Consider the following 60,948-nt stretch of genomic DNA (forward strand, 5'->3'; position numbering starts at 1 on the left):
ATTTCTGACATGTAATTCTGTGTATAAAAGAAAATAATGTATGAGTAACAAAATAGGTGTAGAAAACAGAAATGTAAAACAAAGTTACTTTTGTCCTCCAAAGAGGGGGGATGGGGAAAATAATTTTTTCGAACATATATTTTATGGAAAAGAGATGCTGAATGTTTCTGAACTATGCATCATTCTGCCTTGTTGACAACACGACCGAGCGGCACAGAAACCATTGGTTGATGCATGCAACGTCTGAGCAGGGAATGTGACCATAATCTCTGTCATTCCTGTTGTGGCCAGACCATAGAGATAGTTAGAGGACTCAACTTGGATATAACCTGTTTTTATATGGACATTGCCATTGAGGGCCTCCACCATTTGAAAGTAGCCAACTGGGTGGAGATTCCTATAGATTGGGAGTGATCAGCCAATGATCAGAGCATTGTCTTCTTATTTCTCAAATTGGGTGCTATGGTTTGTATGCTTTAAGCTATATCACCGCCTTCTACTGGCCAAAATAATTGAATGACACAGATGATTTGGTTTAGGACTCCAGCACTGCAGGTGATAGTAAATCACCAATATTACGTTTTTACAACAAAAAAAGAAGAAGAAAATGGACGACTATCAAGTTTGATCATTCTCTGTCCTTTGATGCCCATGTCAAAATATCTGCAAAACATCATTTTTCCATCCAAGAAACTTTGCTTGGCTCAAACCATCGCTCTCCCATCCAGATGCAGAGAAACTCTTCCATGCCTTCATCTTCTCCCGGATCGACTACGGCAACGCTCTGTTCGGGGTCCTTCCAGCCAAACCACTTCAGAGGCTACAATTTCTCCAGAATAGTGCTGCCAGAGGCCTCCAGTGATGATCTATGGCAAGAGGCCTCCAGTGATGATCCATGGCACGAAGCCTCCAGTGAGGAGTCATGGCACGAAGCCTCCAACGAAGGCCTCCAGTCCGGAGCCTCCAGCGACGGTCCCCAGTCCGGGGCCCGTGGCGAGGGTCCCCAGTCCGGGTTCGGCGACGAGGGTCCCCGCACCAGAGGTGCCACCAAAGTGGGGTGAGCCAGTAGTGGAGCGGGGTACGCGTCCCGCACCTGAGCCGCCACTGCGGATAGATGCCCACCCAGACCCTCCCCTATAGGTTCAGGTTTTGCGGCCATAGTCCACACCTCCTGGGGGGGGTGATGCTATCATGGCCTGACTTTAGAGAGCCTTTTTATGTCTCTATTTGGTTTGGTCAGGGTGGGATTTGGGGTGGGCATTCTATGTTTTGTTTTCTATGATTTTGTGTTTCTATGTTTTGGCCGGGTATGGTTCTCAATCAGAGACAGCTGTCTATCGTTGTCTCTGATTGGGAACCATACTTAGGTAGCCCTTTTTCCCTCCTTTCGTGGTGGGTAGTTAACTTTGTTTGTGGTACATAGCCCGGTAAGCTTCACGGTTGTTGCTTTCGTTTGTTGTTTTGTTGGCGACATTAAAATAAAAGGAAAATGTACGCTCACCATGCTGCACTTTGGTCTACTTCCAACGACACCTGTGACACATCAATCCATGCTTTGGTTTTGTTTACATGGTCATTGTCTCCAAAATGCTAACTTTTGAGCATTTATGGCACAATTCCAATGCAAGTCAATATCCCGTATATTAGCATTTTTCATGCTACATGTCCAAGTCATCTTAAAATATCTTAATTGAGCTACACAATGAATTTAACACTTTAGGATTGGTTTAGTGAGACACTTCGCAGGGCCTAGGTGTGCACTGAGAGACAAGTGAACTAGAACTGGACCATTATATCAAAATTTGATATTTAATATATAAACCAGTCACAATGGCATGCAGCAAGACATAAATAGTCAATTGGGAACTAGACAGTCAGACAGAGAGGAGGACAATCCTCAACAGTCACCATAGAAATAGAATTCATAGAAAGGGCCTCCCCATTCAAGTCCATGGATTCTATTGCTGTGGGCCTCATTTAGGCCTTGAGTAGCCAAAGATACCACAACAAGGTTATGTTTGGCCAGCCTCCAATGGGATTAAACTGAGCCTGTGACGGTTCTATTACAATAATAACAAAAACTGCACAATAAATCTGTTTTCATTTATTTACATAGGTGATCCACAAGGAACAGCTGTTAATTTTAGCTGTCTTTCTGTCAGAGCACTTTGTGCTTAGGTGAAAACCTCTCTTTTCACGCACTCTGTCTCCCTCCTTTCCTCCCCTCCCTCCCTCCCTCGCTCTCTCTCTCTCTCCTTCTTTCTCTGCAGCTCTTTTTTTAAACCTCTTTCTTTAGGGTCATGTTTCAATTTAATCCCATCCACATGTGTGTGTGTGTGTGTGCAGTGTGTGCATGTTTAATTGTACTCTACATTGGTTTATGTGTATACTGTAGATTGATTACACTGTATACCTTTCTATGCCTGTTTGTGTATCTATTATGGCACGGTAATATTCTGTGTGTATGCAATTAGCATAAAGTGACTATATGTATTCATATATGAGGGGTTTGTGTTTTGTACATGGATATTACAGCCCGGTTGCTGTATTACTTGTTATTACAGTATGTCTATGTGCACTGAAGTGATGATCAGTGTTTTTGCATGTTTGTGAGTCCATGCATGAATGTGTTGTTTGTGTATTTATATGTGTGTGTGTGTGTTTATGCATGTGTGTGTTGGCAGAGGGAGGGAGCTGCTTGAAGGAGAGCAGTAGTGATGGAGCCTGAAAGCCCTGCAGCGCAGCTGTTCTCCCAGTGCATCGTCAACTACACCACTGAACCTGCAACACTCCGCTCTCCTCTGCCAGCTCTTACCCCCACTCCTCTCCTCGCTCTCTCGCTGTTCATCTTTCTATCTTTCTCTCTTCATTGTTATCTCACTCGTTCTCCTCTCTGCTCGCCCTCTCTTGCAATGGCTATCAGGTTTGGGATCAATTCTATTTCAATTCGTCAATTCAGAAAGTAAACCAAATTCCAATTCCCAATACACATTTTACTCAGCATTGAAGAGAATTGGAATTGGAGTTTCAGTGTGCCTCCTGAATTGACTAGAATTGAAATGGAATTGACCGTAACCCTGATGGCTATGTCGTCTTTTTTCTAGATGCTAGTGTGGGTCTATCTTTTCTCGCTCTACAAAATAGTTTAATTGTCCCCCTCTTTCTTGTTTGTTATATTGTATCATTACCATTCCCTGCTTCTCTTGTAGTGCTTATTTTTCTCTATTTTCTCCCTTCATCTAACCCCTTGCTATTTTCTCCTCTCTTCTCTGACTCTGATAGAGTTAACCTGTCATCATTAAGGGGGTTTACTGGTTTATTCAGATCCCCATTAGCTTTTGCCAAAGCAGCAGCTATTCTTCCTGGGTTGGGGGATGATGTGAGAACAAGAGAGGGGGGCGAAGAGGAGGGACATTGCGATGGAAAAAGAGAAGTCTCGAAATCCCAGCAAAAATCATATTTTCATCTGACTTTTGTTTATCTACATCCAGCCCTTATATTTAGCTTCACAATTAAGCGTTTTACAAAAAAAATTCAGGACAACCAGGGCTACAAGTAGAACTCCAAACAATTTGACATAAACAGCTTCACTCATGAGATTTATTGACAAATGTCAATGAAAAAATGTCAGTCAAAGCAAAAACCTGTTATATTCTGTGAGTACAGAAATGGTTTGCTTACTGGGAAATCTAACCGGTCAGTGCCAACTGTTGATTCTGCGATCTAAACTTTGTGAGCTTATTACAGTACTATAGACACTATGTCCTGGGATTTCCTATGATCTTCTATGTAGAACACCCCCTTTATCTTCCAACAACTCTTGTGTAGAAGGTAAGGGCAAAGCTTGTGCATGTTCGGGAGATTTGCAGCTTTTCATAGATAGCTTTTAGTAGTATGTCGCTCAAACCATTCGGACTCTACAAATGTTTTTGTATAAAAGACCCGGACCCGGGCTCTTCGGGAACAGCCCTTGTCTCACAAACACCACTCTAGCTCAGCCCCCATTCAATCAAATCCAATCCAATCAAACTTTATTTTCCACATGCGCCGAATACATCAAGTGTAGACTTTACCGTGAAATGCTTACTTACAAACCCTTAACCAACAGTGCAGTTCAAGAAGAACAATATATTTACCAAGTAGGCAAAAATAAAAATTCATAATAAAAAGTAACACAATAAAAACAATGAGGCTAAATACAGGGGGGCACCGGTACTGAGTCAGTGTGCAGGGGTACAGGCTAGTTGAGGTAATCTGTACATGTAGGTGGGGGCGAAGTGACTATGCATAGGTAACTAACAAACAAACAGCGAGTAGCAGCAGTATACAAGAGGGGGGGTCAATGTAAATTGTCCGGTGGCGATTTTTACGAATTGTTCAGCAGTCTAATGGCTTGGGGGTAGAAGCTGTTGAGGAGACAATTGGTCCTAGACTTGGCTGCTTGCCGTGCGGTAGCAGAGAAAACAGTCTATAACTTGGGTGACTGGAGTCTCTGACAATTTTATGGGCTTTCCTCTGACACTGCCTATTATATAGGTCCTGGATGGCAGGAAGCTTGGCCACAGTGATGTACTGGGCTGTTCGCACTACCCTCTGTAGCGCCTTATGGTCAGATGCCGAGCAGTTACCATACCAGGCGGTGATGCAACTGGTCAGGATGCTCTCGATGGTGCAGCTGTAGAACCTTTTGAGGATCTGGGGGCGCATGCCAAATCTTTTCAGTCTCCTGAGGGCGAAAAGTTTTTGTCATGCCCTCTTCACGACCACCTTGGTATGTTTGGACCACGATAGTTTGTTGGTGTTGTGGACATCAAGGAACTTCTTGACCCGTTCCTCTACATCCCCGTCGATGTTAATGGGGGCCTGTTTTGGCCCTCCTTTAATCTGTAGTCCACGATCAGCTCCTTTGTCTTGCTCACATTAAGGGAGAGGTTGTTGTCCTGGCACCACACTGCCTTTTCTCTGACCATTAAGCACACTGACTAATGGTTGGTACCTACGGATGCAGAAAAAAATATACAAATCCAATAGTACAACCATTAAAGGAGTTTGTAGCTCAAACACAAGGTTTAAAAGGGGTTAGAAGTCCAAAACGCGCCAAAATTACAGTTGGACTCATTGGGTTAATAGAGTTGTGAGTGTCTGTCTGTCTGTCTGTCTGTCTGTCTGTCTGTCTGTCTGTCTGTCTGTCTGTCTGTCTGTCTGTCTGTCTGATTACTTAATCAGCATTCGACACACACACACACACACACACACACACACATACACACACACACACACACACAGAAACACACACACAGAAACACACACACACAGACACACACACACGTGCACACATGTTGTGATATAGAGAAGTATACGAGTATTGGCCGTCAGAAACAGGCCAGGTGTACTTCTACAGTTTGTCCATAAGGAAAAGGTATAACCCACCACATAAATCACCTGTCACCATTTCAATCTCACCTCTTTGTCTGTGCTAAATTCACACTTGTGTTGGCAGCTGCCCTTACCAACAACAAAACTGCAATATTACTGCACGTACGGGAAACTGGGATTAAAAACTCAAACAATAGCTTCATGTAATTGTAATCAAATTCTCATATGCAACTAGAGATTTTAAATGACATAAAATGTAGAAACAGTGGAGATGTTACACTGAGAAAAGCAGTAGTCTGGATAACTTTTTGTTAGATTTGTTTTTCTTCTTGTCCATTTACAGTAAACTAAATTGCACACCAGTTGTATATACTTGTTTTAAATACGTTTGGAAAGCTATTGACACACAGTGTTTGAAAGGGGTTCGAAGTCCAAAAATGCTCCAGCGTCATGGTGGGACTCATTGGGCTAATAGAGTTGTGAGCCCTGTGAGTGAGTGACTGCCTGTCTGCCAGACTGAGTGACTGCTCTGTTGATTACTCAATCAACAATCCTCTGGTCTTGTCATATTCTGTCAGGGGGCGGGGCTATTGAATGACGGACAGCCATCGGAGAGGCGTTGTAAGTAATGTGTCGCTGTGGTGACCGCACAACGATTTAGGGAAATGGAGTGATAACATCAGAGTGGAAGAGGCTTAGGCCTGGAGGAGGAGCTGGCATTAAAGCAATGTGTCTAAGAGAAGGTTCGTGAATATGTCTGTGTATATAGGAATAAGAGAATACACATACAGATGTAGGATCTTAATTTGATCCAGTTTGTAACAGCAGGAAAATATTCCTGCAGCAACAGGAAATTTGAATTATTATGTGTATTATAATGAATGGACATTTTGTAGGGGTCTGAAATCTCAAAGTTGAAATTACAAACTTTAGAAGCCTTTTACAAACTAAAATACACAAAAAATTAGCATCTCAGCAATAAAAGAGTTAAGATCAAATTAGGATCCTACATCCTACGCCCCCACCTAGGTTAACTAATGTATCTGAGAAAGTGTGTTTCTGTGTGTGTTTTTGTGTTGTCCACATAGTATGTGTTTTCCACATAGTGTGTGTGTGTGTGCCTGCATGTGAATATTATTCATACTTCTTTCGTGCTGATCTACAGCCCATTAATCAGAAGGGCCCAGCCGTGCACTTGTTCAGTGCAATTCTTTCTCCACTGTGTTATATTACGGTATTGCTTTCAAAGTGGTTCTCCAGCTCCTTTTTTTCTGTCAGAGTGAGTAAAAATAGAAACATTCATGCTCTCTCAATGTACATTCCCACCAGAATGTGTGCATCTGTGGGCGTCTTTGAATGGCTGCTCAATATCATTTGGTTCCCACATTCTCAGGCTCCCTTTGGCTGGCACCTGTGGGTCTCTTTGAAGGAAAGTGTTTCTGACGGGACTCAGGAGCCAAGAGGAGTTGCTATGGAATTGGGAGACAGTGTCAGTGTATGTGAGGTAGCCTAGTGGTGAAGAGCGTTGGGCCAGTAACCGAAAGGTTGCTGGTTCCTAATCCCTGAGCTGACTAGGTGAAAAATCTGTCGATGTGCCCTTGAGCAAGGCACTTAACCCTAATTGCTCCTTTAAGTCGCCCTGGATAAGAGCGTCTGCTAAATGTAGTTTTTGGAAGGACGGATCTGATGTCATTTCCGATCACAACTTGTAGACTTGTTTACATGCTACTGCAGGCGGGTTTGTTGTTAACCTTACTTTGCTACCTGCCAACTTTACGGTTTTTACTTTTTAATTATATTTCATATATATATGTTAATTTTTTCCTTCGCTCAACTTTTTTCATTATACATTATACAGAAGAACGATTACCTTATGGCGAGGATAGCTGTGCTGCAAGCCCAGGTACAGACGCAATCGTTAGGCAAGGGTAATTTAAGTGTAGGAAAGGATGAAACAGCGTCTGTGCCACCAGTAAGTACAGATAGTAGTATAAATCCCCTCGCACAGTGCCCGCAGCCGGACAATTTTCTCATGGCATCTGGAGGAAATGCTGTAAGAATGCTCAACCGGTGTCGCTCATTCAGCCGACAAAAACTTTCAACCGGTTCTCTCCATTAAGCAAAGGGTCAGAGTCAGAGGCCAAGCCTTCTCTGGTCTCTCCTCCTCCCATTATGGGGTCTGAGACGCCAAAGCCTCCACCATTAGCTCTGACAAATTGAAAACCCTAGTCATTGGTGACTCCATTACATGCAGTATTAGACTTTTAAAAAATCATCCAGCGATCATACACTGTTTACCAGAGAGCAGGGCTAAGGCTAGAACTGGCGAGTGTAGAGAGTATAGTGATATTGTTATCCATGTCAGTACCAACGATGTTAGGATGAAACAGTCAGAGGTCACCAAGCGCAACATAGCTTCAGTGTGTAAATCAGCTAGAAAGATGTGTCGGCATCGAGTAATTGTCTCTGTCCCTCTCCCAGTTAGAGGGAAGTGATGAGCTCTACAGCAGAGTCTCACAACTCAATCGCTGGTTGAAAACTGTTTTCTGCCCCTCCTAAAAAATGTGTAGATAATTGGCCCTCTTTCTGGGACTCACCCACAAACAGTACCAAGCCTAGCCTGCTGAGGAGAGACAGACTCCATCCTAGCTGGAGGGTGCTCTCATCTTATCTACAAACATAGACAGGGCTCTAACTCGAACATGGCGGTGTTTGCCTTAGCAATCTCACTGGAATAAAGACCTCCTCCATCCCTGTCATTATTGAATGAGATCGTGATATCTCACATCTCAAAATAGGACTAGTTAATGTTTAGATCCCTCACTTCCAAGCAGTTATAGTCAAAGAACTAATCACTGATCATAATCTTGATGTGATTGGCCTGACTGAAACATGGCTTAAGCATGATGAATTTACCGTGTTAATTAAATGAGGCCTCACCTCCTGGTTACACTAGTGACTATATCCCCCGAGCATCACGCGAAGGCGGAGGTGTTGATAACATTCACGACAGCATATTTAAATGTATTTTAATAAAACGACTGCGTTTTCGTCTTTTGAGCTTCTAGTCATGAAATCTATGCAACCTACTGATGGGGTCAAATTGTGGACATGATAGGGGCTGCACCAAATGTTTGATGTATTATAATAATTGATTATGCTTATGTTGTATTAATAGAAGGGGCGGGGCTATGGGACCCCTCCTCCTTTACATTTATAGGGTCCTAGACTACAGATTAACAATATATATTCATTATAAGGTTTTAAAATTGTTCCACAGTCTTATCTAAGTCTCTGCCTCTTATAAAGAAATGGTCTGAGAAATGTGTGAATTATTGAATGGGGTCTGTGAGAAAGCACTTCAAAGATAAACATAGAGCCCTGCAGGGGAGTAGAAGAGATAAGAGGATAGTCAGGCATACCTCTATAAATCAACTTGGGGGAGTGGACATTTACTGCTGAGGCCTTAGAAAATACTGGAATTATTGTATCTCTTGCAAGTTTGTATAGCTGTGTATGCATGGGCTTGGTCTGAGGAGTAGCAGGTAATGACATATGCAGTGACATCACAGGGGATTGATGACAAGCATGATAAAAGCTACTTGGACTTTTCCTATTTTGCAGAACTTATGAGAGACATCAGTTGTATATGTGATGTTTGATCTTTGACTTCTGTCTACAGCTGTATTTTGATAAAAATTGTTATGATTTATAAGTGCACATTTTGTGTGTTACTTATTCGTTAAGTAAATAAAACAGAGCACAGAAAAACGGAACCACCACTACGCCATCACTTTTTATAGCTACTGTTTACAGGCCTCCTGGGCCATATACAGCGTTCCTCACTGAGTTCCCTGAATTCCTAGCGGCCTTGTAGTCATTGCAGATAATATTCCAATTTTCGGTGACTTTAATATTCACGTGGAAAAGTCCACAGACCCACTCCAAAAGGCTTTCGGAGCCATTATCGACTCAGTGGGTTTTGTCCAACATGTTTCTGGACCTACTCACTGCCACAGTCATACTCTGGACCTAGTTTTGTCCTGTGGAATAAATGTTGTGGATCTTAATAGCTTTCCTCATAATCCTGGACTATCGGACCATCTTTTTATTACGTTTGCAATCGCAACAATTCATCTGCTCAGACCCCAACCAAGAATCATCAAAAGCCTACCGAAAGAGCTGCTTCCTGTGCTTGGCCCTCCTATGTTGAACATAATAAACGTCTCTCTATCCACCGGATGTACCAAACTCACTAAAGGTGGCAGTAATAAAGCCTCTCTTGAAAAAGCCAAACCTTGACCCAGAAAATATTAAAAACTATCGGCCTATATCGAATCTCCCAGTCCTCTTTAAAAAAAATGAAAGAAATGTTGCGCAGAATGTCACTGCATTCCTGAGGACAGACAATGTATACGAAATGCTTCAGTCTGGTTTTTAGACCCCATCATAGCACTGAGACTGCACTTGTGAGGTTGGTAAATTACCTTTTAATGGCGTCAGACCAAGGCTCTGCATCTGTCCTCGTGCTCTTAGACCTTAGTGCTGCTTTTGATAACATCGATCTCCACATTCTTTTGGAGAGATTGGAAACCCAAATTGGTCTACACAGACATGTTCTGTCCTGGTTTAGATCTTATCTGTCGGAAAGATATCAGTTTGTCTCTGAAGATGTTTTGTCCTCTGACAAATCAACTGTAAATATTGGTGTTCCTCATGGCTCCGTTTTAGGACCAATATTGTTTTCACTATATATTTTATCTCTTGGTGATATCATTCGGAAACATAATGCTAACTTTCACTGCTATGCGGACGACACACAGCTGTACATTTCGATGAAACATGGTGAAGCCCCAAAATTGCCCTCCCTGGAAGCCTGTGTTTCAGACATAAGGAAGTGGATGGCTGCAAATGTTCTACTTTTAAACAGAGTGTCACGCCCTGGTCTTAGTATTTTGTGTTTTCTATATTTATTTGGTCAGGCCAGGGTGTGACATGGGTTTATTTTGTGTTGTGTTTATGTATGGTTTTTTTTCGTAGGTTTTGGGATTGTGGCTTAGTGGGGTGTTCTAGCAAAGTCTATGGTTGCTTGAGGCGGTTCTCAATCAGAGGCAGGTGATTCTCGTTGTCTCTGATTGGGAACCATATTTAGGCAGCCATATTCTTTGAGTGTTTCGTGGGTGATTGTTCCTGTCTCAGTGTTTTGTATTTCACCAGATAGGCTGTATAGGTTTTCACGGTCCGTTTGTTGTTTTGTATTGATCGTGTTTTGTCTACATTAAACATGTATCGAATTAACCACGCTGCATTTTGGTCCGACTCTCTTTCAATGGAAAACCGTAACACAGGGGTGCTAGTTCTAGGTACCAAGAAACAAAGAGATTTTCTGTTGAATCTGACAATTAATCTTGATGGTGGTACAGTCGTCTTAAATAAAACTGTGAAGGACCTCAGCATTACTCTGGACCCTGATCTCTCTTTTGACGAACACAGCTTTACTGTTTCAAGGACAGCTTTTTTCCATCTACGTAACATTTCAAAAATCTGAATCTTTCTGTCCAAAAATGATGCATAAAAATATATCCATGCTTTTGTCACTTCTAGGTTAGACTACTGCAATGCTCTATTTTTCGGCTACCCGGATCAAGCACTAACTAAACGTTAGTTAGTGCTAAACACAGCTGCTAGAATCTTGACTAGAAACCCAAAATTTGATCATATTACTCCAGTGCTAGTCTCTCTACATTGGCTTCCTGTTAAGGCTAGGGCTGATTTCAAGGTTTTCCTGCTAATCTATAAAGCATTACATGAGCTTGCTCCTACCTATCTTTACGATTTGGTCCTGCTGTACATACCTACACGTACGCTACGGTCACAAGACGCAGGCCTCCTTACTGTCACTAGAAATTCTAAGCAAACAGCTGGAGGCGGGGCTTTCTCCTATAGAGCTCCATTTTAATGGAATGGTCTGCCTACCCATGTGAGAGACGCAGACTAGGCCTCGACCTTTATGTCTTTATTGAAGATTCATCTCTTCAGTAGGTCCTATGATTGAGTGTGGTCTGGCCCAGGAGTGTGAAGATGAATGGAAAGGCACTGGAGCAACGAACCGCCCTTGCTGTCTCTGCCTGGCCCGTTCACCTCTCTCCACTGGGATTCTCTGCCTCAAACCCTATTACAGGGGCTGAGTCACTGGCTTACTGGTGCTCTTCCATACCATCCCTAAGAGGGGTGCACCACTTGAGTGGGTTGAGTCACTGACGTGATCTTCCTGTCCAGGTTGGCGCCCCCCCCATTGGGTTCGTGCCATGGGGGAGATCTTCGTGGGCTGAACTCGGCCTTGTCTCAGGATAGTAATTGGTGGTTGAAGATATCCCTCTAGTGGTGTGGGGGCTGTGCTTTGGCAAAGGGGTTATATCCTGCCTGTTTTGCTCTGTCCGGGGGTATCGTCGGACGGGGCTACAGTGTCTCCCGACCCCTTCTGTCTCAGCCTCCAGTATTTATGCTGCAATAGTTTGTGTCGGGGGGCTAGGGTCAGTCTGTTATATCTGGAGTATTTCTCCTGTCTTATCCGGTGTCCTGTGTGAATTTAAGTATGCTCTCTCTAATTCTCTCTTTTTTCTCTCTGTCCTCTCTCTCTTTTTCTCTCTTGGAGGACCTGAGCCCTAGAACCATGCCTCAGGACTACCTGGCCTGATGACTCCTTGCTGTCCCCAGTCCACCTGGTCATGCTGCTGCTACAGTTTCAACTGTTCTGCCTGCGGCTATGGAACCCTGACCTGTTCACCGGACGTGCTACTTGTCCCAGACCTGCTGTTTTCAACTCTCTAGAGACAGCAGGAGCGGTAGAGATACTCTGAATGATCAGCTATGAAAAGCCAACTGACATTTTCTCCTGAGGTGCTGACCTGTTGCACCCTATACAACCACTGCGATTATTATTATTTGATCCTGCCGGTCATCTATGAACATTTGAACATCTTGGTCATCTTCTGTTATAATCTCCAGCACAGCCAGAAGCGGACTGGCCACCCCTCATAGTCTAGTTCCTCTCTAGGTTTCTTCCTAGGTTCTGGTCTTTCTAGGGAGTTTTTCCTAGCCACCGTGCTTCTACACCTGCATTGCTTGCTGTTTGGGGTTTTAGGCTGGGTTTCTGTACAGCACTTTGTGACATCAGCTGATGTAAGAAGGGTGTTATAAATACATTTGATTGATAGAGGTGGAGGTAGGGGGGCTGGAGCAGGGTGATGTGATGGTATGTGTGTGTGTTCATGTGAGTGGAGGGAGAGAGCATCACTGTGGCTTTGAGGGGGCAGAGGTGCAGGGTGATGACGTCGCTGCCGTGTGCAGTAGATGCGATGAAGGGTGATGACACTGAACAGAGAGAGACAGGCTCCAGCAACCCTACTGACAATAGAGGAAGCACAGGTACATGACAGGAGCACAGCCGCTATATCCTGCTCACGACTCACTCTCAGTCCATTTACTTTCCCGATAGAAGATTAGCCTTAAGTCTTGTGCTGACGCAAAACAATTGTATTCAGTGCTCAAATTACACACTGACTCGTGGGTTGTGTATGGGGGTTGGAAGTGCCCAGCACCTCCCAGAAACCTTTGTGATGCGACCCTTGTGAAATGTAAACTCAGCATATTGACACAGAGTACATCAACCTATTACTATCTATGGGCAACCACGCACCAACTTTCATGTGGAGTTAGTTTTCACAGCAAAGCACATGTTTTGTTTTATGCATACAATATTACACTACACATTTGAGCTATCTTTTAGTCCATGGTAGGTTCATATTCAGGGGTTGGTTCCCCAGGAAGATTAAGCCTAGTCCTGGGCTAAAAGGCAAAATCAAAGGAAATTCTCATTGAGAATCCGTGTCCGAGAAACTGCCCCTAGTTGTTGCTGTATCACAGAATCAGTCCTGGTCATCTCTACTCTGGAATGGAGTGTGTTGCAATGTAGAGGAACATTTTATGGGGAGACGGTGACCTCTAGTGTGTCACATTACATACTGCTGCACACAGGCAAGGCACTGAGGCAACTAACATGTTGTTACAGTTTTTTTCTGAACGCTTATACGCTAACAGTGATTCTTGAAGCAATATCTCCGAAACCATGAACACTTGTAGCCAATGCATTTATCAAGTGTGCCAAACTGAATGCACATTTTCTGCTTTACACTCAGCTTGTAGTTTTATAACACACTTCTTGCAAAACTGTAAACACAACTCACTGCTTTACACTCAGTTTGCAATTTAATAACACACTTCTAGCAAAACTGTAAACATTGGTGTCTACATTGCTACACTATTTCGCCAATTGCCTTTCCACATTGACACATGTGAAAACACTTTTAGATAATGAGTTCACTTACAAATCAGCGCTTGAGCAATATAAATAGGCTACAGGTAAACATTTGGTTTGGACAACAATGGAGGCCAATATTGGAGGACGAGGAGGTGAAAAAGTAAAAGAGGAAGAAGGAGGAGGAGGAGAAGGAGAGGAAGGGGAAGAAGAAGAGGAGTCAGGATCACAATAACTGATTAAATCAGACCGACTGTGGTTTACCATGTTGTCAACCATGGGATGAGCATGAGGGAGGCTGGGCAACGGGTTCAACCAAATCTGAGCCGCTATACTGTTGCAGGTATCATCCAGATATTTCGAAATGAGAACCGGTAAGTAACTGTAAGTGCTGTAGTCTTACTGGTACAGTAATATGTACTGTACTTTCATAATGAGAAGGATCTATCACTAAAACCATGTTTATAGAACTGCAAGAAAACCAGTATCTGGTGGAAGAGGTCGACTATTCACCCCAGAGCAGGAGACCCACATTGTAAATATGGTCATTGCAAATAACTGCATCAGACTCAGAGAACTGCAGGACCAGATAATGGCAGATAACACCATATTCCAAAACGTCAACAGAGTGAGTCTCTCTGCACTGTCTCGTCTACTGAAACACAATAGAGGTAGGATGAGGCAGCTGTACAGAGTCCCTTTCGAAAGAATCTCAGACCGTGTAAAACAACTGAGATATGAATATGTGCAGGTAAGCTATACTACCCTATCATTGGTACTGGATCTGGAAGTGTATGGTGCTACATCATATTGACTGACCCCTGTCTTTTCATACTGTGCTACATTGTTTTGTCTTCTCTTTCAGAGAGTCATGGAGCTAGATGCAGATGCAGTGCATCATGAGCTAATATATGTGGACGAGGCAGGTTTCAACCTTGCAAAAACAAGGGGCCGCGGCAGAAATATCATCAGACACTGCCATCATCAACGTCCCGGGTCAAAGTGTTGGCAACAGAACAATGTGTGCGGCTATTAGTCAAAACGGCGTCCTTCACCATCATACAATCCTAGGCCCATGCAACACTGCACATATTTTCACATTTCTGAACACCCTCCACAACAGACTAATCCCTCATGACCAGGGGCCAGAGCAGCCCAGGTACGTTATCATCTGGGAAAATGTTTGTTTCCACCTGGCTGTTGTGGTCCGCAATTGGTTCACAGGTCACCCACTTTTTTTATCGCACTCAATCTTCGCCCCATGCTCTCCGTTCTTGAATCCTATTGAATAATCATTCTCTGCTTGGCGTTGGAAGGTGTATGATCACCAGGCCGCCAACGCATACCCCCTCTACAGGTAAAGGAGGAGGCTTGTGGAGACATGGATCAGGGGTGATGCCAGGCCTAGATACGGCCTTCCAGGCCATACTTTCCACGCTGCCTAACTCAAGACAACATCGCATGTGATGTGGATAAAGTCTTACTCTTCTACTGCACTTTTGTTGTTTGAGGAGTGTTAGAACATTTTGAGAGAGGGAAAAAAAATCACTTTTCCCCTAATTTGTATTGATAGTGTGTTATGTTCGGAATACACATCCATACTTTACACATTTGGATACCTTTGTGTATGTGTGTTCAATACATGTATGACAACTTTACTGCAAACTGCTGTGCCCTGCACACAGAAAAAGCAAAAGCCACAAGTGTTTTTTAATTTATACTATCAGTGTGTAGTTGGTGCTTCGTGTGCTTATTCAAATGATGGTTTGTTTGTGCTGTACTGACGCAAAAACACATTTTTTAAAAAGAGTTTGAAGAGTTTTGCAAGAATTGGTTTGCTTTTGCAAGAGATGCATAATGTTTTGCTAGTTCGGTGTAAGGTGTTGTGGGTAGAGTTTAGCAAAACGTAGCCTGAAGTTTCAAAGATGGTGCCTAAGCAATCAGAAAAAAACGTTATTACTAAATGCTGTGTGTGTGTTTATTTATGTAAACGGGCTGTTTATACATTTATACAATTATGCTTGTGTGTAAACTGATGCTTTATGTTATCTCTGGATTGATATAATATTCTCTGAAAGAAAAATATATCCTACATTTTTTTATACCCCTCTTCCCTCTAGCTTCCTCAAGCTCAGTGGTCTATTCTGGGCTGTAGCATGAAGCTGTGACGTCTGCTTCCAACTCACACTCTCAAACATGTAGATCCCCTGAATGCAGCTCACTCTCCAGATCCCAATTACCTGAATTCTGATCACATGTTCACCCCCCTGTATGTCATTTACACACGCTATTCTGTTAAGGTCTTTGCACCCCATCATTGTGAGGTATTGTTTGTTTTTATACATATTTTTATATTGATCTTTGTTTTTCCCGTATTAGTCCTCCCGTGTATCGTAGTTTTGGCTATCTTCACTTACGACGCCTTTTTGCCTATTCCCTGCCTTTACTTTTGCCTATCGAATATCCTGTCATCAACCTCTTGCCTGATCTCCCGGACGACGTTATTAGCCTTTTCCCTGCCTGTACTGTTGCCTTTTTGGACCCCCTGTGTATGACTTTCTGCCTGCCCCTGGACCCAGCTACCTGCCTCCTCCTGTGGTCCTTCACAAATAAACACCTGCTGCGCTTGAAACCAGCTCTCTGTCTCCCATCGTATTCATTACAGAATACCTCACCAAAAAAACAACAGATGGATTCAGCGGAGCTGCAGCTACGTCTAATCCGACAGGAGGAACGAATTGATGAACTCTGTGACCTCCTTCTTCACTGATATCCGGTGCCACAGCCTCCTCTCGTTCATCTCCCTCCATATCCGTGCCTAATAAATATGACGGGTCCCCAGGGAAATGTCAAGGATTTCACATGCAATGTAACCTGTACATAGACCATCAACCCAACTGACTTCACCTCTGACAAAGACAGGGTGGACTTCATCATCTCTCTACTCACAGGCAAGGCTATGGATTGGGTCACAGCCCTGTGGGCCGTTCAAAGTTCTGATCTGTCCTCTGAATCCCGTTTCCACTCCATCTTCAAGGAGGTGTTCAGGTCGTCACACCGGGGACCTTTTATGTTACAGAGCCGTCGCTCCACCACTGAGTATGCTCTTGAGTTCCGCACCATGGCTGCCAGCAGAGGATGGAGTAAACCAGCGCTCCTTACAGTCTACCGGAGGGGAATACATCTGGAGTTACAGACCAAACTGTCCAGCAGAGATTTAACTGACCTAAACCAATACATCCGGATGTCCATATCCATTGGCAACCTACTGGTGGACCGCAGACCTATACAGTCGCCCATGGCCTGCGAGTCTTCCACGCCCTTCTCTCGTCCACCACAGTCTAATAGCCACGAACCAATGTAACTCGGCTGTGCCCCTCTCACGCCTGCTGAGAGACATCAGAGGTTACGTGAAAACCTGTGTCTCTATTGTAGAGAGAGTAACCACCTACTCAATAGCTGTCCGATTCGCCCCACACGAAGGGATGACCACAACCCCTCCACTTCCGCCCGGGTAGGCATCGCTACGTTTTTGAATATTAACAAAAAGCAGTTTTGTGTCCCGGCTTTCTGCTAATGGGATCACTCAGTTTGTGGAGGGACTAGTGGACTTGGGTGCCACAGGTCATTTTATTGACGGACAATTGGCACAACAGATAAGACTCAAACTAATCTCTGTTAATCCTCCCTTTAGGATTAATAGACGGACATCCTCTCGGAACTGGTCTTGTGACTCAAATGAACAACAGTATCACCCTTCAGATTGGCCTCCTTCACTCTGAGGTCATTATAGTTAATGGTGTTGTCTTTGCCTAAAGAAACCCTCATCCTTGTTCACCCCTGGCTAAGCCTTCATGACCCTGCCATCTCCTGGCGACAAGGGGAACTGCGGTGATGGTCTCCCACCTGTTTTGAGAACTGCTTCAATCCACCCTGTTGAGCCACCTCTATAGAAGAATCGGAGTCTGCCACTTACTATACTATGTTGGCAATGACAGAGGTCAAACGTTTTCTGTAAGTCTTCACAAGGTTTTCACACACTATTGCTGGTATTTTGGCCAATTCCTCCATGCAGATCTCCTCTAGAGCAGTGATGTTTTGGGGCTGTTGCTGGGCAACACAGACTTTCAACTCCCTCCAAAGATTTTCTATGGGGTTGAGATCTGGAGACTGGCTAGGCCACTCCAGGACCTTGAAATGCTTCTTACGAAGCCACTCCTTCGTTGCCCGGGCGGTGTGTTTGGGATCATTGTCATGCTGAAAGACCCAGCCACGTTTCATCTTCAATGCCCTTGCTGATGGAAGGAGTTTTTTTTATCTCAAAATCTCACGATACATGGCCCCATTCATTCTTTCCTTTACACGGATCAATCGTCCTGGTCCCTTTGCAGAAAAACAGCCCCAAAGCATGTTTCCACCCCCATGCTTCACAGTAGGTATGGTGTTCTTTGGATGCAACTCAGCATTCTTTGTCCTCCAAACACAATGAGTTGAGTTTTTACCAAAAAGTTATATTTTGGTTTCATCTGACCATATGGCATTCTCCCAATCTTCTTCTGGATCATCCAAATGCTCTCTAGCAAACTTCAGACGGGCCTGGACATGTACTGGCTTAAGCAGGGTGACACGTCTGGCACTGCAGGATTTGAGTCCCTGGCGGCGTAGTGTGTTACTGATGGTAGGCTTTGTTACTTTAGTCCCAGCTCTCTGCAGGTCATTCACTATGTCCCCCCGTGTAGTTCTGGGATTTTTGCTCACCGTTCTTGTGATAATTTTGACCCCACGGGGTGAGATCTTGCGTGGAGCCCCAGATTGAGGGAGATTATCAGTGGTCTTGTATGTCTTCCATTTCCTAATAATTGCTCCCACAGTTGATTTCTTCAAACCAAGCTGCTTACCTATTGCAGATTCTGTCCTCCCAGCCTGGTGCAGGTCTACAATTTTGTTTCTGGTGTCCTTCGACAGCTCTTTGGACTTGGTGTCACGCCCTGGTCGAAGTATATTGTGTTTGTCTTTATTTATTTGGTCATGCCGGGGTGTGACATGGGTTTATTGTGGTGTGTTTTGTCTTGGGGTTTTGTTAGGTATTGGGTGTGTGGCTTAGTGGGGGTATCTAGCATAGTCTATGGCTGTCTGGAGTGGCACTTGCAGGGCGACCGGGACCATTCAACCGGGTAAGGTTGGGCAGGCTCGGTGCTCAAGAGCTCCAGTGCGCCTGCACGGTCCGGTCTATCCAGTACCACCTCCACACCCCAGCCCTCCGGTAGCAGCTCCCCGCACCAGGCTTCCTGTGCGTGTTCTCGGCCCAGTACCACCAGTGCCAGCACCACGCATCAGCCAGCCAGGATCTGCCGGATCCAACTATCTGCCTGAGCTTCCTCTCAGTGCTGGGCTTCCTCTCAGTGCTGGGCTTCCCCTCAGTCCCGGGCTTCCCCTCAGTCCCGAGCTTCCCCTCAGTCCCGAGCTGCCCCTCAGTCCCGAGCTGCCCCTCAGTCCCGAGCTGCCCCTCAGTCCCGAGCTGCCCCTCAGTCCAGTGGGGTTCTGGGTGAGGACTACTAGGTCATGGTCGGCGGCGAGTGTGGACTATCCAAGGACGCGAGGAGGAAGGACTAAGACATTGATAGAGTGGGGTCCACGTCCTGCAAAGGAGCCGCCACCATGGACAGACGCCCACCCGGACCCTCCCCTATGGTTTTTGGTGTGCGTCCGGGAGTCCGCACCTTAGGGTGGGGGGGGGGTTCTGTCACGCCCTGGTCGACGTATATTGTGTTTGTCTTTATTTATTTGGTCAGGCCGGGGTGTGACATGGGTTTATTGTGGTGTGTTTTGTCTTGGGGTTTTGTTAGGTATTGGGTGTGTGGCTTAGTGGGGGTATCTAGCATAGTCTATGGCTGCCTGGAGTGGTTCTCAATCAGAGGCAGGTGTTTATCGTTGTCTCTGATTGGGAACCATATTTAGTTAGCCTGGGTTTCACCTTGTGTTTGTGGGTGATTGTCCTTGTTCTGTCGCTGTGTTACTTTGCACCAGTATTTTGTGTTTTGGTTTTCATGTTACGTTTATTTGTTTTTGTATTTGATCGTGTTTACTTTGTCTCATTAAACATGGATCGCAATAGCCACGCCGCATTTTGGTCTGACTCTCTTTCACCTAAGGAAAACCGTAACACTTGGCCATAGTGGAGTTTGGAGTGTGACTGTTTGAGGTTGTGGACAGGTGTCTTTAATACTGATAACAAGTTCAAACAGGTGCCATTAATACAGGTAACGAGTGGAGGACAGAGGAGCCTCTTAAAGAAGAAGTTACAGGTCTGTGAGAGCCAGAAATTTTGCTTGATTGTAGGTGACCAAATACTTATTTTCCACCATAATTTGCAAATAAATTCATCAAAAATACTACAATGTGATTTTCTGAATTTTCTTTTCTCATTTTGTCTGTCATAGTTGAAGTGTACCTATGATGAAAATTACAGGCCTCTCTCATCTTTTTGTGGGAGAACTTGCACAATTGGTGGCTGACTAAATACTTTTTGCCCCACTGTACATTGACGATATCTTGATCTACTCTCATTCCATTGCAGAGCACGTGCAACATGTGCAGCAGCTCCTCCAACAGCTACAGGACCACCATCTTTATGACAAAGTTGAGAAGAGTGCCTTTCACGTTATTATGGTAACTTTCATAGGTTTCGTGTTGACACAAGGAGGGGTCAACATGGACAAAGGCAAAGTCATGGCCATGTTTAACTCGCCCAAAACTACCACCTTAAAGGAACTACAGCGTTTCCTAGGACTTTCCAACTACTACTGCCGGTTCATACGAAACTTCAGCAGCACAAACTCTCCTCTCTCAGCTTTCACCAGTCAAAAAAACAGTCCCATCCAATGGACCGACACAGCCCTTACTGCTTTTGAGACCTTGAAACAACTCTTTACCTCTGCACCCATCCTTAGGCAGCCAGATCCTACCCTTCCTTTTGTTCTGGAGGTTGATGCATCCGAGGTCGGCGTAGGACTGGTTCTCTCTCAGCGTTTAGGGACACCTCCCAAATTACACCCATGTGGCTTCTTTTTCAAGAAACTGTCACCCGCTGAGGGGAACTATGATGTCAGGAACCGAGAGCGCCTCGCCATTAAGCTGGCTATTGAAGAGTGGTGCCACCGGTTAGAGGGAGAACATCACCCATTCCTTGTCCTTACCGACCACCGCAATTTGGAGTACATAAGAAGTGCTAAGAGGCTAAATCCCAGATAGGCTCGCTGGGCACACTTCTTCACACGCTTCGACTTCACCGTCACCTATCTGCCTGGCAAGGAACAGGTGATGGCTGATTCCTTATCCCATCTATTTAACTCCCCTTCATCTAACCCAGCTCTCGAGCCCATCCTGCCTCCGTCTTGTGTCGTGGGACCCGTACAGTTGGAAATCCAATTAGCCGTCCAAGAGGCCCTACGCATGACCCTGCACCTCCGACACCCCTGCAGGCAAGACCTACGTTCCGGCGTCTATCAGACCCCAACTAATGCAGTGGTGCCATACCTCATTGAGTTCTGGCCATCCAGGGATCGCCCGGACCACAGAGCTACTGACGTGCAAGTTCTAGTTGTCATCCCTAACAGCAGACGTACGAGATTACGTTATTTCCTGTCCCGTCTGTGCATGGGCTAAGAGACCTCGCAAACTACTTACAGGTGAACTCAAGCCTTTACCTACACCACACAGACCATGTTCCCACATCGCCATGGATTTCCTCACTGATCTGCCAGACTCTTCGGGCTTCACTACTATTTTAGATGTAGTGTGCCGGTTCTCCAAGATGTGCCGACTCATCCCCCTTCCGCATTTACCTAATGCCTTCCGCATTTACCTAATGCCGTAGAAATGGCTGAGTGCATGTTCCAACAGGTGTTCCGTCTGTATGGATCCCGGGAAGACATCTCCAGGTTGTGGTGAGCCTTCTGCGACTGACGGGGGGTCTCCATCAGCCTACCCTCCGGATACCATCCCAAAACCAACAGGCTCAGGAAATAGGGATGTACCTTTGCCAACACTGTACCCACCAACCACACGAGTGGAGTTGCTATCTAGCCTGGGCTGAATACGCACAGAACTCCCTGGTGCATTCCTCACTCCATCTCATTCCCTTTCAGTGTGTCCTCGGATACCAACCCCCCGTGTTTCCATGGGAGACAGAGCCTGGAACTGTGCATGCCGTCTGAGTGGTTTCGACATAGTGAGCAGGTTTGGGAGACTGCGCATCGGCACCTCCATCAAGCTTCCCTCTCCCAGAAACGGTTTGCTGACTGGCGTCGCCGACCTACTCCACTCTTCCACCCAGGGCAACGTGTGTGGCTCTCTACCCGGGACATCCGGCTTCATGACCCCTGCAAAACGTTCAGTCCCCGGTTCATTGGTCCCTTCAAAATAACACACCGCATCAATCCTGTCACCTACCGTCCCAGTTGCCCCTCCATTACCAGATCTCCTCATCCTTCCATGTGTCCCTTTTCAAGCCTGAGGTATAGCCCTTTCCATCCTTCAGTGGCGCACCTCAGCGCACCTCAGCGCACCACCCCCGTTTGACATCGGCGGTGCACTGGCTCATGCCGTCCAATCCCTCCTTGACTCCAAGTGCCTGGGTCCAAGTGCCTGGATCGCATCCACTACCTGGTTTGGGAGGGGTAATGACCTGAAGAACGGTCCTGGGTCCCCGCCCAGGACATCCTTGACCCAGCCATGATCCTGTCTTTCCACCTTAACCTTCCAGACCGCCCAGCTCCACGTCCCCGTGGTAGGACACCTGCTCAGCTTCCTAGGCCGTCAAGAGCCGCCCGTGGAGGGGGGGGGGGGGACTGTAGCTTCTGCTTCCAACCCACACTCTCAAACACGTAGATCCCCTGAAAGCAGCTCACTTTGCAGCCCACTTTCCAGCTCACACTCTAAAAAAACACAGATCCCCTGAACGCAGCTCACTCTCCAGATCCCAATCACCTAAATTCTGATCACCTGTTCACACACCTGTATGTCATTTACACACACTATTTAGTTAAGTTCTTTGCACACCATCATTGTGAGGTATTGTTTGTTATGATACATATTTCTATTCAGAGCTCTGTTATTTCCCGTATTAGTCCTCCCGTGTATCGTAGTTTTGGCTATCTTCACTAACGCCTTTTTGCCTATTCCCTGCCTGTACCTTTGCCTATCGGATTTCCTGTCATTAACCTCTTGCCTCATCTCCCGGACTATGTTATTAGCCTTTCCCTGCCTGTACTGTTGCCTTTTTGGAGCCCCTGCGTATGGCCTTCTGCCTGCCCCTGGACCCAGCTGCCTGCCTCCTCCTGTGGTCCTTTACAAATTTTTTATTTTAATTTTTTTATTTTACCTTTATTTAACCAGGTAGGCAAGTTGAGAACAAGTTCTCATTTACAATTGCGACCTGGCCAAGATAAAGCAAAGCAGTTCGACAGATAAAACGACACAGAGTTACACATGGAGTAAAAACAAACATACAGTCAATAATGCAGTATAAACAAGTCTATATACAATGTGAGCAAATGAGGTGAGAAGGGAGGTAAAGGCAAAAAAGGCCATGATGGCAAAGTAAGTACAATATAGCAAGTAAAATACTGGAATGGTAGTTTTGCAATGGAAGAATGTGCAAAGTAGAAATAAAAAATAATGGGGTGCAAAGCAGCAAAATAAATAAATAAATAAAAATTAAATACAGTTGGGAAAGAGGTAGTTGTTTGGGCTAAATTATAGGTGGGCTATGTACAGGTGCAGTAATCTGTGAGCTGCTCTGACAGTTGGTGCTTAAAGCTAGTGAGGGAGATAAGTGTTTCCAGTTTCAGAGATTTTTGTAGTTCGTTCCAGTCATTGGCAGCAGAGAACTGGAAGGAGAGGCGGCCAAAGAAAGAATTGGTTTTGGGGGTGACTAGAGAGATATACCTGCTGGAGCGTGTGCTACAGGTGGGAGATGCTATGGTGACCAGCGAGCTGAGATAAGGGGGGACTTTACCTAGCAGGGTCTTGTAGATGACATGGAGCCAGTGGGTTTGGCGACGAGTATGAAGCGAGGGCCAGCCAACGAGAGCGTACAGGTCGCAATGGTGGGTAGTATATGGGGCTTTGGTGATAAAACGGATTGCACTGTGATAGACTGCATCCAATTTGTTGAGTAGGGTATTGGAGGCTATTTTGTAAATGACATCGCCAAAGTCGAGGATTGGTAGGATGGTCAGTTTTACAAGGGTATGTTTGGCAGCATGAGTGAAGGATGCTTTGTTGCGAAATAGGAAGCCAATTCTAGATTTAACTTTGGATTGGAGATGTTTGATATGGGTCTGGAAGGAGAGTTTACAGTCTAACCAGACACCTAAGTATTTGTAGTTGTCCACGTATTCTAAGTCAGAGCCGTCCAGAGTAGTGATGTTGGACAGGCGGGTAGGTGCAGGTAGCGATCGGTTGAAGAGCATGCATTTAGTTTTACTTGTATTTAAGAGCAATTGGAGGCCACGGAAGGAGAGTTGTATGGCATTGAAGCTTGCCTGGAGGGTTGTTAACACAGTGTCCAAAGAAGGGCCGGAAGTATACAGAATGGTGTCGTCTGCGTAGAGGTGGATCAGGGACTCACCAGCAGCAAGAGCGACCTCATTGATGTATACAGAGAAGAGAGTCGGTCCAAGAATTGAACCCTGTGGCACCCCCATAGAGACTGCCAGAGGTCCGGACAGCAGACCCTCCGATTTGACACACTGAACTCTATCAGAGAAGTAGTTGGTGAACCAGGCGAGGCAATCATTTGAGAAACCAAGGCTGTCGAGTCGAAATAAACACCTGCTGCACCCTGCGCCTAAATAAGCTCAGTTCAATTTACAATTAACAAGTCACAATCATTTGCATGGACTAGTGTTTATCATTTTTGAATGACTACCTCATCTTTGTATTCCACCCCTGCCACACATTATCTGTAAGTTCCCTCAATCGAGGAGTGAATTTCAAACACATATTCAACGACAAAGACCAGGGAGGTTTTCCAATGCTTCAATAAGAAGGGCCCCTATTCGTAGATGGGTAGACATTTTTAAAAAGCAGACATTGAATATTCCTGTGAGGATGGTTATTAATTACATGTTGTATTGTGTATCAATACACCCAGTCACTAAAAAGATACAGGCATCTTTCCTATCTCAGTTGCCAAAGAGGTTGGAAAGCGCTCCGGGATTTCACCATGAAGCCAATGGTGACTTTAAAACAGTTTAATAGCTGTGATATGAGAGAACTGAGGCTTGATCAACAACATTTTAGTTACTCCACAATACTAATCTAAATGACAGAGTGAAAAGAAGAAGCCTGTACAGACAATATGCATCCTGTTTGCAATAAGGCTCTAAAGTAAAACTGCAAAAAATGTGGCAAATAAATGTACTTAATGTCCTGAATACAAAGCGTTATGGGGAAAATCCAACACAACACGTAACTAAGTACCGCTCTTCATATTTTCAAGCATGGTAGCTGCATCAAGTTATGGGTATGCTTTTCATTGCCAGGATTGCCAAGGACAAGTGAGTTTTTTGAGGATAAAAAGAAACTTAGCACAGGCAAAATCCTAGAGAAAAACCTGTTTCAGTCTGCTTTTCTAGAGACACTGAGAGACAAATGTACCTTTCAGCAGGTAAATAATCGAAAACATAAAGCCATACATTGGAGTTGCTTACCAAATCAACATTGAATGTTCTTGAGTGGCCTATTTACAGATTTGACTTAAATTGGCTTGAAAATCTATGGCAAGACATGGAAATGGCTGTCTAGCAATGATCAACAAACAACTTGACAGAGCTTGAAGAATATCTTTGTTAAATGATGTGCAGATATTGTGCAATCCAGGTGTGCAAAGCTCTTAGAGACTTGGAGCCAGAAAGATTCACAGCCGTAATTGCGGCCAAAGGTGATTCTAACATGTATTGATTAAGGGGGTGAAAACTTATGTAAATTGTATATTTTTGTATTTTCTTTTCAAAAAACTTGCAAAGATTTATAAAAAAATGTTTTAACTGTCATTATGGGGTATTGTGTGAAGATGTGTGATAAAAAAAATATATATATCGGTACATTTTTAATTCAGGTATTGGGTATTATGTGTAGATTGATGAGGGGAAAAAAACAATTTAATACATTTTAGAATAAGGCTGTAATTTAACAAAATATCGAAAAAGTCAAGGGGTATGAATACTTTCCGAATGCACTGTAAGTCAAGGGGTATGAACACTTTCTGAAGGCAGACAAAATGTGCATGGATAGAAACATTACCCAAGGTGAACTGTTAGAGGTCATTAATAATCTATAAAAGGTGAAATCTGCTGGTAATGTATTCCCAGTGTAATTTTAATGACACTTTCATCCCAAAGCCTATGTTACTTATGCTCACAGTAGCTCTAGAAAAAAAGATAAGGTTCCATTGTCATGCGGATCCTACTGCTCAGTTTCACTCTTTAATGTGGATTATAAAATCATTGCTAAGGTATAGGTGTAACAGTATAACTTTAGACTGTCCCCTCGCCCATACCCGGGCACGAACCAGGGACCCTCTGCACACATCAACAACAGTCGCCCACGGAGCATCGTTACCCATCGCTCCACAAAAGCCGCGGCCCTTGCAGAGCAAGGGGAACCACTACTTCAAGGTCTCAGAGCAAGTGACGTCACCGATTGAAACGCTATTTAGCGCGCACCGCTAACTAAGCTAGCCGTTTCACATCCGTTACACTCACCCCCCCTTTGACCTCCTCCTTTTTCCGCAGCAACCAGTGATCCGGGTCAACAGCATCAATGTAACAGTATAACTTTAGACCGTCCCCTCGCCCATACCCGGGCGCGAACCAGGTACCCTCTGCACACATCAACAACAGTCACCCACGGAGCATCGTGACCCATCGCTCCACAAAAGCCGCGGCCCTTGCAGAGCAAGGGGAACCACAACTTCAAGGTCTCAGAGCAAGTGACGTCACCGATTGAAACGCTATTTAGCGCGCACGGCTAACTAAACTAGCCGTTTCACATCCGTTACATAGGCTTTCACATAGAAACATTAAAACAAAAGGTAATTCACTCAGATCAAACAGGATCTCCAGACAATCTCTGCTGGGGTTTTTTTTCAGCGTAATCCATCATACCAAAAACTTCAATGCTCCAAAAGTGGCAGTATCAATAGACGATGAAAAAGCACGTGATAGGGTGGAAAAACAGAAAAACAGCAACAGGTGTAAACCATCACTACAGTGAAATGCTTACTTACAAGCTCTTCCTCAACAATGAAGAGTTTAATTGACATTCTCCACAGTGGAAACCTGTGACAACTGCATCACTACTGCATTGACTACAAACACACTGGATAATCTGATAGAGAGGGTTACTGGCTGGGGTAGCACCGTCCAGATGATTTGGTCATTAGTTCCATGAGATTTTGCTACATGGATGTGTTGAGGAGTAGCTCTTGGTTAAACATCTTCAATAATCCCCTCACCTGATCTCCAACACCCCTCCCTCCCAAAACAACACTTTCTCTCTCTCTCACTTACTCTCTCACTCCCTCACACACTTTCAGTCTCCCTCTCTTTCTCTCTCACTCCTTCCCTCCCTCCCTCTCTTTCTCTCCCTTTCTTTGTCACTGTCGCGCATACTCACTCTTTCTCTCTCTTCCCCTCCCTCCCAAAAAATCAAGATAAGCACTTCTCTCTCACACTGTCTCTAACTCACTTACTCTCTCTCACTCGGTCTCTAACTCACTCTCTCTCACTCTTGTCTCTAATTCACTTACTCTCTCTCTCTTTCTCTAACTCACTGAGTCTCTCTCTCTCTAACTCACTTACTCTCTCTCTCACTATGTCTCTAACTCACCTACTCTCTCTCACCCTGTCTCTAACTCACGTACTCTCTCTCACTCTGTCTCTAACTCACGTACTCTCTCACACATTCTCTAACTCACTCAGTCTCTCTTCCTTTGTCTCAAACTCACTTACTCTCTCTCATGCTCTTTCATTCCCCCTCTCTCTCTCTCTGCCAATGGAGGGGTAAAAATTCTCTCTCTCTTTCTTGTGTGCATGCTCTTTCTCTATCTCTTTCTCGCTAAAAGCCTTTGTAGGCTTAGGATTAAACAAATTAAACCTTGGCAAGCCACTTAAATGATCTCACTTCCTCTCTATACAATACCCCTCTCTCTCACACACACACAAAACAAAGCCATGATCACGAAGTCACGCACGAGGTAAACAGGAATAAAGGACAAGACTCACAAATCCCAAATCTGGTAATGAGTTTAGACACTAAAGCCAAAGACAATTGTGGGCAGACGCTTTAACTGTGGGCAGATGCTTCCCGGGTCCCCCTTTCTGTGGGCAGATGCTTCCCAGGTCCCCCTTTCTGTGGGCAGATGCTTCCCGGGTCCCCCTTTCTGTGGGCAGACGCTTCCCGGGTCCCCCTTTCTGTGGGCAGATGCTTCCCGGGTCCCCCTTTCTATGGGCAGATGCTTCCCGGGTCCCCCTTTCTGTGGGCAGACCCCGCCCCTCTTTTCTCTCTCTCTCTCTCTCTCTCTCTCAGACACACACACCCCTAACACACTCCTTGCACACTCGCATGCAGTCCTAGCCAGCATAGAGTGCGATTTGACCTCTGTACTCAGACCCGTCCCACACCGCTAGTCCCATCCTCCTCCTCCTGTGTACACGTGCCAGGGATAAATCCTGCCTCTCCCCCTTTCTCCACCTCTTCTCTCTGCCACGCATATACACAAGCAGGGCTCCCCCTGCCAACCCTCACTCACACACAGCCTCTGTGCAGTCTAGTTCACTTTCCTGGTGCTTTTGGTGCTTAGACATTTTGCCTTCATGGAGGACTACCACAAACCCGACCAGCAGACAGTGCAGGCACTCAGGAACATCGCCAACCGCCTCCGAATAAACTGCATCAAGGCTACCACTGCTGCCGGCAGCGGGTAAGACCCTTTAACTCAAACTGACACAGACACACACACACACACAGTCGTAAATCGAGGGAAGAGTGTATAAAGACTCCTTCATACACACAGGTGCACATGCACACCCATGTAAAATACAAAATGAAACAGCATGTTCTCTTTTTGTTCTCATGTGAGCTATGGAAAAATGTAACTGAGTTGAAGACAAAATGTAGGGTAACTGGGGTAACTAGCCCCCTGGGGTAGACTGTAGCCGCTTATATCCCTTCATAGTTTGTTTGTCTAAGCAGGACCATCATCCACATACCACATTTTTTACAAAATGTTGCTTTTTTTGTGTCAGCAATGGGACATGGTTCTTAAGGGAGGCTGGTAACCCATGTTACCGTCTGATGCTGTGAGTCACTACACATATGTGATGCAGATCAAAACGATAAAGACTATCCGTAACAATAACATAAAAGGTTTATATTTTCGTCAACATCTGTATGTATTGATTTTTATATAGACATACAGTAGCTTGTACTTAGGTAATCTGTTTATATAGTTTAATTGTAGAACGCTGTATTCTTGAACAATTTACGGATTATTTTGTTTATTCTATTGAGCAAGATTGATGTATGGCCATTGTGGCTCAACATGAGATTATTTCGTTTTTTTCGATATTAGAAAGTGTTCCATTGTGAACAACATGAAAGGATACATTTTGCTGTAGTGTCTGAAATTAACTCCTGTATCTGGGGAAAAGTATAGCGCGTCTTCATTTGTCTGACCGCAGGCAGGTAAGCGATGGAGGAGCCCTCGGAGCTTGCGCGTCAGTTGTTGGCACGAGACAAAGCGCATGGAGATAACCCTGGCTGGGGTGTGCGCTCCGCCATCTTCGTTGAATTAGATGGGGGGAATATTGGTCATTAAATATTATTAATAATTACTCCGCAATTACTCTTAGTGTGAACACCCAATTGAAGTTTATTATTAGGCTAGAGTGTACAAACACAAATGCACAAACAAGTCCGCACGTTGGGTAATTATGTAAAGAACATATTTCATTGTGATTTTTGTGAAGAAATCACAAGTTTATTTGAGAAAGGCTATCAATCATCATTTATTGCTCAAACACAAACTCCAGCATCCATGAATTCCATCATGGCTCCATCATTCGACCGTAGCCTATACACAAACCATCCACAAATAGACTAAGTGCGCAAGCCTAGACAATAAGCAACTACCATGCGATTGGTTATTGGAGAAAAACCCCTCTACCAATTTAGGGTAGGGTCCTTGCCAGAATTTAAAAGTTTTGTTACGTTTTCAGAGCATCTTACTTAAATCGCTGACTGGAAATGGGAGCTAAATGTTACAAAGGTTTCCACTAGATTCAAAGTCAAAATTTGCTATAGCGTAAAAATGTACATAAAATAAAAGCTTTTTGGTCTTATTTTTAGGTTAGGGTTAGGCATTAGGGTTAAGGTTAGGGTTAGGCATTAGTTAAGGTTAGGGTTAGGCATTAGGGTTAAGGTTAGGGTTAGGCATTAGGGTTAAGGTTAGGGTTAGGCATTAGTTAAGGTTAGGGTTAGGCATTAGGGTTAAGGTTAGGGTTAGGCATTAGTGTTAAGGTTAGGGTTAGGCATTAGGGTTAAGGTTAGGGTTAGGCATTAGGGTTAAGGTTAGGTTTAGGCATTAGGGTTAAGGTTAGGGTTAGGCATTAGGGTTAAGGTTAGGGTTCAAATCCCATTTTAAGAAGATCAATTGTAGAAATGACCTTGTGGCTTAGGTAACTAGTGACGACCATAAGGTTATAAGCCCGGTGATGAATGTGATTCCAAATGGCGCCCTCTGACTGATTGACTAACTGGCTGTCTGACTCGTGCTATTTCCAAAATGGTCCACATTTCTCCCCAGTCGCCCATCAACGTACCCCTTGGATGTTGACATCACTGTAATTGGGAAAAAGAAGGAGCCAATGGGACATCCCGGTTTGAGCATGGCCCCCTCATCAGTATTTTGGATGAACTAGTCCACTCTAATTATTATTACCCATGTTTCCCCATGGTGCCATAGAATTCTTTGGCGAGTTCAGAATTTAGACTGTGCCACTTAAAATCCAGTTAGACTCTGATTGAATTCGGAGTGATTTTGAGATTGTAAAGTGATATTTCTGTTCTCTGTGTTTGTGTCTGTGTCTGTGTGTGTGTGTGTGTGTGTGTGTGTGTGTGTGTGTGTGTGTGTGTGTGTGTGTGTGTGTGTGTGTGTGTGTGTGTGTGTGTGTGTGTGTGTGTGTGTGTGTGTGTGTGTGTGTGTGCGTGCGTGCGTGCGTGTGTGTGAGCGTGTGTGTGTGTCTATGAGTCTGTCTGCTATGTGAACACCTGTCAGTAACTGCTCATACACTCTTAGAAATACATGCTATCTATAACCTAAAACGGTCCAATAGGAAAACCCTTTGAATAACCCTTTTTGGATCCAGGTAGAACTCTTGGCTCCATGTAGAACTTTTTCCACAGATGGTTCTACATGGAACCCAAAGAGTTCTACCTGGAACCAAACAGGTTTTTCCTATGGCGACAACCAAAGAAGCCTTTTTGAACCCTTTTTCCTAAGCGTGTACTCCTTGTCTCCCAGATATCCCACATCATGCTGCAGCGTTGCAGAGATCATGTCTGTTCTGTTCTTCAACACAATGAAGTACCGCGCAGAGGACCCCAAGAACATCAACAATGACCGCTTCATCCTGTCGAAGGTGAGACTATTGGAATGAAATAGAACACTATTGTTGCGTTCTATTACTGTTGTTGTGAGATCCTCCAGCTCACCTCCACTGTTTTGGTTGGGGTAAAGGTCACATAACGGTCAGGATCTGCTTCCGTGATACACTTGTGTTACAGCTGGTGTGCGATGGTCATGTGATATGGCAACAGTCATAAGAAGCAGTGTATTTTACACTCCCTGGTTGTGAAATAGTTACGTGGTTATGTCTTGGGTTGTATTAGAGTAACATGGGTTTTCCTCTCCTTAGGGTCATTCTGCACCGGCCCTGTACTCCATGTGGACAGAGACTGGTTTCCTGAAGGAGAGTGAGCTGCTCTCTCTGTGCCAGGTGGAGTCCAACCTGGAGGGACACCCCACACCTGTGAGTGATAACTACTGCACATCACCTTTGCTAACCTAAAGGTTAGCGTACATCTCACCTTTAATAGCCTGACAGTTAACCTACGCCTCACCTTTAATAGCCTAGCAGTTAGCACCGTAGCAAAACTGAAAATGGAAATGTGTGTTCTTCTTGGACAAGTTCAGGTAGTACCTTACTGAACGTTGATAACTTGTAACCTATAATAATAGCTTAACGTTTTATAACCTACTCAACACATCCTTGCTCTCTGTGGTGATAGTAACAGTCCTGTTCCTGTGTATGTGTTGGAGTTTCAGAAGCAACAGTTTGTGGATGTGGTCACTGGCTCTCTGGGCCAGGGTCTGGGTGTAGCCTGTGGGATGGCCTACACCGGGAAGTACTTTGACAAGTCCAGGTAGGAGTTCACACACATTCACACACAGATTTGTGGTCTTTGCAGGCCTCTGAATTCTAAAGTGTTAAGTATGGACTCAAATACATAATGAGGTATTTTAGAACTCTTAGCGGATAGTGATGTATTTTAGAGCTCTTTAGAGCACAGTGTGTTATTTTAGAGCTCTTTAGAGCACAGTGTGGTATTTTAGAACTCTTTAGAGAATAGTGATGTATTTTAATGCTCTTTAGAGCATAGTGAGGTATTTTTTAGCTCTTTTGAGCATAGTGAGATATTTTAGAGCTTTTTTGAGCATAGTGAGATATTTTAGAGCTTCTTAGAGCATAGTGAGCTATTTTAGAGTTCTTTAGGGCACTGTGAGGTTTTCTAAGGTCCTCTGGGTGTGCAGTATCTGCATGCTCTGCTCTTACGATTCTTCTGCTCTAATAACCACAGCCCCTGCGGCCACAACTCAGTTATTTTTACCATCCAGACAGATTCTGTCTCAGAATCCAATTCAGACTTTACATTAGTATTCATCACTCAGTCTATTGTTCAAAATCAGATTCACATTCCCCAGTCTAATTCAGGTTTTGTCTCAGAATGAGGAATGCGGATCTCTGATATGTGGAATGTGCATATTGCCAGTCCTGAAAATATGCCCTGCCCTGGATAGATTTGTGCTAGAGGAGGATTTTGTGTGGGTGGTGGTTGAAAATGATGACATAAGCAGATTATCAGGCAATTTGATTAAAATATGAGCATTTGCTTTGTTCAAAGGAGTCTGTGTGGCTAGAAGCCTCAGTCAGCATAGATGTGAGGGAATGCAGTAAGTGGGATAAAGGGAGAGGTAAAGGTTAGCAATTTCCCGTTGTGGGAGAGGGCTTTCACAATTCCCAGGGGGCATTCAATCCGTTCTGTCACTTCAGGTGAAATGGATGAATTTGACTTGAAAGGTTTCATAGAGCACTATTTGGTGTTGGGTAGAATGATAATTTGATCTTACCACTTCTTGAATCTACACTGTTTAAAAAAGGTACTATCTAGAACCTAAAAGGGTCCTTCGGCTGTCCCCACAGGAGAACCCATTTTGGTTCCAGGTAGAACAATTTTCGGTTCCATGTATAAGCTTTTCCACAGAGGGTTCTCAATGGAACCCAAAAGGGTTCTATACGAAACCCATAAAAGGGTTCTCCTATGGGGACAGCTGAAGAACCTTTTTGTAAAAAAACATTCGAAGAGTGTATACACGCGCATATGCGCACACACGGCACACACATACATACACACACACACACACACCCCTCCCTGTCTCACCCCCCCATCCCTCTCTCTTGCCAAGCTACCATGTGTTCTGCCTTCTGGGGGATGGGGAGCTGTCTGAGGGGGCAGTGTGGGAAGCCATGTCCTTTGCCTCTTACTACCAGCTGGACAACCTGGTGGCCATCTTGGATATCAACCGCCTGGGCCAGACCGACCCAGCGCCCCTGCAGCACCATGTGGAGAAGTACCAGAAACGCTGCGAGGCCTTTGGGTGAGTGTGTGTGTGTGTGTGTGTGTGTGTGTGTGTGTGTGTGTGTGTGTGTGTGTGTGTGTGTGTGTGTGTGTGTGTGTGTGTGTGTGTGTGTGTGTGTGTGGTGTGTGTGTGTGCGTGCGTGCGTGAAAGTGGGTTCACGAGTGAGAAGGACAGAGTGAGTAAGAGAGGTAGAGATCCTCTTTGCCAATGTAATGACAGCGAGAGAAAGTCTATGAATGTGTGAAGGCACATGTCAACATTAGTGAGAAAGAGAAAGTGTGTGAATGCCTTTTCCATATGTGAAATGGGTTTTCTGACGTGAGTGTTGCTGTCTACAGTTGGCATGCCATCATCGTGGATGGGCACAGTGTGGAGGAGCTGTGTAAGGCTCTGAGCCAGGCTCGTCACCAGCCCACTGCCATTATCGCCAAGACCACCAAGGGCAAGGGAATCCCAGGTACTCTCACCCTCGTATGGCTATTGGCTACATCCTATCACTCATACCTGTTAATGGGCTAACCTCTCAGTATGGTGTGTAAAGTATATAAGGTGTTGGGCCATTGATTTTTCCTGACCATGTGACCTGACTCCAGGCCTGGGGGTTTTCCCCGTCAGGAGATCACATCGTCAGGCTAAAACCCTGGGCCTAAATATCCATTCAAATGTTACTGTGTATCAGTGGTGGAAAAAGTACCCAACTGTCATACAGTACTTGAGTAAAAGTAAAAATACCTTAATAGAAAATGACTCAAGTAAAAGTAAAAGTCACCCAGTAAAATTCTACTTGAGGAAAAGTCTAAAATAGTTGGTTGGTTTAATGGTTTAAAATATACTTAGATATCAAAGATTAAAGTATAATACATTTTAAATTCCTTATATTTAGCATCCAGATGGCACCATTTTCTTGTATTGTTAATTTACGGAAAGCCACAGGCACACTCCAACATTCAGACATCATTTAAAATGAAGCATGTGTGTTTAGTGAGTCTGCCAGATCAGAGGCAGTAGGGATGACCAGGGATGTTCGGTTGACAAGTGCTTGAATTAGACTATGAGTACTTTGGCTGACAAGGAAAATGTATGGAGTAATTTGTACAATATTTGCTTAAGGAATGTAGTGAAGTAAAAGTAAAAGTAGTCAAAAATATAAATGGTAAAGTACTACAGATACCCCCCCAAAACAACTTAAGTACTACTTTAAAGTATTTTTACTTAAAGTACTTTACACCACCACTGTGTATACAGCATGTGTGCATTCTAATATTATGTCTGTCTGCATTTACCAGCTGTGGAAGATAAGATGGGCTGGCATGCCAAGCCCCTGTCCAAGGACATGGCTGAGGGAGTCGTGAAGGATCTGCAGGCGCGCATCATGAACAGCAGCAAGCGCCTGTACCCCACCACGCCCGTAGAGGATGCCCCGCCAGTCAGCCTGCGCAACGTCCGCATGCCCAGCGCACCCGCCTACAAGCAGGGAGAGAAGGTAACATACAGTACATGCATCTCACATGCATCTCACCATATACTGTACATATGTGGTTGTACAAATTATCCCAGGAATTTGGACTTCACTGGGGCTCACCCTATAGTCGCAAACATTATATAATAATAGAAGCAGTCACTCACACCTTAGATTGACTACTAATGATACAAACAGGCAGAAAAATGTACTTATTAATGACTGACTGGTTGATTGAATCGTTGATTTGTTGATTGACTGGTTGTATTTCTCAACAGATTTCCACCAGGAAGGCCTATGGCATGGCCCTGGCTAAGTTGGGCCGTTATAATGAGCGCGTGGTGGTCCTGGATGGAGACACCAACAACTTCACTTACTCAGAGATCTTCAAGAACGAACACCCGAACCGCTTTGTTGAGTGCTACATTGCGCAGCAGAACATGGTATGAAATTAACCCTAACCCTTACTCAGACCCTAACCCTATTGAGTTTTTCTTGATTTTCTCTTTATCACATACAGTACCAGTCAAAAGGTTGGACACACCTAATCATTCAAGGGTTTTTCTACTGAAGACAATCAAAACTATTAAATAACACATATGGAATCATGTAGTAATCAAAAAAGTGTTAAACAAATAAAAATCTATTTTATATTTGAGATTCTTCAAAGTAGCCACCCTTTGCCCTGATGACAGCTTTGCACATTCTTGGCATTCTCTAAACCAGCTTCACCTGGAATGCTTTTCCAATAATCTTGAAGGAGTTCTCACATATGCTGAGCACTTGTTGGCTGCTTTTCCTTCACTCTGCGGTCTAATTAATCGCAAACCATCTCAATTGGGTTGAGGTCGGGTGATTGTGGATGCAGCCATCTGATGCAGCCCTCCATAACTCTCCTTCTTGGTCAAATAGCCCTCACACAGCCTGGATGTGTGTTGGGTCATTGTCATGTTGAAAAACAAATGATAGTCCCACTAAGCGCCAATCAGATGGGATGGCTTATCGCTGAAGAATGCTGTTGTAGCCATGCTGGTTAAGTGTGCCTGGAATTCGAAACAAATCACTGACAGTGTCACCAGCAAAGCACCCCCACACCATCACACCTCCTCCTCCATGCTTCATGGTGGGAACCACACTTGCAGAGATCAACTGTTCACCTACTCTGCGTCTCACAAAGACACGGCGGTTGGAACCAAAAATCTCAAATTTGGACTCATCAGACCAAAGGACATATTTCTACCAGTCGAATGTCCATTGCTCGTGTTTCTTGGCCCAGGTCTCTTCTTCTTATTTGTGCAGAAATCTGACCATAAAGGCCTGATTCACGCTGATGTTGAGATGTGTCTGTTACTTGAACTCTGTGAGGCATTTATTTGGGCTGCAATTTCTGAGGCTGGTAACTCTAAAGAACTTATCCTCTGCAGCAGAGGTAACTCTGGGTCTTCCTTTCCTGTTGTGGTCCTCATGAGAGCCAGTTACTTGAAGTAACTTTCAAAGCTCTTTACAGTTTGCGGATTGACTGACCTTCATGTCTTAAAGTAATGATAGACTGCTGTTTCTATTTGCTTATTTGAGCAGTTTTTGCCATAATATGGTCTTGGTCATTAGAAGGAAAGGAAAGAAATTTGACAAATTAACTTTTAACAAAGCACACCTGTTAATTGAAATGCATTCCAGGTGACTACCTCATGAAGCTGGTTGAGAGAATGCCAAGAGTGTACAAAGCTGTCATCAAGGCAAAGTGTGGTTACTTTGAAGAATCTCAAATATAAGATATATTTTGATTTGTTTAGCCTCTTGGAACACTAGGGGCAGTATTTCATTTTTGGATGAAAAAACATTCCCGTTTTAAACAAGATATTTTGTCACGAAAAGATGCTCGACTATGCATATAATTGACAGCTTTGGAAAGAAAACACTCTGACGTTTCCAAAACTGCAAAGATATTATCTGTGAGTGCCACAGAACTGATGCTACAGGCGAAACCAAGATGAAACTTCAAACAGGAAATGAGCAACATTTTTGAGGCGCTGTTTTCCATTGTCTCCTTATATGGCTGTGAATGCGCCCTGAACGAGCCTACACGTTCTGCCGTTTCAAAGGTAAATTATTTTATTTGAATGCTTTTCTTGTTTTTGTGAAAATGTTGCCCGCTGAATGCTAACGCTAAATGCTATGCTAGCTATCAATACTGTTACACAAATGCTTGTTTTGCTATGGTTGAAAAGCATATTTTGAAAATCTGAGATGACAGTGTTGTTAACAAAAGGCTAAGCTTGAGAGCTAGCATATTTATTTCATTTCATTTGCGATTTTCATGAATAGTTAACGTTGCGTTATGGTAATGAGCTTGAGGCTGTATTCACGATCCCGGATCCGGGATGGCTAGAATCGAGAGTTAACACTTTTTTGGTTACTACATGATTCCATATGTGTTATTTCATAGTTTGGATGTCTTCACTATTATTCTACAATGTAGAAAATAGTAAAAACCCCGGAATGAGTAGGTGTGTCCAAACTTTTGACTGGTACTGTATATGTAGTCAGGATTGGGAAGGACCTATGAGCCAATTATGACCATTCTATAAACCCAGACAACACTCTTTCTAACTAAACCAAGCGTTTAAAAGCCAACCTGTTTTAAAATGACTTCTAAATTATACTTTTTGTTAAAAAAAAATCTATTCAGCATTGTTAAAACATTGCAGCAGCATTTCGTGGCTCAGCTTAGCTGTCCTCTCCTCTGCCTCTGTCTCTCTCGCTGAAGCTCAACCGAATGCCCTGTCCCTAGACCTGGGTTCAAATACTATTTTTGAAATTGAAATTTTTAAGATACTTTGAGCATTTTTTCTCTAGCCTGTTTGAAGTGCCAAATGGTGGGGCTTTACAGTTTCTTGACAAATCTATTGGCCCATTAAAGCTAGACAAGCTCAATCAAGCACAGATAAAGTATTTGAAATGATCTCAAATAGTATTTGAACCCTTGCTCTGCCTGTCACTAATTTTGCTGATGGTGATTCGCTATAACAAAATGCCTCTTTACTTCTGTTCAGACCACTGACTCGTTGAGCGAATTCCCCCTCTCTCAGGTCTGATTAGCTGAATAAAAACTTCTCTCTCAGTGTTACAGAGATTGGCCTGATGAATAATGGATGTTGGTCCATCCATAATGTAACGCTGGAGAGAGAGACATGACCCACTTACAATACACCATGCCAAGCATCCTCTCTCCTACATTCTCCCTCCGCTGTGCTTCCTCCTCCAATGCCTCACCACGCTTCCTCCATCCACCATGCTTCCACCCTCCGCACAGCTGACTGGTTTGTCGTCTTGAGGATTTGAACCAGTGACCTTTCAGTTACAGGCCCAGCACTCTAACTGCTAGGCTACCTACCCTCTATTCCTATCCTCTCATTGCAATCTGACTTTAGATTAACATTTTGGGAGAGTTGTCATTCAGGCCTGGCTGTATTACTGTGCTGCTGCTGGTTCCTCCTGCAGCAGCAGCCTGGCAGCCTGGCAGCATGTTCAGGTCAGGGCTGTGTTTGATGAACAGCCGTTATGACAGTTATGGTGAGCTGTGAAGTGAAATATGAATCAGTGTGAGGACGGTGGGTGTGGCTGACTGTCTTACTGACTGGTTGGGTGACTGACTGACTGACCGGATGGATGGTTGGCTGGCTGACTGACTGACTAATTGGCTGCCTGGTTGACTGGCTAACTCAATGACTGACTTTTTATTTATTATTCATTTTATTTAACTAGGCAAGTCAGTTAAAAACAAATTCTTATTTACAATGACGGCCTAGGAACAGTGGGTTAACTGCCTTGTTCAGGGGCAGAACAACAGATTTTTACCTTGTCAGCTCGGGGATTTAATCTAGCAACCTTTCGGTTACTGGCCCAACGCTCTAACCACTAGGTTACCTGCTGCCCCAGACTGACTGACTGACTGACTGACTGACTGAATGGATGGCTGACAGACTGCCTGGCTGACTTACTGACTGCCTCACTGCCTGGCTGACTAGCTGGCTTGCTGGCTTGCTGGCTGATATACCATTGCTATAAAGGTGATTGTGCAGAATAAAGCTAGAATGGCAGTTTCAAATGAGACAGACAGATTGTTTAATGGGGAATCGTTAATATTGATAAGAGAATAATGAGAAAATCAGAGGTACTGCTGTTCATGTTATGACTTATTTATGACTGCATTATGTATGGCATGGTTGAATACTCGTTTCGGATTTGCTTGAAGTGCATTCTAGAGCATGCATTATTTCCCTTTATAAACTGGATGGTTCGAGCTCTGAGTGTTGATTGGCTGACAGCCGTGGGATATATCAGACCATATACCACGGGTATGACAAAACATGTATTTTTACTGCTCTAAATATGTTGGTAACCAGTTTATAATAGCGATAAGGCACCTAGGGGGTTTGTGGCATATGGCCAATATACCACGGCTAAGGGCTGTATGCAGGCACTCTGCGTTGGCGCCTTGCTTAAGAACAGCCCTTAGCCGTGGTATGTTTTCCATATACCACATCCCTCTCAGGCCTTATTGCTTAAATAATGCACGGTATATCAGCAAGGTAGAATTCAATGGCTACAGTTATTTCTTACATGTTCTACGTTTGAGCTGCTTTTGAATGAAAAAGTTGAATTGAAAACATTATTGGCATTGTTGAATTCGATTCTCATAATAGCAAGCTAGGACTGATGGTTTGGTTAGTGAAACTAGCAAGTCTGTTTGTTTGGTTACCAAGGCAACTGCTGTAGCTATCTAGTAAACTTGCTAGCTGCTTCAGTGGATGTTGAACACATTTCTACCTGCAAAATGAACACATTTCCAGCAGCAAATGTTTTAAATTATAGCCATGGCATAGTGTAAAAGGGATAATCAACTCGGGCTCTATGCGTTTCATGGAAGACAATGCAACTCTGTGAAGGTCATTTCCACTCCGCTAGCACGTTGTGGAACACACCTTCCACGTCGTTCATTGTTTTCCATAGAAGGCATTGTCCCTCGTTGATTATCAGTTACTCATGTCATCATTGGAGTCATGCGTCTTTGAATACGGCATTAAAGGGGCAATCTGCTGTTCAAACAATCACATAGAGAGAAAGAGACCGAGACACACAAGGAAAGAGAGAAAGAGACAGAGACACACAAAGAAAGAGAATAATGATCATGTCAATGGCAAGAGCGCTATCCTCTTTGTCCAGGTTAGATATGGGGCAGAAGGAAATTGGATAATAGTACTTCTATCGGGTACTAATATGGAATAGGAACGAGTCCAATGGCAACCTCATAGGTTTAGACAGCCACGGTGAAGAGAAGAGCAGGGGGATTGGGGAGTGCTTTTGAGATATGAAACAGGAAATGACAACTTGTGAGAGAGAAGAGCGCCGCTGATTCCTCCCATATGGTACCATAAACTCGTGTGCTTTTGGACTGACTGAATTCTCACTGACTTTTACATAGCGTATAGCGTAGGTCCTGGGTTTCTGGGAGGCGTGACCCCTCATTTTGATTGTGATTCGCTCAGCAGTCATTGTCCCCGTGGAGACCTCACTTAACCCCTTTGTATTTTTTCACTACTCATTTACCGAACAGATTGTCCTGTATTTCAATCAAACGTCCCATTTGTTTGACGACAATTGACATTTCAACCTGTGTCTTTTGCAGTCACATGGCACTTTTCACAAGGTATACAGTGCCTTTAGAAAGTCTACGTACCCATTGTCCACTTTGTGTTGTGTTAAAGCCTGATTTTAAAATGGATTAAACATAGATCTTTTTGTCACTTGCCTACACACACAGCCCATAATGTAAATGTTGAATTGTGTTTTTCAAAATGTTTACTAATGAATGAAACATGAAAAGCTGAAATGTCTTGAGATCATAAGTATTCAAGCACTTTGTTATGGAAAGTCGAAATAGTTCAGGAGTAAAAATTTGCTTACCAAGTCACATGTTAAGTTGCATGGACTCACTCTGTGTGCAATAAAAGTGTTAACATGATTTTGGAATACCTACCTCATCCCTGTACCTCACACATACAATTATCTGTAAGGTCCCTCAGTCGAACAGTGAATTTCAAACGCAGATTCAACCACACATACCAAGGGGGGTTTCAAATGCCTCACGAAGGAGAGAACCTATTGGTAGAAAAAACTAAAAACAGACGTTGAAAATCCCTTTGAGCATTGTGAAGCTGTTAGTTATCTCTACCATGTAACCACGCCAGCCCAGGACCTCCACATCCGGCTTCTTCACCTGCTGGTCTGAGACCAGCCACCCAGACAACTGGTGAAACTGAGGAGTATTTCTGTCTGTAATAAAGCCCTTTTGTGGCGAAAAAACGTACTCTGATTGGCTGGGCCTGGCTCCCCAGTGGGTGGGCCTATGCCCTCCCAAGCCCACCAATGACTGTGCCCCTGCCCATTCATGTGAAATCCATGGATTAGGGCCTAATGAGATCATTTAAATTAACTGATTTTCGTATATGAACTTAAATAACTCAGGAAAATCTTGAATCTTGTTGCATTTTGCCATATTTTTGTTCAGTGTATATATAGTACCAGTCAAAAGTTTGGACACACCTACTCATTCAAGGGTTTTTCATTATTTTTACTATGTTCTACATTGTAGAATAATAGTGAAGACATCAAAACTATGAAATAAAACATATGGAATCAAAAGTAACTAAAAATGTGTTAAACAAAAACAAAATATGTTTTCTTTTTGAGTAGCCACCCTTTGCCTTTGACAGCTATGCACACTCTTGGCATTCTCTCAAACAGCTTCATGAGGTAGTCACATGGAATCAAATCAAATCAAATTTATTTATATAGCCCTTCGTACATCAGCTGATATCTCAAAGTGCTGTACAGAAACCCAGCCCAAAACCCCAAACAGCAAGCAATGCAGGTGTAGAAGCACGGTGGCTAGGAAAAACTCCCTAGAAAGGCCAATACCTAGGAAGAAACCTAGAGAGGAACCAGGCTATGTGGGGTGGCCAGTCCTCTTCTGGCTGTGCCGGGTGGAGATTATAACAGAACATGGCCAAGATGTTCAAATGTTCATAAATGACCAGCATGGTCGAATAATAATAAGGCAGAACAGTTGAAACTGGAGCAGCAGCACAGTCAGGTGGAAGTTGAAACTGGAGCAGCAGCATGGCCAGGTGGACTGGGGACAGCAAGGAGTCATCATGTCAGGTAGTCCTGGGGCATGGTCCTAGGGCTCAGGTCCTCCGAGAGAGAGAAAGAAAGAGAGAAGGAGAGAATTAGAGAACGCACACTTAGATTCACACAGGACACCGAATAGGACAGGAGAAGTACTCCAGATATAACAAACTGACCCCAGCCCCCCGACACATAAACTACTGCAGCATAAATACTGGAGGCTGAGACAGGAGGGGTCAGGAGACACTGTGGCCCCATCCGAGGATACCCCCGGACAGGGCCAAACAGGAAGGATATAACCCCACCCACTTTGCCAAAGCACAGCCCCCACACCACTAGAGGGATATCTTCAACCACCAACTTACCATCCTGAGACAAGGCTGAGTATAGCCCACAAAGATCTCCGCCATGGAATGCATTTCAATTAACAAATGTGCTTGTTAAAAGTTAATTTGTGGAATTTATTTCCTTCTTAATGCGTTTGAGCCAATCAGTGTTCTTGTGACAAGGTAGAGGTGGTATACAGAAGATAGCCTTATTTGGTAAAAGACCAAGTCCACATTATGGCAAGAACAGCTCAAATAAGCCAAGAAAAATGACAGTCCATCGCTACTTTAAGACATGAAGGTCAATCATTGCGGAAAATGTCAAGTGCAGTCGCAAAACCCATCAAGCGTTATGATGAAACTGGCTCTCATGAGGACCGCCACAAGAAAGGAAGACGTAGAGTTATACTGTATCTACTGCAGAGGATAAGTTCATTACAGTTACCAACATCAGAAATTGCAGCCCAAATAAATGCTCACAGAGTTCAAGTTTATTTACTAGGCAAGTCAGTTAAGATCAAATTCTTATTTACAATGACGGCCTTGGAACAGTGGGATAACTGCCTTGTTCAGGGGCAGAACAACAGATTTTTACCTTGTCAGCTCAGGGATTAGATCTAGCAACTTTTCGGTTACTGGCCCAACGCTCTAACCACTAGTCTTCCTGTCGCCTGTAACAGCAACATCTCAACATAAACTGTTCAGATGAGACTGTGAATCAGTCCATCATTGTAGAATTGCTGCAAAGAAACCACTACTAAAGGACACCAATAAGAAGAGGATGCTTGCTTGGGCAAAGAAACATGAGCAATGGACATTAGACGGGTGGAAATCTGTCCTGTCTGATGAGTCCAAATTGGAGATTTATGGTTCCAACCACCGTGTCTTTGTGAGATGCAAAGTAGGTGAACGGATGATCTCTGCATGTGTGGTTACCACCGTGAAGCATGGAGGAGGTGTGGTGGTGCTTTGCTGGTGACACTGTCTGTGATTTAGTTAGAATTCAAGGCACACTTAAACATGGCTACCACAGCATTGTGCAGCGATACGCCATCCCATCTGATTTGCGCTTAGTGGGACTATAATTTGTTTTTCAACAGGACAATGACCCAAAACACACCTCCAGGCTGTGTAAGTGCTATTTGACCAAGAAGGAGATTGATGGAGTGCTGCATTAGATGACCTGGCCTCCACAATCACCCGACCTCAACCCAATTGAGATGGTTTGGGATTAGTTGGACCGCAGAGTGAAGGAAAAGCAGCAACAAGTGCTCAGCATATGTGGGAACTCCTTCAAGATTGATGGAGGTGCCGATGTGCGGTCTCCCAAAACACGGGGGGTTGATATCCGAGGACACACTGAAAAAGAGTGAGATGGAGTGAGGAATGCACCAGGGAGTTCTGTGCTTATTCGGCCTCGGCTAGATAGCGACTGCACTCGTGTGGTTGGTGGGTGCAGTGTTGGCTAAGGTACTTCCCTATTTCCTGATTCAGGCGTTCTGTAGGCCCATTGGTTTGGGGATGGTATCCGGAGGATAGGCTGATGGAGACCCCCAGTAGGTCGCAGAAGGCTCGCCACACCCTGGAGATGAACTGGCATCCCCGATCTGAAACGATGTCTTCCGGGATCCCACACAGACGAAACACCTGTTGGAACATGCACTCAGCCATTTCCATGGCATTAGGTAGATGCGGAAGGGGGATGAGTCGGCACATCTTGGAGAACCGGTCCACTACAACAAAAATAGTCGTGAAGCCCGAAGAGTCTGGCAGATCAGTGAGGAAATCCATGGCGATGTGAGACCATGGTCTGTGTGGTGTAGGTAAATACTCGAGCTCAACGGTAGGTAGTTGGCGAGGGCTCTTTGCCCATGCACAGACGGGACAGGAAAGAGTGTAATCTCGGACGTCTGCTGTTAGAGATGACCACCAGAACCTGCGTGTCAGTAGCTCTGTGGTCCGGGTGATCCCGGGATGGCCAGAACTCAGTAAGGTATGCCACCACTGCATTAGTTGGGGTCTGACGGACGCCAGAATGTAGGTCTTGCCTGCAGGGGTGTCGGGAGGAGCTGGGTCGTGGCGTAGGGCATCTCTGACAGCTGATTGGATTTCCCAGTGTATGGGTCCCATGACACAAGACGGAGGCAGGATTGGCTTGGGTTAGAGGAAGGGGAGTCAAATAGATGGGATAAGGAATCAGCATTTTCTTGCCAGGTAGATAGTTAATGGTGAAGTTGAAGCATGTGAAGAAGAGTGCCCAGCGAGCCTGTCTGGGGTTGAGCCTCGTAGCACTTCTCAAGTACTCCAAATTGCGGTGGTCGGTAAGGACAAGGAATGGGTGATGAGCTCCCTCTAACCAGTGGCGTAACTCTTCAATATCCAGCTTAATGGCAAGGCGCTCTCGGTTCCCAACATCATAGTTCCTCTCAGCGGGTGACAGTTTCTTGGAAAAGAAGCCACATGGGTGTCATTTGGGAGGTGTCCCTACCCACTGAGAGAGATCTGCTATCACGCCGACTTTGGATGCATCAACCTCCAGAAGAAAAGGTAGGATTTGGCGGCCTAAGGATGGGTGCAGAGGTGAAGAGGAGTTTCAAGGTCTCAAATGCAAGGCGGTGTCGGTCCATTGGAGGAAATGTGTTTTTTGACAGGTGAGAGCTGAGAGAGGAGAGTTTGTGTTGCTGCAGTTTCAGATGAACCGCCGGTAGTAGTTGGAAAATCCTAGGAAACGTTGTAGTTCCTTTACGATGGTAGGTTTGGGACAGTTAAGCACGGTCGTGACTTTGTCTTCGTCCATGTTGACCCCTCCTGGTGTCAACACGAAACCTAGGAAGGTTACCGTAGTAACGTGAATGGTGCTCTTCTCAGCCTTGACATAAAGATGGTGGTCCTGTAGCCGTTGGAGGACCTGTTGCACATGTTGTACGTGTTCTGCAATGGAATGAGAGTATATCAAGATATCATCATCATACATGATGGGGAACTGGTTGATCAATTCCTGGAAAACTTCATTCATGAAGGACTGGAAGACTGCAGGAGCATTGGTGAGACCGTAGGGCATAATCAGGTATTCGTAGTGACCCTTAGCGGTGATGAATGCCGTCTTCCACTCATCCCCACTTTGGATACGGACCAGGTTGTAAGCACTACGTAGGTCCAGTTTAGAGTAGATGGTAGCCTGTCCAACTTGTTCTAGTGCGGCTGGAATCAGAGGGAAGCGATTCTTGATGGTAAGGTCATTGAGGGGTCGGTAATCTATGCAGGGACAGAGACTACTATTCTTTTTCACAAAGAGGAACTGGATGCAGCCAGAGACGTGGATGGACCAATGAATCCCATGTTGAGGGCCTCTTCTATATAGGTGTCCATAGCCGCGTTCTCTGGGATGGACAGGAGATAGATCTGACCCTTAAGAGGCTGTGCCCCAGGAAGGAGGTCGATCATGCAGTCCTCTGGGTGATGAGGGGGGCAGAATGGATGTCTTTGTCTTGCTGAAGACACTCTGGAACTGGGCATATACAGGTGGGATGTGGGCTGGAATGGCAGACTCCGATTCTTATATAGAGGTGGCTCAACTGGGTAGATTGAAGTAGTACTCAAAACAGGCGGGAGACCATGAGAGCAGTTCCCCCCCCGCCAGGAGATGGCGGGGTCATGAAGGCTTAGCCAGCGGTGACCGAGGATGAGGGGCTCTTTAGGCAAAGATAATACCATTAACTGAATGACCTCAGAGTGAAGGGGGCCAATCTGAAGAGTGATACTGTCGGTCATTCGAGTCACAAGACCTGTTCCGAGACGTTGTGCGACCAGCGCATTAATCCTAAAGGGAGGATTAACAGGGATTAGTTTGAGTCTTAACTGTTGTGCCAATTGTTCTTCAATGAAATTACCTGTGGCCCCCGAGTCCACTAGTCCCTCCGTAAACTGAGTGATCCCATTACCAGAAAGATGTGCCGGGATACCAAACTGCCTTTTGGCAATTTTCAAAAACGTAGATGTGCTTACCCGGGGGGAAGTGGAGATGTTGTGGTCACCCCTTCGTGGGGGGGTTGGGGGGGGGGTTACTCTCTTTACAATAGAGGCACAGGTTTTCACATAACCTCCAAAGTCTCTCGGCAGGTGTGAGAGGGTTGCGGCTGAGTTGCATGGGTTCGGGGCTATTAGACCGTGGTGGACGAGAGAAGGGCGTGGAAAACTCATAGGCCATGGGCGACTGTATAGGTCTGCGGTCCACCAGTAGGTTGCCAATGGATATGGACATCCGGATGTATTGGTTTAGGTCAGTTAAATCTCCTCTGCTGGCCAGTTTGGTTAGTAACTCCCGATTTATTCCCCTCCGGTAGACTGTAAGGAGCGCTGGTTTACTCCATCCTCTGCTGGCAGCCATGGTGCGAAACTCAAGGGCATACTCAGTGGTGGAGCGACAGCCCTGTCGCAGCTCACATAACAGGTCCCCAGTGTGACAACCTGAAACGGAATGGTCTAACACCTCCTTGAAGAGGGCGTGGAAACGTAATTCAGAGGACAGATCAGAACTTTGAGCAGCCCACAGGGCTGTGACTCAATCCAGAGCTTTGCCTGTGAGTAGGGAGATGATGAAGTTACATTGCATGAGAAATCTTTGTACAGTACCAGCCGTCGTAATTATTAGGCATGGATATGGGAGGGGGGGGGGTTGAGAGGTGGTTGTGGTTCCTCATATCAGTGAAGCAGGAATGGACTGGCGAAAGGAGGTCGCAGAGTTCATCGATTCGTTCCTCCTGTCGGGCTAGACGTAGCTGCAGCTCTGCTGAATCCATCTGTCGTTTTTGGTGAGGTATTCTGTAATGAACACAATGGGAGACGGAGAGCTGGTTTCAAGCGCAGAGCGCAGCAGGTGTTTATTGTTGACCTCTTGCGACGAGCAAACCCGTATCCGGGAGCGTAATCATAGCCTCAAATGCATTAGCATAACGCAGCAGACATAAATACCCCTAGAGACTTTTCCTATTCATGAAAATCGCAAATGAAATGAAATAAATATATTCAAACACAAGCTTAGCCTTTTGTTAACAACACTGTCATCTCAGATTTTCAAAATATGGTTTACAGCCAATGCTAGACAAGCCTTTGTGTACTTTTATCATGGCATAATGCTATGCTAGGTTCTGCTGGCAGCAGGCAACATTTTCACGAAAATAAGAAAAGCAACCAAATTAAATAATTTACCTTTGAAGTACTTCAGATGCTTTCACTCATGAGACTCCCAGTTAGATAGCAAATGTTCCTTTTTTCCCAAAATATTATTTTTGTAGGCGAAATAGCTCCCGTTTCTTCATCATGCTTGGCTGAGAAATCAACCGGAAAATGCTGCAACTATAACGCCAAACTTTTTTCAAAATTTGCTCCATAATATCGACAGAAACACGGCAAACATTGTTTAGGATCTATCCTCAAGGTCTTTTTAACATATATATTCGATAAAATATCCGTCGAGGCAATTGGTTTCTCATAAGAAGCGATTGGAAAAATGGCTACCTCAGTATTTTACGCGAGATTTTCTGCGGGAGACACCATGTGGCCACATGCTATATAAGACGTCACAGTGCTGTAGACACCTTGGGGAATACGTGGAAAACGTAAGCTCATTCGTAGCTCATTCACAGCCATATAAGGAGTCATTGGCATGAAGCGGTTTCAAAAAATGCGTCACTTCCTGGTTGGATTTTGTATCTGGGTTTCGCCTGTAACATCAGTTCTGTGGCACTCACAGACAATATCTTTGCAGTTTTGGAAACGTCAGAGTGTTTTCTTTCCAAAGCTGTCAATTATATGCATAGTCAAGCATCTTTTCGTGACAAAATATCTTGTTTAAAACGGGAACGTTTTTCATCCAAAGTTTTTAATAGTGCCCCCTAATGCATAACTGGTTATAAAGGACCACAGGAGGAGGCAGGTAGCTGGGTCCAGGGGCACTCAGAAATTCATACACAGAGGGTTCAAAAAGACAACAGTACAGGCAGGGAAAAGGCAAGTAACTTTGTCCAGGACATCAGGCAATAGGTTGATAACCGGAAATCTGATAGGCTAAAGTACAGGCAGGGAATAGGCAAAAGGCGTCGTTAGTGAGGCAGGCAAAAACTATCATACACGGGAGGATAAAGTATGGGAAACACAGAGCTCAGACTAGATGTGTGTCACAAAACAAATTATTCCTCACAATTATGGTGTGGAAAGAACTGAACTAAATAGTGTGTGATAATGACATACAGGTGTGTGATCAGAATTCAGGTGATTGGGATCTGGAGAGTGATCTGCGTTCAGGGGATCTATGTGTTTGAGAGTGTGAGCTGGAAAGTGAGCTGCGTTCAGGGGATCTACGTGTTTGAGAGTGTGAGTTGGAAGCAGACGTTACAGTGCAAAGCTGTCATCAAGGCAAAGGGTGGCTACTTTGAAGAATCTCTTATATAAAATCTATTTTGATTTGTTTAACACTTATTTGGTTACTACATGATTCCATATGTGTTATTTAATAGTTTTGATATCTTCAATATTGTAATACAATGTAGAAAAAAATTATAATAAAGAAAAACCCTTGAATGAGTAGGTGTATATATTGTTTTTCTCACAAACCTAGTGCACTGGCCCTTTAATAGTCCTGTATTAGCAGACCAATATAGTTGTTTGTAGTGCGGACAAAAAATAAGTCATAGATATAGAATAAATAGTGTTCTATGTGATTCTGGGTTCCGCTCACCTTCAGCTGAAGCTAATTTATCTACAGTAGCCTACAATGCTATGTCTCTGCAGTTGCAGGACCACCATAGAGATTAACTACATGTTCAACTGTTCTGCCTTATTATTATTCGACCATGCTGGTCATTTATGAACATTTGAACATCTTGGCCATGTTCTGTTATAATCTCCATCCTGCACAGCCAGAAGAGGACTGGCCACCCCACATAGCCTGGTTCCTCTCTAGGTTTCTTCCTAGGTTTTGGCCTTTCTAGGGAGTTTTTCCTAGCCACCGTGCTTCTACACCTGCATTGCTTGCTGTTTGGGGTTTTAGACTGGGTTTCTGTACAGCACTTTGAGATATCAGCTGATGTACGAAGGGCTATATAAATACATTTGATTTGATTTGATGTTCCCGTGGGGATTAATTGGGACTAGATTTACTGCCGAGCTCCTGATGAGGCTCATTCAGGGAAGAATAGGAGGATGGTCTTCCTGAATCTATTCTGCATTTTAAATGCCACCCTATTCCCTACATAGTGCGCAAAATAATAACTGCACCTTATAAGGAATAGGGTGCCATTTGGGACGCAGCCCTTGTAAATGTATTGAGAGTTACTTGGAAGATGAAATATTGTTCTGCCATCAGCTTCATTAAAATAATGTCCATCCATTATTCTCAGTAACTAATCTCCCTAAAGTCACCAGCCGCCACTGTTATAGTGTGATGTAACTCCTCTCTTCTCCTTTTCCCTCTAGGTGAGTGTTGCCACTGGCTGCGCTGCCCGTGAGAGGAACGTTGTGTACGCCAGCACCCTGGCCTCTTTCTTCACCCGGGCCTATGACCAGCTCCGCATGGCTGCCATCTCAGAGAGCAACATCAACTTGTGTGGCTCCCACTGTGGCCTGTCCATTGGTGAGTCTGTCTGACCCTCCCCCAAACAAACCCCGGGCACACTCCCAAATCCTCATTCCACTCCACTCCACGCCACTCCCACAACCACCCACCATCACCCCCATACACTGCAACCTGCCACCAAAGATGGTGGATAAATTAAGATAGTTCACTCAAGCCGTTTACCATTGAAAAAATCTATTATGTTCCTGTCTGCTTAACTTGGTGTGTCTCACATAAACAACAACGCAATAGCAGCTGGGTCTGGTTTACTTAGTTAATTGACTTTCATTGAACCTGAAAAAAAGCAGCAAGTGGGATGTCTCGCTTCCTCTTCCATCTCTGTCACCTCAACGAATGTTCCCTATTAACTGCCTGTGTGCGTGGTCGTGCACCTCCTCCAGGACTGCCAGAAATGCCAGGTTGCACAGAGACGCAAGAGATTGAACTTCACTGAGTTCACCCCGTTAGTTTTCACTTTATAGATCAATGTTTTTTCTGTGATTGAATCAACATTATACCAGCCCCTTTTCAATGCAACAAACCAAAACAAATCTAATTTTGCAAGATTTGGTCTGTGATGTTGTTGTAGGGAGAGCAAGAGCGCAAAGGAGAATTATATTGGCAGTCAGGTAAAAAGCTTATGTCTTAATAAAAAGGAGCAATGTTGTATTTTGAGACAGGCTTGAATATGCAAATAAGCCAATATGCAGAGGGATGGCCTACATTGTCTAATTCTCTGTTTAGTAATAATAATACATTTTATTTTGTAAAGTGGTTTCTTGTATCATACAACACAATAAAATGCCATTTACAGTCCCCTATTTTGGCCCATGGTGTTAGAGACCAAGTAAAAAATCATGAATGTCAAGCCCTTCATAATGTAAAAATGTTTTTAAACGTCTCATGCAATGTAGGCCTGCTTTGAACACCACACATAGGCTATATCATAGAAATCAAAAGCTATTTCCATGTGAAAATGTAATAGGATTTGCCCCATTTGGTTTTGTTGGTAGGCTTACATTATGCTGAAATAGCCACAATAGCCTAATGGCTACTGTCTAAAACTGTACATTTGCTCTGTGCCACCAAAAATTTTTGGGAACATTAGTCACACAACCCCACTCTTTCTCCAGTGACTCTACCCCCTCTCTCACTCTCTTCACTCTTTCTATTGGCTCCTCAAGTCAAAGCACCCTCAAATGGTACTGAATTCCCAACGTGACTGTCCATCTCGTGCGGTTGATCCAAGTTCCTCTCTTTCTTTTTCCCCACTTCTGTGTTTTCCTCCTCACCTCCTTCACCCCCTGAGGTCCCCTAACCTCCCTCTCCCCCCCTGACCCTGTCTGTCCTGGATGCTGTCACCTTCACCAGGGGACCTGATGTCCCTCTCCTCTGTTAGTCCCTCAGGTACACTGCATGCCACTCTCTCTACGTCCGTCTGTCCTACTGTCCGTCTGTCCTATTGTCCGCATTCTTGTCTGTCTGCCTGTCTTATACACCTGCATGTCAGTCCACCTAGCCTTTAGCTTTATATTGGGTTGAAATCATATTTGAAATATTTAGCTTGAGCCTGCCTGGAGTCTTGGCTGGATGTGATTTGCACCAGGAAATCTCAATAAAGAGCAACACATAGTATTTTCTTTCTACGTTACAACATTTTGGAAGGAAATTAATCTATTTGAGTGTTCCAGGAGAGGACGGGCCGTCTCAGATGGGTCTAGAGGACTTGGCCATGTTTAGAGCCATCCCCATGGCAACCATCTTCTACCCCAGCGATGGTGTGTCTATTGAGAAGGCAGTGGAGCTGGCCGCCAGCACAAAGGTACTCATAATCCCTCCCACCAAAATGCTATTGGTTCTTATCCCCTCACACCAAATGTTATTGGCCCTCCAACATTGACACATCTCCCTACGCCCCTGCCCCAAGACCAGAGGGTATGCTTTGTGTTCAAACCCTCAAATGTATGACCATAGTATTCCATTCTCTTTTCTAAGGGCGTTTGCTACATCAGAACCAGCCACCCCGAGAACCCGATCATCTACAGCAGCAACGAGGACTTCCATGTTGGACAGGCTAAGGTGAACTCTTTTCTATATTACATTAACCACACAGGCTATCACAGCCTTGGATAAACCACATAAATTTCCACCTACTTCCGGACATGAGCTGATTAGTTAGATGATTAGTTTAATCAGTTCTACAGCATCCATATTAGGAACTCCCTCACTGAGGAAGTATTGTCTGACAACTGAAAGAGTTCCTATTATGGATGCCGTACAAGTGGTTGAATGGCTTCAAATTAACACAGAGAGGGTTGTCTTTGAGTGGAATATAAACAATTAATCTCTCATCCAATAGTCTAGCTTTATGAGATGCTTTATGAGATGTGCTGAAACCTTGTTGTTAACTCATCCCTGTCCATCTCAGGTGGTGTACCAGAGCGCGGAGGACAAGGTGACTGTGATCGGGGCAGGGATCACCCTACATGAGGCCTTGGCTGCAGCTGAGATGCTCAAGAAAGGTACAGGACAACTACAGCCAGATTTGAAGAAATACTTGGAACCCAGAACCGAACTGTATAGGGATTTGATGATTCCTGGCTGTGGCCATTCTCTCTTTTCTTCATGCTCTAATATTGGCTACATGCGTTAATAAATTTGCTATTGAATCCAATCCATTCATTAGTGTTGGCGCACAACTTCTATATCCTATAAGTGTTGGCCTTTCTCAATTATATGTTCAAGCTTATCCTGTTTATAAAGTTATATCCCTCTCTATATCTCAACCTCGTTGTTTGAAGGTTTTAATGCCATTCTCTGTATAGTTGCTTGAATCTTGTTCTCGTTTCTCCACTGAAACACACTACTTTGGGTTTCACAATTACGGCAACTTTCCCAAAATTCCCAGGTTTTCCATAAATCCTGAATGGAGTATTCTAGATTTTCTCCTTATTCCCTTCTGATTCAAGGAATATTCTAACCAGGATTTCTGGAAAACCTTTGGAGTTTCCAATTCTATACACTACTGTTGATAAACACTATGTTTCCCACCTTGTTGTATTCCCAGAGAGGATCTTCATCAGGGTGATCGACCCATTCACCATCAAACCCCTGGACTCCAAGACCATCATTGAGCACACGCGCCAGACCAGGGGCCGGATCCTCACCGTGGAGGACCACTACTATGAAGGTATGCTTTTCGCGACCAGAGTTCCGACCTTGCGTATTATTTTTTGCTAGAACACCAGGAAGTTAGAGAAGGAGATAGACACAGAGGGGTTAGACAGGAAAATGATAAAGATGGGGCTCTTTTATTTATTTATTTAAAAAAAATATATTTCACCTTTATTTAACCAGGTAGGCTAGTTGAGAACAAGTTCTCATTTGCAACTGCGACCTGGCCAAGATAAAGCATAGCAGTGTGGGCAGACAACAGAGTTACACATGGAGTAAACAATTAACAAGTCAATAACACAGTAGAAAACAAAGGGGAAGTCTATATACAATGTGTGCAAAAGGCATGAGGAGGTAGGCAATAATTACAATTTTGCAGATTAACACTGGAGTGATAAATGATCAGATGGTCATGTACAGGTAGAGATATTGGTGTGCAAAAGAGCAGAAAAGTAAATAAATAAAAACAGTATGGGGATGAGGTAGGTGAAAATGGGTGGGCTATTTACCAATAGACTATGTACAGCTGCAGCGATCGGTTAGCTGCTCAGATAGCTGATGTTTGAAGCTGGTGAGGGAGATAAAAGTCTCCAACTTCAGCGATTTTTGCAATTCGTTCCAGTCACAGGCAGCAGAGTACTGGAACGAAAGGCGGCCAAATGAGGTGTTGGCTTTAGGGATGATCAGTGAGATACACCTGCTGGAGCCCGTGCTACGGATGGGTGTTGCCATCGTGACCAGTGAACTGAGATAAGGTGGAGCTTTACCTAGCATGGACTTGTAGATGACCTGGAGCCAGTGGGTCTGGCGACGAATATGTAGCGAGGGCCAGCCGACTAGAGCATACAAGTCGCAGTGGTGGGTGGTATAAGGTGCTTTAGTGACAAAACGGATGGCACTCATGCATCCAGTTTGCTGAGTAGAGTGTTGGAAGCCATTTTGTAGATGACATCGCCGAAGTCGAGGATCGGTAGGATAGTCAGTTTTACTAGGGTAAGCTTGGCGGCGTGAGTGAAGGAGGCTTTGTTGCGGAATAGAAAGCCGACTCTTGATTTGATTTTCGATTGGAGATGTTTGATATTAGTCTGGAAGGAGAGTTTGCAGTCTAGCCAGACACCTAGGTACTTATAGATGTTCACATATTCTAGGTCGGAACCATCCAGGGTGGTGATGCTAGTTGGGCATGCGGGTGCAGGCAGCGATCGGTTGAAAAGCTTGCATTTGGTTTTACTAGCGTTTAAGAGCAGTTGGAGGCCACGGAAGGAGTGTTGTATGGCATTGAAGCTTGTTTGGAGGTTAGATAGCACAGTGTCCAATGCCGGGCCGAAAGTATATAGAATGGTGTCGTCTGCGTAGAGGTGGATCAGGGAATCGCCCGCAGCAAGAGCAACATCATTGATATATACAGAGAAAAGAGTCGGCCCGAGAATTGAACCCTGTGGCACCCCCATAGAGACTGCCAGAGGACCGGACAGCATGCCCTCCGATTTGACACACTGAACTCTGTCTGCAAAGTAATTGGTGAACCAGGCAAGGCAGTCATCCGAAAAACCGAGGCTACTGAGTCTGCCGATAAGAATATGGTGATTGACAGAGTCGAAAGCCTTGGCAAGGTCGATGAAGACGGCTGCACAGTACTGTCTTTTATCGCTGGCGGTTATGATATCGTTTAGTACCTTGAGTGTGGCTGAGGTGCACCCGTGACCGGCTCGGAAACCAGATTGCACAGCGGAGAAGGTACAGTGGGATTCGAGATGGTCAGTGACCTGTTTGTTGACTTGGCTTTCGAAGACCTTAGATAGGCAGGGCAGGATGGATATAGGTCTGTAACAGTTTGGGTCCAGGGTGTCTCCCCCTTTGAAGAGGGGCATGACTGCGGCAGCTTTCCAATCCTTGGGGAAAGATGGGGCTCAAACCCATTGCCAGAGGTATGCTTGGTCAGGAGCCTTTCTGCTACACCAGAATCTGGCACTCAAGAATAATTGTATGTCATTTAGCCGTATATATTGCAACCTGGCAACCTGTCATTTTTCTGCATTGTTTATTTATACAGACAGTATCCTCTCATTGGCTCAGAGATGATGCGGTGGCATGTTCTCATTAGCTTGAGAGGTATAGCAGGTTTTGCGCTGTCATAGTGGGCGTGGGCAAGACATATTCTGTTCTGGTGCATTTTGTTTGCTGAGGAGGAAGACTGTCTGTGTGTGTGTGTGTGTCTGTGTGTGCATGCGTGCGTGAGTGTGTGAAGGCCAGGGAGGCAGAGTGCTGTCAGATTTCCTTAGTGGAGCGTGTGCCGATGGGGCTTCTGTGACCTAGATCAAAGATGTGTAGCAGTAGCAACCCCCTCTTTTCCCCCTAAGGGGGAGAGACTGCACTCTTAGAAAAAATTGTTCCAAAAGGGTTATTCAGCTGTCCCCCTACGAGAAGCCTTTTTTGTTCCATGTAGAACCATTTTGGTCCCAGGTAGAACCCTTTTCAGTTCCATGTAGAACCCTTTCCCCACACAGGGTTCTACATGTAACCACATATTATTATACCTGGGACCAAAAAGGGTTCTAACTGAAACCAAAAACAGTTATGCAAAGTGTTCTCCTATGGGGGCCACCAAAGAACCCATTTAGGTTCAAGATAGCACCTTTTTTCTAAGTGTCGGGATAGCAGGAGAGAAAAGAGAGAGTGAAAGAATGAGAGGGTGAGAATATGGTGGGGAAAGATGGCGAGGGAGTGTACGGCGACAGATATAGACCAATGGCTTCATCTTCAAGATCTCAAGACCAATGAGTGACCTCCGCTAGACATCTCCAGGCACAGATCTAGGATCAGTTTATCATCTGGAATCAAAAAGCTTTACTAATAGAGGGGGGAAAAAGCTGTTTGAGCTCAATGTCATTCTAAATTACTCCTGGGGAGTGCATCAGAGCTGGGGGAAGGATTGTTGTCATTTCAAATTGACTTAATGAAATTGGATTGACCCCAATCCTTTTGCAGAGATGCTTCCTTAGCCTTCTCACTCTCATGTATTTCATTTAATGTTGCTGTTCCTCAGGTGGCCTGGGGGAGGCAGTATGCTCAGCGGTGGTGAATGAGCAGGGCTTCACCCTGCAGCGTCTGGCGGTGGCCCACGTCCCGCGCAGTGGCAAGCCCAACGAGCTGCTCAAGATCTACGGCATCGACCGCGAAGCAATTTGCCAGGCCGTCAGGAAGATGCTCAGTGGCTCCGCCAACGCCAAGTAGCTCTACCCCTTCCTGCATAAGCTACGCTCCACCCAGCCCAGCCCCCATTCTACCAACCCTGAGAAAAATAGAGACATTGTTCCATGTCACCACCCACGCCTGGTAAACCCACCCCCTCACTGTGAAAGCCCCGTCCCCTATGTGTTTACTAAAGTAACGTGAGTTCGTGCTGTATGTACATTTTGAAGTAACAGTCACACATTTCACTTTTTTTCTCTCACACACATGCATACAATACACACACAACCCTACTCCCACTTCCTGGTAATTATGGGTAATCCCAGGGTCAAGGGGTCAACTTCAGAAATGAAAGTGAGAGGTAGTCAAACTCGGCTGGCAGGTGTAGACATTCTGCAAACCATACAATGCAATAAAGACTATACATGTTGTGACTCAATGTAGGCACCTTTATTTGATGCTCATGTGTTTTTAAACTCTTCCTATTTGATATGTTCAACCAAAAAACAACCAGCAGCTGTTTGAATACTTTTATATTGTTCTGATGATGTAACTCTAAAGACAGGGTGGGGCAGCTGGTAGTGAAATGTAAGTGTCGTCTCCATGACAACCGTCTCGGGAAAATGTCATGTTTGTAAAACGTAGTCCAAGAAGGAAAAAAAAAGAAACAAAAGATGATCAAATGAAAATGTATGTGGGCTACAAATATCAGGAAAGTGAAAAATCCATACAGTTTGATCCATATGTCTCTCTATACCACAACCCAAACACATTACTGGACAGCTTATGTTAGCACACATGTTGGTTTTAAACGTCCTTTTATCTCTACAACTCAGGTGTAGACTAGATAAACACATGGGGTCAGATAACTGCCAAAATGTTGTGTGTAAAAGCTTTTGGCACATTTTTTACTCCATATTAACACCTTTTACCTGCATGAGCAAACCAACAGTGTGTTAAAACCAGCTGTCTGAACATACCAATAATGTTTCTATGAGCAAATAATGTCCACTATAGCAAACAGTTGGACCTGAAGGTGAGGAATAGGGACACAGGGCCAGCTAGGGCTTAGAGCAGGGTTGAGGTTAATTCCATTTCAATTCAATTCAGTCATATCAGGATGTAAATCGAAATGGAATTTACCCCAGCCCTGGCTTAGAGACTGTCTCTGTGCTTGTGGTCATGGTGATGTTGGGAGCATGCAGTTACATCTGAACTGTGAAGCTAAAACAAACACCTCATTTGTTACTTGAACTTTTGTATGTACCTTATACTTTCATCTATTAAAGCCCTCTGCATTTGAGTTTGAGAGTTCACTACTATTTCCGGGTGTTTCTTTGACTGTGTGCATGCAAATGTATCATAGCGTGTCTATTGAAAAAGGCACGTTGGGGTAAGTATTTTCTTATGCAAAACATTTTATTAGAATAATGATCAAATTAAGGAAGACTAAAATGAATAACATCATTATAATTGACCATAGAGAGAATTCATTCTAAATCAATTCTAAATAGATAAAACAATAAGTTAAACTTTAATATATTTGTAGAGTGTTCGTTTGAATATGATTAGAATTGCAGCAGGTTTCTCTTCATTTTTGATTCTGTACAATTTCGATTTGATCAGAACCAACACCCACAGTGAGTATCCAGATTTGAAAGATCGTGAAAGATTCCGACAGATGACCGAGCAGAGTTGGTCCATTGGTCGCCATGTTTACGCTGAGATCCTATCAGCAGACAGTATTAGTCTGAATATATCAGACATCTGTTTGTCTAATGGCAGCTCTGCAATGTGACCTTGTAGGTAGCACAGTAAAAGCCATTGCCCATTCTACTGAGTCTTCTACAGTTGACAATCGCCATGTCCCCAGCCAGCCCAACCACTCACTGGACCCATATTTATTTTCAATATCTTTTCGATATTTAATTTGATTATACCTTTATACCTGTAACCTGCCTCACCCAGTGTGATACGGAATTGCTATTATTTATTTTTTTAGAATACATTCAAGAACCTCCAGAAGCTAACCAGCTAAGTAACTACAAGCTGTTTAGTCATTGTTAGCCACTGCTAGCAGCTTTTACCTTCTGCACAGCCAGCCCTGTTTTTAGCCTGGATAATACTCGCCAGTCTACCAGTATCGAACTGTCTCTCCACAACAACGCCGGATTCCTGCCGTAATCCCTGGACCACTTCTTCTGATCTTCACAGCTAGCTTGCACCCAGTACCGAAGCTATCCCTGAGGCCTACCTCCCGGCCTACTCAGCTGTTCACCCGAACCCCACTCATACACGTGTAGAGCCCAATACTCCACCGGATCCTTGCTGTAAACTCTGGACCTTGGCTAATGCCACTGCCACGAAGCTAGCACCAGTTAGCCGTGAGCCAGGCACATCTCCCTGCTAGCAAACTAAATTCTACAATACCTCTTTCGCCATCTGGTTTGGATTCTCTGTCCACACGGCCCCTGCCGCACCACCACGACTGGTCTGCCGACGAATACTCCATCCACTGTGCCTTCAACTGGCCTCCGTCTGAGCAGACCCCCCCCCCTACGACCCCCGGGCTACTAACTTTAAACACTGTGTCGCTAGCTGTTGTTGTCTCACCTGTTGTTTTAGCAAGCTCTTCCAATCAAGACCTGCGATTACTTTATGCCTTGCTGTATGTCTCTCTCAAATATAAATATGCATTGTATACTGTTGTTCAGGTTAGTTATCATTGTTTTAGTTTACAATGGAGCCCCTAGTTCCACTCCTCACACCTCTGATACCTCCTTTGTCCCACCTCCCACACATGCGGTGACCTCACCCATTATAACCAGCATGTCCAGAGATACAGCCTCTCTTATCACCCAGTGCCTGGGCTTACCTCCGCAGTACCCGCACCCCACCATACCCCTGTCTGCACACTATGCCCTGAATATATTCTACCACGCCCATAAATCTGCTCCTTTTATTCCTTGTCCCCAACGCTCTAGGTGACCAGTTTTGATAGCCTTTAGCCGCACCCTCATCCTACTCCTCTGTTCCTAGGGTGATGTGGAGGTAATCCCAGGCCCTGCATGTCCCCAGGCACCCTCATTTGTTGACTTCTGTGTTCGAAAAAGCCTTGGTTTCATGCATGTCAACATCAGAAGCCTCCTCCCTAAGTTTGTTTTACTCACTACTTTAGCACACTCTACCAACCCTGATGTCCTTGCCGTGTCTGAATCCTGGCTTAGGAAGGCCACCAAAAATTCTGAGATTTCCATACCCAACTATAACACTTTCCGTCAAGATAGAACTGCCAAAGGGGGAGGAGTTGCAATCTACTGCAGAGATAGCCTGCAAAGTTCTGTCATACTTTCCAGGTCTATGCCCAAACAGTTCGAACTTCTAATTTAAAAAATTAATCTCTCCAGAAATAAGTCTCTCACTGTTGCCGCCTACTACCGAACTCCCTCAGCTCCCAGCTGTGCCCTGGACACCATCTGTGAATTGATCGCCCCCCATCTAGCTTCAGAGTTTGTTCTGTTAGGTGACCTAAACTGGGATATGCTTAACACCCCGGCAGTCCTACAATCTAAGCTAGATGCCCTCAATCTCACACAAATCATCAAGGAGCCCACCAGATACAACCCTAAATCCGTAAACATGGGCACCCTAATTGACATTATCCTGACCAACTTGCCCTCCAAATACACCTCTGCTGTTTTCAATCAGGATCTCAGCGATCACTGCCTCATTGCCTGTATCCGCTACGGGTCCGCGGTCAAACGACTACCTTTCATCACTGTCAAACGCTCCCTAAAACACTTCTGCGAGCAGGCCTATCCAATCGACCTGGCCCGGGTATCCTGGAAGGATATTGACCTCATCCCGTCAGTTGAGGATGCCTGGTCATTCTTTAAAGTAACTTCCTCACCATCTTAGACAAGCATGCTCAGTTCAAAAAATGCAGAACTAAGAACAGATATAGCCCTTGGTTCACTCCAGACCTGACTGCCCTCGACCAGCACAAAAACATCCTGTGGCAGACTGCAATAGCATCGAATAGTCCCCGCGATATGCAACTGTTCAGGGAAGTCAGGAACCAATACACGCAGTCAGTCAGGAAAGAAAAGGCCAGCTTTTTCAAGCAGAAATTTGCATCCTGTAAAAGTTCTGGGACACTGTACAGTCCATGGAAAACAAGAGCACCTCCTCCCAGCTGCCCACTGCACTGAGGCTAGGTAACACGGTCACCACCGATAAATCCGTGATAATCGAAAACTTCAAGAAGCAATTCTCAATGGCTGGCCATGCCTTCCTCCTGGCTACTCCAACCTC

General features: G+C 44.6%; 1 protein-coding gene across 2 annotated transcripts; it reads left to right on the forward strand.

The window, feature by feature from the left end:
• The first annotated feature begins 28,308 nt into the window (after positions 1 to 28,308).
• On the forward strand, positions 28,309 to 57,950 carry LOC109899405 (transketolase-like). Of its 2 annotated transcripts, none has more exons than XM_031834294.1 (14): positions 28,309 to 28,682; positions 31,284 to 31,401; positions 31,678 to 31,791; positions 32,073 to 32,185; positions 33,507 to 33,698; positions 34,019 to 34,137; positions 34,967 to 35,163; positions 35,418 to 35,582; positions 50,130 to 50,286; positions 51,960 to 52,090; positions 52,264 to 52,347; positions 52,697 to 52,790; positions 53,336 to 53,458; positions 56,489 to 57,950. In XM_031834294.1, exons 1-14 carry the CDS (start codon positions 28,576 to 28,578, stop codon positions 56,674 to 56,676), a joined length of 1,902 nt encoding a protein of 633 aa, XP_031690154.1. In that variant the 5' UTR covers positions 28,309 to 28,575; the 3' UTR covers positions 56,677 to 57,950. The 2 variants fall into 2 exon arrangements, with proteins under 2 accessions (XP_031690154.1, XP_020350251.1); XM_020494662.2 differs by having other exon boundaries at positions 32,088 to 32,185; positions 56,489 to 57,948.
• Positions 57,951 to 60,948: the final 2,998 nt, after the last annotated feature.

This window comes from Oncorhynchus kisutch, linkage group LG1 (assembly GCF_002021735.2).
Source record: "Oncorhynchus kisutch isolate 150728-3 linkage group LG1, Okis_V2, whole genome shotgun sequence".
Lineage (NCBI taxonomy): Eukaryota > Metazoa > Chordata > Actinopteri > Salmoniformes > Salmonidae > Oncorhynchus > Oncorhynchus kisutch.

Bases quoted from the DNA above. Each gene is read 5' to 3' on its own strand.
- LOC109899405 (XM_031834294.1), top strand. From the start codon at position 28,576: ATGGAGGACTACCACAAACCCGACCAGCAGACAGTGCAGGCACTCAGG. The intron at 28,683-31,283 runs GTAAGACCCTTT...CTTGTCTCCCAG, and splicing joins ACCACTGCTGCCGGCAGCGG to ATATCCCACATCATGCTGCA. The intron at 35,583-50,129 runs GTATGAAATTAA...TTTTCCCTCTAG, and splicing joins ACATTGCGCAGCAGAACATG to GTGAGTGTTGCCACTGGCTG.